This window comes from Oncorhynchus tshawytscha, linkage group LG25 (assembly GCF_018296145.1).
Source record: "Oncorhynchus tshawytscha isolate Ot180627B linkage group LG25, Otsh_v2.0, whole genome shotgun sequence".
In the NCBI taxonomy this organism is placed as follows: domain Eukaryota; kingdom Metazoa; phylum Chordata; class Actinopteri; order Salmoniformes; family Salmonidae; genus Oncorhynchus; species Oncorhynchus tshawytscha.
The window spans coordinates 5,302,212-5,374,300 of record NC_056453.1 but is presented as its reverse complement, the minus strand read 5'-3'; the positions used below and the strand labels follow the sequence as shown (position 1 = coordinate 5,374,300).

The 72,089-nt window shown below is 41.1% G+C and overlaps 2 protein-coding genes and 1 non-coding gene across 3 annotated transcripts; 2 read left to right on the top strand and 1 right to left on the bottom strand.

Moving 5' to 3' along the window:
* The first annotated feature begins 8,690 nt into the window (after positions 1–8,690).
* On the top strand, positions 8,691–11,546 carry LOC112224095 (homeobox protein Dlx3b). Its single transcript, XM_024387399.2, has 3 exons — positions 8,691–9,218; positions 9,997–10,181; positions 10,591–11,546. The coding sequence occupies exons 1-3, from the start codon at positions 8,876–8,878 to the stop codon at positions 10,903–10,905; spliced, it is 843 nt and encodes a 280-aa protein (XP_024243167.1). The 5' UTR covers positions 8,691–8,875; the 3' UTR covers positions 10,906–11,546.
* A 27,123-nt stretch (positions 11,547–38,669) lies between these two features.
* trnah-gug lies at positions 38,670–38,741 on the top strand. The gene has a single exon. It is a non-coding gene; the product is annotated as a tRNA-His (tRNA).
* Positions 38,742–40,559: 1,818 nt separating this feature from the next.
* LOC112224094 (homeobox protein Dlx4b) lies at positions 40,560–45,792 on the bottom strand. Its single transcript, XM_024387398.2, has 3 exons — positions 45,177–45,792; positions 44,111–44,304; positions 40,560–41,806 (listed from the first exon to the last, which is right to left on the bottom strand). The coding sequence occupies exons 1-3, from the start codon at positions 45,487–45,489 to the stop codon at positions 41,558–41,560; spliced, it is 756 nt and encodes a 251-aa protein (XP_024243166.1). The 5' UTR covers positions 45,490–45,792; the 3' UTR covers positions 40,560–41,557.
* Positions 45,793–72,089: the final 26,297 nt, after the last annotated feature.

Genomic DNA, 72,089 nt, shown 5'->3' with positions numbered 1-72,089 from the left:
CACCCCCGGACAGGGCCAAACATATTCGTCGCCAGACCCACTGGCTCCAGGTCATCTATACATCTATGCTCGGTAAAACTTTGCCTTATCTCAGCTTACTGGTCATTATAACAACACCCACCCGTAGCACTCACTCCAGCAGATATATCTCACTGGTCATCCCCAAAGCCAACACCTCCTTTGGCCACCTTTCCTTCCAGTTCTCTGCTGCCACTGACCGGAACGAATTGCAAAAATCGCTGATGCTGGAGACTTATATTTCCCTCACTAACTTTAAACATCAGCTATCTGAGCAGCTAACCGATCGCTGCAGCTGTACATAGCCCATCTGTAAATAGCCCACCCAATCTACCTACCTCATCCCCATATGGATTTGATTTACTTTTCTGCTCTTTTGCACACTAGTATTGCTACTTGCACATCATCATCTGCTCATCTATCACTCCAGTGTTAATTTGCTAAATTGTAATTACTTCGCTACTATGGCATATTAATTGCCTTACCTCCTCACGCCATTTGCACACACTGTTTATAGACTTTCTTATTTTTTCCTATTGTGTTATTGACTGTACGCTTGTTTATTCCATGTGTAACTCTGTGTTGTTTTTTGTGTCGCACTGCTTTGCTTTATCTTGGACATGTCGCAGATGTAAATGAGAACTTGTTCTCAACTAGCTTACCTGGCTAAATAAAGGTGAAATTGAAAAAAAATAAAAAGACATTTAATGTGCTTGAGCTCAGGGCGGTTCGCCTGTCACTCCAACAGTTCCTGCCTTATTCGGAGGGGAAGGCATTTCCTGGTCAGATCAAACAACACCACGGAAGTGGCGTATATTAATCATCGGGGGGACTGAGTACCTGGTGGTAGCCGGTTGGTAACAGTCTCTAAGGTGCAGGGTAGAGTACCTGGTGGTAGCCGGTTCGTAACAGTCTCTAAGGTGCAGGGTAACCTGGTGGTAGCCGGTTAGTAACAGTCTCTAAGGTGCAGGGTAGAGTACCTGGTGGTAGCCGGTTGGTAACAGTCTCTAAGGTGCAGGGTAGAGTACCTGGTGGTAGCCGGTTAGTAACAGTCTCTAAGGTGCAGGGTAGAGTACCTGGTGGTAGCCGGTTGGTAACAGTCTCTAAGGTGCAGGGTAACCTGGTGGTAGCCGGTTAGTAACAGTCTCTAAGGTGCATGGTAGAGTACCTGGTGGTAGCCGGTTAGTAACAGTCTCTACGGTGCAGGGTAGAGTACCTGGTGGTAGCCGGTTAGTAACAGTCTCTAAGGTGCAGGGTAGAGTACCTGGTGGTAGCCGGTTAGTAACAGTCTCTACGGTGCAGGGTAGAGTACCTGGTGGTAGCCGGTTAGTAACAGTCTCCAAGGTGCAGGGTAGAGTACCTGGTGGTAGCCGGTTAGTAACAGTCTGTAAGGTGCAAGGTAGAGTACCTGGTGGTAGCCGGTTGGTAACAGTCTCTAAGGTGCAGGGTAGAGTACCTGGTGGTAGCCGGTTAGTAACAGTATCTAAGGTGCAGGGTAGAGTACCTGGTGGTAGCCGGTTAGTAACAGTATCTAAGGTGCAGGGTGGAGTACCTGGTGGTAGCCGGTTAGTAACAGTATCTAAGGTGCAGGGTGGAGTACCTGGTGGTAGCCGGTTAGAAACAGTCTCTACGGTGCAGGGTGGAGTACCTGGTGGTAGCCGGTTAGTAACAGTATCTAAGGTGCAGGGTAGAGTACTGGGCGAGGCCAGCTAGTGGTGACTATTTAACAGTCGGATTGCCTGGAAATAGAAGCTGTTTTTCAGTCTCTCGGTTCCATATTTGATGCACCTGTACACTCTCCGCCTTCTAGATGATAGCAGGTGAACATGCCATGTCTCGGGTGGCTGAGGTCCTTGACGTCATTGTGTGCGTGTGTGCATGTGCGTGCGAGACAGGGGTATGTAAAGCAAAATAATGTGATGTCTATACCACCTGTTGGATGGTCTATATCACTACAGTGTTGTTCTGTAATCTCATTGCATGTGACTGGAAATGTGCAGAGACTTTTTCCTGTTTCTCCAGTTTTGCATTTTGCCTCCAGTACCTTCACTTTATTTGGTGTGCTGTAGATTCTGACTAGGATTGGGTGTGCTGTAGATTCTGACTAGGATTGGGTGTGCTGTAGATTCTGACTAGGATTGGGTGTGCTGTAGATTCTGACTAGGATTGGGTGTGCTGTAGATTCTGACTAGGATTGGGTGTGCTGTAGATTCTGACTAGGATTGGGTGTGCTGTAGATTCTGACTAGGATTGGGTGTGCTCTAGATTCTGACTAGGATTGGGTGTGCTGTAGATTCTGACTAGGATTGGGTGTGCTGTAGATTCTGACTAGGATTGGGTGTGCTGTAGATTCTGACTAGGATTGGGTGTGCTGTAGATTCTGACTAGGATTGGGTGTGCTGTAGATTCTGACTAGGATTGGGTGTGCTGTAGATTCTGACTAGGATTGGGTGTGCTGTAGATTCTGACTAGGATTGGGTGTGCTGTAGATTCTGACTAGGATTGGGTGTGCTGTAGATTCTGACTAGGATTGGGTGTGCTGTAGATTCTGACTAGGATTGGGTGTGCTGTAGATTCTGACTAGGATTGGGTGTGCTGTAGATTCTGACTAGGATTGGGTGTGCTGTAGATTCTGACTAGGATTGGGTGTGCTGTAGATTCTGACTAGGATTGGGTGTGCTGTAGATTCTGACTAGGATTGGGTGTGCTGTAGATTCTGACTAGGATTGGGTGTGCTGTAGATTCTGACTAGGATTGGGTGTGCTGTAGATTCTGACTAGGATTGGGTGTGCTGTAGATTCTGACTAGGATTGGGTGTGCTGTAGATTCTGACTAGGATTGGGTGTGCTGTAGATTCTGACTAGGATTGGGTGTGCTGTAGATTCTGACTAGGATTGGGTGTGCTGTCGATGCTGACTAGGATTGGTAAACTACATGATTTAAAACTAAGATAACAAATAATAGAGACGAAATATCACTTATAAGTTATTACATGCTTTTATTTGACACTTCTCAATATAATAACTGACCCCATACCTCTACTGCAGTCAATATAACACAATGTTTTTTAAAACCTCCCCATCTTAGTTACATTGACATTTCTCGGGTTAGTGATACAGTATAACCCCCCGAATCCACCCTTCCAGTGGGATCAACATAATCCTGATTTGCGGCATCAAAACTATCGTAACCAGTTCCTTTGAGTTCTGAAATATTGAAAAACAACATTTAATCCTGATTGCAGTTTTTGTAATCACTTTGGTACATTTTCACAAGCACGTGATACATTTTCACAAGCATGTGGTACATTTTCACAAGCATGTGGTACATTTTCACAAGCATGTGGTACATTTTCACAACTCTAGCAGATGTTGCAGCAGGTGCAGTGAAATGTATTGTTCTACTTCTACTACAGTGCACAAATATAATATCAATACCAATACGCAAATAATCCAGAAAGTCCATTAAGAAAGAAATGCATCCCCTATACAGTAATAAACATGTGTACAAGATTAAGTTTCTGGGGTCTTTTTGCTTATACTAAAATTGCATAAGCCAATACAGTACTACAATACTGTAATATATGCCATTTATGTAGCAGATACTTTTATCCAGTCCACACATTTTAGTGTGTGACCCCAGTGGGAATTGAACCCAGAACTCTGGTGTTGCTAGTTCCATGCTCTTATTAACTGAGCCAGGTAGATTAACTCTACAATACATAAGTACAATGCAATACTGTAAAATACAATACACGATTACAATACAGATGAAACATGTATAATTGCCATCCCCATGAGCGTACCACCCTCCTTCAGGCCAAGGACGAGGCATGCAACGATTTCAATGCAGAGCTATGTCAGGTTGAATTTGCCATGCCAAAAGGTTTTTTCCCCAGGTGTATGAACAATGAGGATGTTTGCTGCGATTTTGATGAGAACCTATGGTCAAATGCTCAAGACAGGCTTGATGCAAACTAGTTCCTGCTAAACATCTTTCTTTCATTTGATTACATTGTGAACTATGTCTTAACTCTAAGCACATGTTGTGTGAAGGCCGTCATTGTAAATAAGAACTTGTTCTTAACTGACTTGCCTAGTTAAATATAGATTAGATAAATGTTGTTTTTTAAATTCAATGATCTCACATTTGATCACATGGATGGGATGGAAATTGGGATGGGGATGGGATGGAAATTTGTTCAGTCAATTTTAATGGGTAGTGCAAGTGTACTGCCTAATGTGAAAACAGTGTGGTCGTGTGGTGAAAGATGTCTACAAACCAAATGAATGCACAAAAAGGCAGCATTCCCCAAGTGAGGATGGAATTCACTTCAGCAGTGATGAATTCATGAACTTCTTCGACAAAAAGATCATGATCATTAGAAAGCAAATTATGGACTCCTCTTTTGAATATGCGTATTTCTCCAAAACTCAGTTGTCCTGAGTCTGCACAGAACAACCAGGACCTCGGATCAATGGAGACATTCTAGTTATTTAATCCTGTATCGCTCGACACATTCACTAAAAAAAGAATGGCATCTAAACCTTCCAGCTGCCTACTGGACCCTGGATGGTTTGTCCTCTGAAAAATAAATGGTACATTTCGGTGTTCCTCAAGGTTCCGATTTAGAACCACTATTGTTTTCACTATATATTATTCCTCTTGGGGATGTCATTTGGAAACACATTGTCAAATTTTCACAGCTGTGCATTGAAAAAAAATGTTTTACCTTTATCTAACTAGGCAAGTCAGTTAAGAACAAATTCTTATTTTCAATAACGGCCTAGGAACAGTGGGTTAACTGCCTTGTTCAGGGGCAGAACGACAGATTTGTACCTTTTCAGCTCGGGGATTCGATCTTGCAACCTTTCGATCTTGCAACTTCAATGAAACATGATGAAGCCTCAAAATCACTTACACTGGAAGTCTGAGTTTTAGACATAAGGAGGTGGATGTCGGCAAATTGTTTACTTTTAAATTCGGACAAAACAGAGAGGCTAGTTCTAGGTCCCAAAAAACAAAGATATCTGCTATTTGAGCTGACAAATAATCTTGACGGTTGTACAGTCGTCTCAATTAAAACTGAAGGACCTCTGCGTTCCTCTGGACCCTGATCTCTCTTTTGACTAACATATCAAAAATATTTCAAGAGCAGCTTCTTTCCGTCTTCGTAACATTGTAAAAATCTAACTTTTTGTCCAAAAATTACGCTAAAAACCGAATCCATGCTTTTGTCACTTCAAGATTGGATCTACTACAATGCTCTACTCTTTAGCCATTTAATGGGTTCTGCACATGTATTGCCTAATGTGAAAACAGTGTAATTTACAATACTGTAACATACTACAGTCAAAGGGAAATTTAGAAACATGTTTTGCTATTGGATTAACTTTTTGTTAAAATAACTCAATTGAGAAGATATCATTTTGTTGTGTTTTGGCAATTAAACCACTGTACTTATTATATTTCACAGTAAACTTAGATTTTGGATCAGTGGTTGTGTGGTGAAAGATGTTTGCAAACTAAATGAATGCACAATGAAAGGTATTGAATGTAAGACTATCTGTGTTGCAAGTGTTACCAGTTTTGAGTTTCGTGCTAAGAGTTTAGAAAATTCAGCACTATACTTGTGAAAACAGTACCAAAGCGATTTTTTAAAAATTGTACAGGACAGATTGAATTACCAAATCTGATCCCTATCCAGAGGATCAGAATCAAACGTTTCAGTTTTTAAATACCCAATTGTAACATTTAGGTCTAGATTCAATCCGTATCGCGGAAGATCCACATTTATTGCTTGATTTGAATGTAAAGGTCATTTACGATTGAGCTGACATTTGCAGCAATTACCATGAATGCAGTTTCTGCAAACGCAGGAACATAACCTTTCAATTTAAATTGCGCTCTAGCGTTCATCTTCTGCAATACTGATTGAATCTAGGCCTTAATGCAATCTGATTGCAGAAATCCAATCAGAAAAGTTTGAAAAACGGCCCAGATTGACACCAATTGGAAAGCGCAAGCAATGCAGGCCAAAAGCAACATGGCGACAGACAGGTGGCTGAGCTGGAAGAGATGGGTTTCTCATGGGGCACAAGCTGTGGGATGAAGAGGCCTTAAGAAGTAATTATCTTTAGGCCTACTTCTCATAATGGCCAAATATATTCATTTATTTCACCCCAATAAAGCATGTGGTGTCATTCTATTGCAAAATTGCAGTCACACATGCGAAAGTCAAGGTGAGAGCAGGCTGCAATGCATCTGGTGAAGGACAGACACACTCTTAAACACCCACTGCACAACCTGCTCCCTACAAAAAAAGGTGATTACACCACTAGGCTCCTGAGAAACAGCCACAAACTGTTGTGTAATCCTGACCATGCGAAGCGCCTGAGAATTCCACTCTACAGCTGTCAGACGGGACAATAACTCTAGCATTTAAATGTTTATAATGTGATCTCTTTTAACAATACATTTTTAATTTATTCAGTTTTCCATCATGAAAAGAATGTCCTGATATATGTGTCTAAGTGTCCTGTATTCTATACATGCCATGTATTGTTTTTTTTGTGAGTGTTTTTTTATGCTATTTTCTATGCATTTTTTTTATTATATACATTTTTCTGTAAATGGTGAGCAAGAATTAACAAAGTCAAGTTACACAATGTAATCTTCTCTGGTGACGAGTTTCCCAGAAGCAGCTTTATAAACGAATGAATTACTTCCCCCCTCCCCCCAGTTACGACAGTTTGCATCTACTGCTGAACCTTCCATGAATACACCACAAGGGGGTAGTATAACCTCATTCTTTAACTGGTGTGGTTCAACGTGTTGTACTGAAAATGCAATGTAATACTGTACTTGGAGGAATTAATTTGAGGAAAATGTTAGGCTTGGACTGGACTGCCTGAGTAACATATGTAAAAAAATATATACATATCTTATGTGAGTAACACCGACAGGAGTATGAATGCATAGAGGTGAATGGTGTCACTATAGTCTGGTAAAATAAGTGTTTTTATGTTAGCACCTCAACTTGTATCACAATCATAAAACCAAACACTACGGAGCAGTGTAACTGTATGTAAAAAAAATAATTAAAAAGTATAATAATTAACTACATTAAAAAAAAAACTAAATAAGAAATGTTCTATACCTTTCACTCTTATATGACTTGCAAGAGCAGAAGTGAACATGCACTCTGTGTTTTTTGTTATATAAAAAAAATGGCAAAGAATATAATTGTTTTTCAAAATTACTAACACCTTGGGGTAGCCGATGGCCTTCACATAATGACCATGGATGATGACAATATCACCAACAATAAACTCTACAGAACCTGGATGTGGATGTAGTGTTACTTCATACACCTACTTCACATCATTTTTGAGACCGAATCAATGAGCACTCCTTTCATTAAGCATGACAATTACAGTAGGCCTAACAGTTTTTGTTTGTTTGTTTTAAATAGATTTTGGAAAACACACACACACACACACAACAAAAGAAAAGAATTCACCCCAAAGGCATTCAGTGGAATGGTTTTCTTATCATTTCGATCTCTTTCACCCCAAGCTCACTGTCCTAGGACACTTCTGAATGTTGAATTAGAATGAATAGGCTAAGGGCACAGTTTGGCGGCTTTGAATAAGTAGCCTTGAATGTGTATCTTAGCTCTTCTCAAGAATAAGGACAAGGAATGAGACAGACGTTCTGGCTACAGTGGGATAAGTAGTAGGCCATAAGAGTGTCAGTACTAGTGAGCTCCATTTCAAACAAAGCACAGGGTCACTGGAGAATCCATGCAAAGTGTGTTTGTAGTTATATGCTTTTGAGTGATGCTGTCAACAGCTAAATAACTCTAAATTGTCTCTAAAAGACCAGCCTGGTCTCATAGACTAGACATAAAATAGTAAACGTAAATCCGGGACATTCAAATTAGTATGATATGTTATGTTTGGTAAGGTTACATATGACAATAGGTTACTTAAGGCAAAAACAAAAGTATGGGTGGAAATGTAACTCAAAGATCTAACATCCAAAAGGTTGCGTGTTCAAATCTCATCACAGACAACTTTTGAATTTTAGCTAATTATTATCTTAGTATGCAACTACTTACTACTTTTTAGCTACTTTTCAACTATTTAGCATGTTAGCATATCCTTCACCTATGTCCTAACCCCAACCCCTAGCCTAGCTAACATTAGCCACATAGCTAACACCTGGCTAACAAATTGGAATTTGTAACATATTATACATTTGGCAAATTCGTAACATATTGTACAAATTGCAATTCATAACATATTGTAATACTTGCAATTGGTAACATATCATGCAAATTGTAATTCGTATTATATCATAGGAAATGGTAGATGGACATCCACAAATTAATACATACCATATGAAAGGTAACAAATCATACTAATTGGAGTGTTGTGGATTTACATTTGCTATGTTACATCTACCCCTGGGTCCAGGTTGAAAAGACAAACCTGGAGCGCCAAAAGACATGTGTGTTTTGGCACTTTAGTCCAAGGGTAGGATTTATTGAGCGCCACCATTTCGCCTTGAGGGCAAGAGGGAGAGATTAAAAAAATAAAAAAGGATTGACTGAAGCCAATGAGAACGCAGCATCCATCCCAGCGCTCTATAATTCAGTTTCACTGGTGTAGAGTGCTGCCACAATCGAGTTACTACAGCTAGGAGAGTTTGAGAAGGACTTGCTCTCCAAGGACTTGCGTTCAGGGTACGACTGACTACATCTATTCACTGCGATTTCTTTGAACACTACTACACAAACGTCCTGTGTTTACGAATTATCGTGGACTTTATTTTCTTTGGAGGGCTGCGACCCATGATGAGCGGACAGACTTATGAGAAGAAGGTAGCGAGCATTTTGACCGATCTCCCCGGATCTATGAGTTGCCATCCGAGCTCCAAGGACTCTCCGACTCTCCCCGAGTCTTCAGTCACGGACATGGGCTACTACAGCGGCCAGACGGCTCACAGCCATCACGAATATTACCAGAGTCAAACCTACGGGCAACAAATGAATGCCTACCATCACCAATTTAACCTGAATGGAATGGGTGGTGCAGGAGTTTATCCCACCAAGTCTGAATATCCTTACACAAATTCCTACAGACAATATGGACATTACAACAGAGATCATCTGCAGGCTTCGCCTCAAAGCTCAGGTAAATACTTAAACATATTTGAATTATTTCTCTGTTATATTTTTCCTGTTTCGTTGTATGTGTTAAGAGAGAGAGAGACGAATGCATGCATACTCTGGAAAAACATTAGGGTAGTGTCTTGGGAAGTTTTATATTATATAGGCCCGCTAAATTGAGAAACATTTGCATTGGTGTAATCTATACTGGTAGACTGTTACAGCTGAAAGAAATAGAATGAGATAGCAGAGATAGCGAAAACATTGTAAGGGTGAAAAGTCATATTTGGGTTTCAGACATTCATTTAAATTGTTACATTTATATTTTGTAAAGGTGGGATTTATTACAAGTTACTAGTAAAACTACAATACTGAAGTTGGAACCATGCTGCTAATTGATGGCTTTTGATAAAGAATAGACAGCTATTAACTGGTAGTCGTAAAACGATTATGGTTAGTAATTGCACTGATAGCAACTGTCTGCGAATCACTGGGCAGATATTTAGGGTTATTATACAAATCACTGACCTATTATGTGAGGCTATTATTGCATGTTGAGCATGATCAAGACTTGTTCCATTTATTTGAGCGTTGCACCACTCATGAAAACATTGCTATTGCAACTTCAACTAGCCTATAACAATGTAATAAAGATTATAGTAATAATATATTAATTAACACAATAATAACATGAAGTTTATCATGATGATGACTTATTGTCATTATTATTAATACATTGTTTAAATGTTTTCCATAACTAATACTAAGAACTAATGAAACAATTGTTGCTTCTTTCTTTATAGTGAAAGAAGAACCCGAGCCTGAAGTTCGTATGGTGAATGGAAAACCAAAGAAAATCCGCAAGCCGAGAACAATTTATTCCAGCTACCAACTAGCAGCGTTGCAGAGACGTTTTCAGAAAGCGCAGTACCTCGCCCTCCCCGAGAGAGCCGAACTTGCTGCTCAAATGGGACTGACGCAGACACAGGTAAATATCATGACGATTACACACATTGTAAGTGCAGTCACCCTTAACTCATAATAACTTGACTTCTGTAGGTTGTCCTCAAATAGTGAAATGTCTCATATCTAGCATAACTCGCCAAATTAATCATCGGAAGCCTATAGGCTATTTTTCATTGACAAATGTTTGTATTGTCAAAAAGCATTGGGTATTACATTGCATTTGAATATTGGCCACATTTTTTCACGCAATTATTTTATGTGTGTTCTTGGCCAGATGTCCTTATAATGTAGGCCTATAGGCCTAGCTTTATATTTAGACCGAGGCCACTATGATTATTTGACTATTTAAAATGCAGATGTTTTGCTGAAAATGATATTTTCCTCTTTTGACACGACATTTAGACTAACAACGTTAATATTTTCCCTAACAGGTCAAGATTTGGTTCCAAAACCGGAGATCCAAATTCAAGAAGCTCTACAAGAACGGAGAGGTTCCCCTTGACCACAGCCCAAACGCCAGCGACTCCATGGCGTGCAACTCCCCGCCATCCCCGACGGTCTGGGACAATAACTCTCTCACTACCCCGCCCAGCAGGCCCCAAATCCCGCAGCCACCCCTCTGCTCGTCGCCCCCCTACCTGGAGGATTATAACAACCACTGGTACCAACAGGGATCGCATCTACAGCACCCGGGCGCAGTGCACCACCCAGTAGTACCACAGCAAAGCGTTGGGGCTGCTTATTAACAAAGACTATAGAGTTTTAATACGAGGCCCTTCCAAATCAACGGAACTTTATAGAGCTCTAAAAGTATAAACTGGCCGGTTTTGGGCGTAGACCTTGACAAAGGTGAAGCATTGGTTATTTTGGATAATGTTGAGCGCAGTAGGCATTTCCCTGAAACGTTGGGTAAACCATTTCTCCTGCAGGCTACCTACCATGGGAATATTTCAAAACTCAGTCTCAAATTCACAAGCACATAAGAGATGTCGAAACACTTGTAGCCTATTTAAAGGAAGTCTGGCGTGGTTTTAAATTATTTATCACTTCCATTGTATTTCTTTTTTTCTTTTTGTAAATGACTATGCAAAATCATATTTTAACAAGATCCAAAACTTAATCATGAAAAAACTGTGCAGTTGATCCATATCATGGTTATGGGTTTGCAGAGCGCACGTCAGAAACTCAGGTCATAATTTATATCGATTTGTAGCCGACAAAATGTCGAAGGCTGTACATAGGTGTTAATAGAAAGCAGAACCACTAAGATCATATTTGTTTGGAATGGAAGTACTGCACTGTGGTGCTGCAAACCTTTTTATATTATTGTTGCAATTAGTATGTTTTTATTGTCTTTCTGTCAAAACAAATAAAGATATCAATTGAATATTGTTTTTCACTTGTCCATTTTCTTCAACGTTTTTCCTCACTTTGAATTAATCACATATTTGAATTGTTTCCTCTGTATTTGGCTTGTCCAGTCGACAGGAAATAATAGAACAAACGTGGCAGCTTAATTCTACGTGTGTTTTAGATTTGTTGATACTATCTCGTAAATGTTTCATTTAAATAACTGTTTTCTTCAATGCTGAGTGTTGCACCAAATGGCCAACGCCAGGAAAGGGTTAAATCGGTCTGTGTGACAGCTTGCCTTTCTCCCTGAAGGTTGATACAGTCATAATCGCTTCAGGTTTGGTTTTTAGGGCTGCGTGCAAAGAAGCCATTGGAGGAGAAAGGCAAACAGACTTGCTTGAGTCTCTTGATTTTATTAGTATTCTGTTGTCAGATTACAAGAAAGAATAGAGCAAGTCTCAAGTCACAAGGTCCAAGTCCTATTACAACCGGTCGAGTCTTGAGTCAAGTCCAAGTCGTGCATTTAAAGAGCAAGTCGAGTTACAAGTTTTTTTCAAGTCAAGTAAAATAAATATATAGGCTTCAGGCAATAACTTTCTTCAACTACAACTCTTTGTCTATGTATTGAGGCTACCAGACAGCCCTTTTCATTATTTTGTCTACAACACATTTTGATTATGTAATAATTCATTTTAACAACAAATTCAAAATTCAAGCTTCATAACTAAATTATTAATTTCAAGCAATTTGAACATACCAAAAGACCGTTAGTCCTGTGTTAGGGTTAGGGTCTTGCCCCATTGCTGGTGAGCTTGCAAAGTAAACGGTTCATATTCTTGACCACCAAACAGTTTTTGGAGCTGCATATTTATTATTTTGGTAATCCCCTCTCCCTACAATTTGACGTTTGCGCTGTACCGTGTCCTATAACTGTACATCAAATCAGCAATTGTTCACTAGCTCAGTGGTTTTCACACTTTTTGATCCACAACCCCCAAAAAGGAGTGGTTCAAAGCGGCCCCATTGCACGCACATGCACGCGCGCACAGGGCGAACACCGCTGCGCAAATGCAGCATATCCTGACAGCCATAAACGATCAAGCATTTACAAAACGCAAGATATAGAAAAATAAACAGCGTTTTACACCTAGATTTTGAGCTGAAAGTCATTCATGTTAGCAGTCAATATCAACTAGGGATATTATGTCACATTGTCACTTTGGAGTTCAGAGCTAGCAGGATCATATGGCCTACCTGTGGGCCTATGCAGCGGAGCTAGCAGGATCATATGGCCTACCTGTGGGCCTATGCAGCGGAGCTAGCAGGATCATATGGCCTACCTGTGGGCCTATGCAGCGGACCTAGCAGGATCATATGGCCTACCTATGGGCCTATGCAGCGGAGCTAGCAGGATCATATGGCCTACCTGTGGGCCTATGCAGCGGAGCTAGCAGTATCATATGGCCTACCTGTGGGCCTATGCAGCGGAGCTAGCAGGATCATATGGCCTACCTGTGGGCCTATGCAGTGGAGCTAGCAGGATCATATGGCCTACCTGTGGGCCTATGCAGCGGAGCTAGCAGGATCATTTGGCCTACCTGTGGGCCGATGCAGCGGAGGTTGCAGGATCATATGGCCTACCTGTGGGCCTATGCAGTGGGCTAGCAGGATCATATGGCCTACCTGTGGGCCTATGCAGCGGAGCTAGCAGGATCATTTGGCCTACCTGTGGGCCGATGCAGCGGAGGTTGCAGGATCATATGGCCTACCTGTGGGCCGATGCAGCGGAGGTTGCAGGATCATATGGCCTACCTGTGGGCCGATGCAGCGGAGGTTGCAGGATCATATGGCCTACCTGTGGGCCGATGCAGCGGAGGTTGCAGGATCATATGGCCTACCTGTGGGCCGATGCAGCAGAGGTTGCAGGATCATATGGCCTACCTGTGGGCCGATGCAGCGGAGGTTGCAGGATCATATGGCCTACCTGTGGGCCGATGCAGCGGAGGTTGCAGGATCATATGGCCTACCTGTGGGCCGATGCAGCAGTGCTAGCAGGATCATATGGCCTACCTGTGGGCCGATGCAGCGGAGGTTGCAGGATCATATGGCCTACCTGTGGGCCTATGCAGCGGAGGTTGCAGGATCATATGGCCTACCTGTGGGCCTATGGGCAGCGGAGGTTGCAGGATCATATGGCCTACCTGTGGGCCGATGCAGCGGAGGTTGCAGGATCGGATGGAAAGCATGCTCTCTGTTTGTAGCCTTTTTCTTCCTCACAAATATCGCAATTAATTCGCCAGAGTATGTTACATCTTAATCCCATAAGTATTGAAGGTTGAATGTTACAGCCATAAACTTTGCAAATTAACAAAATATGCCCCAAAACATGTGTGAACCAATTTTCACGCAAAAGCTGGCATTTATGAAAACTGAACTTGAAGTGGGGATGTGCTTATACTGCGTAGACCATGCGTACTCACAGTTTCTAGGACATGCGTACTCACAGTTTCTAGACCATGCCTACTCACAGTTTCTTGACCATGCGTACTCACAGTTTCTAGACCATGCGTACTCACAGTTTCTAGACCATGCCTACTCACAGTTTCTAGACCATGCCTACTCACAGTTTCTAGACCATGCGTACTCACAGTTTCTAGACCATGCGTACTCACAGTTTCTAGACCATGTGTACTCACAGTTTCTAGACCATGCGTACTCACAGTTGCTAGTGGTTGAAGTCTTGCATTGCAAGGCAAAAAAAGTAGCCTAGTAGCCTTTTGCAAATTAGGAATATATGATGACACTCTTATTCATAACAACAAAAAACAGGTAGGTCTAGCTAAATGTAATAACAAGGTGCAATCATTTGCCATTAGTACATTCTTTGAATTCTAAAATAATTTGAAATAGAAATATATTTCCTATTATTTATTTCATGTCCATGATCATTGCAGAATACAGTCCTCACCATTTCTGACTGTGATGGTTTCATAGGCTACTCACAAAATAGCCTATAGGCCAACAACAGATTTGGATAGACTACCACTCGTCCCATCTCTCATTTAATAGGACCCACTACACAGTAGTAAATAGATAAGGTCTTTCAAGTAGTCTATTTTGTTCTATGCGATCCGATCCTACGGTAGATCAGACGGTTCACCTTTTCCATTGACGTTTGTAGGCTACGTCTGAGTACTGTCATGTGATTTCTAGCGTAGGCAATATTTCATTTATGAACGTAATACTTACACTACCGTTCAAAAAGTTTGGGGTCACTTAAAAATGTTCTTGTTTTTGAAAGAAAATCACATTTTGTTGTCCATTAAAATAACATCAAATTGATTAGAAATACCGTGTAGACATCGTTAATATTGTAAATGACTATTGGAAACGGATGATATTTAATGGAATATTTACATAGGCGTACAGCGCCCATTATCAGCAACCATTACTCTGTCACGCCTCCTCCCGCTCCCACTCCCTGGCGCCCGCCAGGCTCCCCAGCATTAGGCACACCTGCCTTTCCCCATCACGTGCATCAGCGTATTATTGGACTCACCTGGTCTCAATCCCCTGCTTATTACCTCCCCTATATTTTTCAGTTCCCCATCTCTGTTCCCCGCTGCTGCATTGATTGTCGAATGCCGTTGTTTTGCCCATGTGCTGACGCTGTGCCTGTCGTGTTTCATGTCTGTTCCTTATTAAATGTTGACTCCACGTATCTGTTTCTCATCCACGGCGTTGGTCCTTACGCACTCCTGTGTTCCAATTGCAAATTGTGTTAGCTAATCCAAGTTTATAATTTCAAAAGGCTAAGTGATCATTAGAAAACCCTTTTGCAATTATGCTAGCATAGCTGAAAAACTTTTGTCCTGATTAAAGAAGCAATAAAACTGGCCTTTAGACTAGTTGAGTATCTGGAGCATCAGCATTTGTGGGTTCGATTACAGGCTCAAAATGGCCAGAAACAAATAACTTTCTTCTGAAACTAGTCAGCCTATTCTTGTTCTGAGAAATGAAGGCTATTCCATGCGAAAAATTGCCAAGAAACTGAAGATCTCAAACTACTTCCTTCACAGAACAGCGCAAACTGGTTCTAACAAGAATACAAAGAGTGGGAGGCCCTGGTGCACAACTGAACAAGAGGACAAGTAAATTAGTGTCTAGTTTGAGAAACAGGCACCTCACAAGTCCTCAACTGGCAGCTTCATTAAATAATACCCGCAAAACACCCTTCTCAATGTCAACAGTGAAGAGGCTACTCCAGGATGCTGGCCTTCTAGGCAGAGTTGCAAAGAAAACGCCATATCTCAGACTGGCCAATAAAAATTAAATATTTAAGATGGGCAAAAGAACACAGACACTGGACAGAGGAAGATTGGAAAAAAGTATTATGGACAGGCGAATCTAAGTTTGAGGTGTTTGGATCACAACGAAGAACATTCATGAGACGCAGAAAAATTGAAAAGATGCTAGAGGAGTGCTTGATGCCATCTGTCAAGCATGATGGAGGCAATGTGATGGTCTGGTGGTGCTTTGGTGGTAGTAAAGTGGGAGATTTGTACAGGGTAAAACGGATCTTGAAGAAGGAAGGCTATCACTCCATCATTTTGCAATGCCATGCCAAGTCCTGTGGACAGCGCTTAAATGGAGCAAATTTTCTCCTACAACAGGACAATGACCCAAAGCATAGCTCCAAACTATGCAAGAACTATTTAGGAAAGAAGCAGTCAGCTGATATTGTGTTTATAATGGAGTTGACAGCACAGTCACCGGATCTCAACCCTATTGAGCTGTTGTGGGAGCAGCTTGACCATATGGTACGTAAGAAGTGCCCATCAAGCCAATCTAACTATCCAGCTTCAGGAAACATGGGGTGAATGCTGCAAATGGAGGATTCTTTGACGAAATCAAAGTTTGAAGGACACAATTACTATTTATAACCTTGTCAACGTCTTGATTATATGTCCTAATCCTTTTGCAACTAATTCCATGCATGTTTTCCCGAAAAACAAGGACATTTATAAGTGACCCCAAACTTTTTAACGGTATTGTATCAGAACCATTGCGGAATAAATTCCTCTCCTTTTCTGGCCATGAGTTGATATTCCCATAGTAGCCATACACCAAATTACCATGCGCATCTCTCAATTACCTGGGACTATTAGTTAGGCTATTATAAATGTAATTTTTTGCTCTATGCATCCGATAGGGTGCGCGTTTTTTTAAAAACATATTTTGCGTTGAAGTGTGTAGGCTACCACTGTAGATGACATTTTTCAGAATTAGCGGGCAGTGCAGCATATTTAAATTCGGGCAAAAGTGAATGCAACACATTATTCCATTCAAACGATCTGTTTACAGGTCCACAACAATTTGCAATTGTTTTAGTCTTTCAGAAACGGTCAGATACCGCAAATGTCACTGCAAAAGGAAACATTCTGCCAACATCTCAAAGACATTTCATCTAATTCGACATTGCTATTTCCTTTAGATAGCCTACTGTCTTGGCCTAATTCCAATACTTCCAAACTATACATCAGCAAATAAGGGCGTTATTGTCGCCATAAAGGGTACAAGTATGGGGGGTTTTCGGGAGGAGTTATAATGCTCGTTCACACATGCACAGTTAAGAGGACAGGTCTGATTTATAACGGGAAACATGCGGTTGTACGTCTTGCGCCAAATAGAGAAATCTCTGTGCACCCAGATATTTAGTGTAACATTTATGCCGCGGATATAAATTAGGCCCCAGGTATTGCTGTGGCAAAGATGCATCTGTAGCAGATTGCTAAATGTGTCGTCTACTTTATATGGATAATATTAACATAGGTAGGCTACTCTGTTTTGCCAGTCAAAACCCGAGAAAATTAAACAAGGTCTTTCTGGTCACTAATCTGGTGATGTGCGCTCGCCTTTGCGCGCCAATGCTGATGACTGGTCAGGTCAACAGTCAAGACACGCAATTTTTGGGTCCTGAAGCAGAGATTAGATGTTTTTGAAAGGAGATGTTGGTCCAATGCAGTAAATGTATGTTATTGACCAGATCGAACTCTCAAAGACATAAATATAAAATACAAATGGTATATGTAGCCTAGAAAATGTGTTTGGTTTGTTGTCCTATTGTCCCCCCCTCCCCCAACCTTCTCAATGCTCTAGCTTAGTGGTTCCCAAACTTTTTATAGTCCTGTAACCCTTCAAACATTCAACCTCCAGTTGTGTACCCCCTCTAGCACCAGGGTCAGCGCACTCTCAAATGTTGTTTTTTTGCCATCATTGTAAGCCTGCCACACACGCATTGTGAATGTTTTAAAAATAAGAATGAGTGTGAGTTTTTGTCACAATCCGGCTCTTGGGAAGTGACAAAGAGCTCTTATAGGACCAGGGTACAAATAATAATAATCAATAATTTTACTCTTTATATAACCATCTTACTATAAAACCTTATTTGTTCATCGAAAATTGTGAATAACTCACCACAGGTTAACGCTAATGGTATGCTTGAAAGGATGCACATAACTCTGCAATGTTGGGTTGTATTGGAGAGAATCTCAGTCTTAAATCCTTTCCCACACATAGTCTGTGCCTGTATTTAGTTTTCATGCTAGTGAGGGCCGAGAATCCACTTTCACATAGGTAAGTGGTTGCAAAGGGCATCAGTGTCTTAACAGCGTGATTTTCCAAGGCAGGATACTCTGATACTTATGAAACTTCTTAAGGCTAGGCGTCCTGCTAGCGGGACAACTTCCGGTGAAACTGGATTGCGGGCAATTCAAATAAATAATCATAAAAATTATGGATATTAAACATATAGGTACATACAAGTGTCTTATATCAGTTGAAAGCTTAAATTATTGTTAATCTAACTGCTGTCATGTTCTGACCCTAGTTCTTTTGTTATGTCTTTGTTTTAGTATGGTCAAGGCGTACTAAAACCCACCGAGTTGGGTGGGTTGTCTATGTTCTTTTTTCTAAGATTTGGTATTTCTATGTTTGGCCTGGTATGGTTCTCAATCAGAGGCAGCTGTTAATCGTTGTCTCTGATTGGGAGCCATATTTAGGCAGCCTGTTTTCTATTGTGTTTTGTGGGTGGTTGTATCCTGTGTTAGTGTTTTCACCATACGGGACTGTTTCGGTTGTTTGTTTGTACTTTTGTTATTTTGTTCAGTGTTCTGTTGATTTATTAAATATATCATTATGGACACTTACCACGCTGCACAATGGTCTGATCCTTGCTACTCCTCCTTTGAAGAAGAGGAATTCCGTTACAACTGCACTGTCTGATTTACAGTAGCCAGTACAGCGAAAGCATGCCATTGCGATTGTTTGAGAACGGTGCCCCACATCAAAATATTTTTCCACCAGCACAGGTTTCATAAATTGTCATCTAAAGGGTCCCAGCTATAACATGTAGTGTCATTTTGTTAGATAAAATCCTTCTTTATATCCCAAAAAGTCAGTTTAGTTGGTGCCATCGATTTGAGTAATCCACTCGTTCAACATGCAGAGAAAGGAATCCAAAAATCTACCGCTAAACTTTGTTAAAACAAGTCAAAATGTGTTTCTATTGACTCCTCAGATACTCTAAAATGTAATCAAACTATAATATTTCATATGGAAAGAAGTATGTTCAATAGGAAACCGATATTTGCAGGTGCGTCTTTTCTTCATCGCGCGCATACACAAATTTCCAAGAGTGTGCCCCAGTACTAAAACACATTATTCTTATTCATTTTGGAAAAACAAGCCTGAAACCTTGAACATAGAGTGCTGACACCCAGTGGAAGCCATAGGACTGCACCCTGAGAGCTAGATTTCTGAATGTCCCTATACTTTTCATTGTAACAGCATGGGCTCTCCAAAAAAAAATCTGGTTGGTTTTTCTTTGAATTTTCTCCTACCACATCTATTGTGTTATAGTCTCCTACGTTATTTAAACATTTCTACAAACTACAAAGTGTCTTCTTTCCAATGGTACCATTATATGCATGTCCTGGCTTCAAGGCCTGAGCAACAGGCAGTTTACTTTGGGCACGTCAGTCAGGTGGAAATTGAGAAAAAACAACCCTATCCCGAAGAAGATGTATTAAATTCAATATTCACAGAACCGCTTGTTGCAATTCCAATGAGGCTCTCTTGTTCAGATATCGGTAAGTGGACTGGAGGCAGGGCATGAAAGGGATAACGAATCCAGTTGTTTGTGTCATGCATTCCTGGAAAGTACCTGCGTAATTGCGCACCCAACACACTCAGGTGATTCGCTAGCTATATAACATTTGACATTGTCCGTAAGCTTGAGTTCATTTGCACACAAAAAAATCATACAATGATGGAAAGACCTGTGTGTTGTCCTTGTTAATGCAAACTGAGAAGATCTTCAACTTTACCGCACATTGAATGTAATTGCGGAGAGTCCCTGTGGTCCTAGATTCAGATTATTCAGGTGAGAAAAAGCATCATCCAGATAGGCCAGTCGTGGGAGTTGTCTGGGTTGGCGCCCCCCCTTGGGTTGTGTCGTGGCGGAGATCTTTGTGGGCTATACTCGGCCTTGTCTCAGTATGGTAAGTTAGTGGTTGAAGATATCCCTCTAGTGGTGTGGGGTCTGTGCTTTGGCAAAGTGGGTGGGGTTATATCCTGCCTGTTTGGCCCTGCCCGGGGTTATCATTGTCTACTGACCCCTCCTGTCTCAGCCTCCAGTATTTATGCTGCAGTAGTTTATGTGTCGGGGCGCTAGGGTCAGTCTGTTATATCTGGAGTACTTCTCCTGTCTTATCCAGTGTCCTATGTGAATTTAAGTATGTTCTCTCTAATTCTCTCTTTCTTTCTTTCTCTCTCTCGGAGGACCTGAGCCCTAGGACCATGCCTCAGGACTACCTGGCATGATGACTCCTTGCTGTCCCCAGTCCACCTGGCCGTGCTGCTGCTCCAGTTTCAACTGTTCTGCCTGCGGCTATGGAACCTTGATCTGTTTACCAGACGTGCTACCTGTCCCAGACCTGCTGTTTTCAACTCTATAGAGACAGCAGGAGAGGTAGAGATACTCTTAATGATCGGCTATGAAAAGCCAACTGACATTTACTCCTGAGGTGCTGACTTGTTGCACCCTCGACAACCACTGTGATTACTATTATTTGACCATGCTGGTCATTTATGAACATTTGAACATCTTGGCCATGTTCTGTTAAAATCTTCACCCTTTCACAGCAAGAAGAGGACTGGCCACCCCTCATAGCCTGGTTCCTCTCTAGGTTTCTTCCTAGGTTTTGGCCTTTCTGGGGAGTTTTTCCTAGCCACCGTGCTTCTACACCTGCATTGCTTGCTGTTTGGGGTTTTAGGCTGGGTTTCTGTACAGCACTTTGAGATATCAGCTGATGTAAGAAGGGCTATATAAATACATTTGATTTGATTTGAGAAACTCATCATTATGCAAGCTGTCAGACAAGTGACAATGATGGTCAGTAAAGAAAACTTGAAGCTTGTCTCTCAATTAAAAAAAAAAACATGTCAATACTTTGCCCATTGATAACCAGCCTTGCTTTAATAAAGGTAACCATTTTCACTGTAGTGTCCAAAACGTCTTTCAAGCTGTCAGGCATTCCCTTGGCAGCAAGAGCCTCTCGGTGGATGCCGCAGTGCACCCAAGTGGCGTTGGGAGCAACTGCTTGCATGTGTTACCACTCCACTATGTCTCCCTGTCATGGCTTTTGCGCCATCAGTACAGATACCAACACATCTTGACCACCAAAGTCCATTTGATGTCACAAAGCTGTCCAGTACTTTAAAAATGTCCTCTCCTTTTGTCCTGGTTTCCAGTGGTTTGCAGAAGAGGATGTCTTCCTTAATTAACCCTGATAAACATAACAGATATATACCAGGAGCTGTGCCAGGCCCGCCATGTCTGTTGACTCATCCAGCTGTAACGCATATAATTCACTGGCCTGCATGCGAAGCAGTAATTGTTTCAAAACATCTCCTGCCATGTCACTGATGCGTTGTGAAACAGTGTTGTTTGGTGAAGGCATTGTCTGTATAGTTTTTTGGCCTTTCCTCCAGCATAGCCCCAGCCATATCTACGGCAGCAGATCTTAATTCTTCCAAATGAAGTCCTCCACAATAGTATGGGGCTTGCCTGTACTAGCCACTCAGTAGCTCACCATATAAGACGCTTCTAGACCCTTCTTATTTATGGTATCTGTTGCTTTCATACAGGTCTTACTACTCAAAAGTCGTCTTAATTCTCACAAAAAAACTAATGTGGCTTATTTTCCAAATTTGTGTGTTTTGTTCCTAAAGGTTTCATTGAGTTGTGAGATAGTACTTTTGCACATACAACACACTATGGCTGTGGAAAGGCACTACTCCCAATATAAGTGAACCACAAATCAATGTAGTTCTCATCATATTTGCGCCTCTTCGATGGTCCAATGTCCCTGTCTGTTGTTCGGTGCTTTCCCGGGTAAGGGGACAGTAGCTCTTCGGCTGCATCAGATTCACAACTGTCAGTGTCCATGCTAGCTGGGCTAACAGCAAATGTAGAATTACTGATGCTAGCATTGGATGTATTCGTGGAAGCAGAACAACTTGTGTTGTCGACAGGTGCAGGTGTAGTACTGCTGGTAGTAGCAGTACTACCAGTAGACCTGGTATGTGTCTCTATGGACGCGGGCCTTACTTTATTTAACCATTTAACAATTTTCGGGCAAACGGAATGAGCAGCAGCTACGTTTGGCTACATACGGACTGTTAGTGGAATTCCCGCGAGGGATTAACGGTTAATGTGATTGGATGTTAATTATTTCACTAGGCTACCTGTATTTGACATTGTGTTGTTATTTCCCTGAACACTAGATGGTTTAATTTAATTTTTGTCAGTGAAACGAGGCTACTCAGGCGAGAAAAAAAACTCACTCAAATGTATAGCCCCGTTGGAAAATATAAATGGACTGTTTGAAAATGTATTTTATTTTTATTTTTTTAAATAACATATATATATTTTTAAAATGTGAATCACATTTTTATTTGGCATACCCCTGATGGCATTGGGCGTGTAACACAGTTTGGGAATACCTGCACTAGCTCATCCAACTTAATTGACAGTTTACTGGTTCAATCAGAGGGCCGAGCTTGCGTTTCACTAGCCAATCAGTTTTTTTTTGCAAATGCGATACGGGCTGCATTCCAAACACTTAACAGACACACCCTCTCCCCTCAGCCCTCAAATTAAGTGGACACATCTGATGACGTTTCATGACATCTGACAAGGGAGGAAGGATGGACTGCCCTTGCCCGGAAATTTGTCTCTTGTTCATCCAGCGATGATTGTGTTTTCAGCCAATGGTAACTTGTGGGTGCTTTATATGCTCTACAGTCAATTGTGATGCATGTCTTCTTATATTAACTATATAATTATTAATATATGCCTACTGTATGATAGCTAGCAAATTAACTAACTAACATTAGCCTGCCTAGCTGGAACTTCTGTTTTATTTATACCATTTTCAAAAGCTAACCAAATAAAAACATTGTTACTTTATTGAGACGTGTTTGTGCATTAGTAGCACAATTTCTCACTTATTTACATTTTTTTATACTTATGCTTGTATGTTGACTTCTCCATATTGACGAGGTTTTAAGTTTTGGTGGACTTTTCTGAACCGGATGTGCAATCCTCACATGTATAATTATGGGGTGTTTCAGGCCCCCAAAGTGTACGCTCGCAAACTCCATTAAAAACGAGGGCTGAGGGGCTTACATTGCAAACTTCTCTTGCTTGGCTAATCATTTGGACCGCTGAAAAATATGGCCGCGGGGAATCCCCCATGGGCATAAGGTGAGGGTGAGTGGACGAGGATGTGTCTTTTATGAGTTTGAAACGCAGCCACTGTCTCTGGCGGCGAGACTGTGCCACAAAATGAGTGACAAAATGTTACAAAAACCTGTCCAGATAATTTCAAGGCATTAGCCTCAAGTCAAAGTCAAGACCCGAGTCTTGAGGCTCCAAGTCCAAGTCAAGTCTCAAGATATATTATTTTCTATCAATTCAAGTCTCAAGTCATCAAATTTGTGACTAAAGACAGACTCAAGTCCAAGTCATTTGGCTAGAGACCACGCCACAGGGGAGTAGTACGGAAGTAAGACTTTGGGATTACTCAGGGAATTAAATAAACACACAGTGATTTATTAGAGATAAACTGTGTTCGAATACTCATACTAACCACACTACTGTTTGTTACGTGAATTGAGTATATGGTATGCTTATTGGTCATAGTATAGATATAGTTAGTATGCCAACAGTTTCCGGATGTTGTACTAAATTCGCCAATATACGAAGTATACATGCAGAGGATACTATTTCCATATTTTAGGGCACATAATGCAATTCTTCAGGAAATGGGCTTGGCGTCACATCATTTTCAGATTTGAAGAAAATGGCGGATAATATGCAGCCGAAGTACAACTAGAGCAGATACAAATTCATTAACTAATTATGACAAATTTTAAGAAAATGTTGAGCAATGTACTAAAGTCATGTCTTTTCAAATAAGTTACCTTACAAATTATGTTGACTGATTTTTTTTTTCAGAAAGGTGTATACCTAGTCAGTTGTCCAACTGAAATAAATCTTCCACATTTAATCAAAACCCTCTGAATCAGAGAGGTGCAGGGAGCTGCCATAATCAATAGCCACAGCTCAGTGGGTTAACTGCCTTGCTTAGGGATGGAACGACATATTTTTACCTTGTCAGCTCAGGGATTTGATCCAGCAACCTTCCGGTTACAGGCCCAACACTCTAACCACTAGGCTACCCGCGTTAGCTATGCTGTCCTAACGAACCACATAGCATATCATTACAGCAGTATGTACCGGTATGTTAGCTAGCTACCTAAAGTTAGTTGGCTACTTATTACATCAAACTTGCCAGTGTATTAACTATTGGCTATCTAACTACCCAACGCTCATTGACTTGATTATTCCCGTCATTCTTAGCTTAGCTAAATGATATAGTCGTTGTGTGTTCTCAATGGACATTCGGGTGCTTTGTGAATTCGCTCTGGCTCTCTACTCCGATTTCAGAGCACTCTCGTCTGACCAGAGCGCAGAATAATGAATTTACAATTGCTCAACACCCGTTGAGTGTCAGTAAACGTCAGCAAAAAAGCGTAATTAAATTGTTGCCAGCAGCACAGTTACAGTCATCAATGCTCTGGATAACATGAAAATACGTCTGTATTTGCATTGAATCAGTGTATCAACACAGACATATAGGCTAATCAACCAATTGCATCTTGAATTGTACAATTTTAATTTGAATACAAAAGTTAAGAGTAGTTTAAATAGTTTACAGTGATGATAATATAAAAGCAAAATTAAACATCAATCACCACATTTTAAAACTTTCACCGATGTAATATATTGATGAGATGTCAGAGGCATTTCCTAACAACTTTTATGCATTGGGTGAGCTGAAAAGAGTAGGTATTTTCCATAATAAGATTTTGACTTCATATCATAAACAACAATCATTGGTGTATTTATGTTACTCCCGGACGATTTAGGCCTACCTTTCTCCTTCTCTCTGCAATTGTTTTGTGTTTTTACTTTTTTGTGTCTCTGTTTCTCTCTTAATTTTAATTCGGACACAACCTGCATACCCTTAACACTGGCCACATAAACCCAAGATTATGAAGTATCTTGGTAAAATCATACGATATACAAACCGCTAATGCTGAGGTTCATGTAACCATGGACCACCAATGATCCGCTATTGCAATGCATGGGCCCCATTGAACACAGATGTAATATACGCATAGATCAAACACCCTTTGGAATCCGAAGGGCATAATATAATATCGACTATTCCGATGTATTTTATGTAACCTAAGGCGTCTTGAATGATAGGGACATTTTTATGTTCATTGAATATTAACATACTGCATTTGTATGTGATGTTACATTCTCAGACAAAGTACATTTATTTGGGAAAGATGTGATAATTCTGTAAGCTTAGTATAAATAAAAGATATGTATTTAACTATTGCACTTTGGAATTAAACCCCCACAACAGATTACTATTCAAAGAAAGTCAACTGTGTTCACCATGCAACATACACTTAAGACTGTTCACTTTCAAAAACCAGTTATGCCACATACAGCACTTCAGTCATATTGATATATAGGCTACCATCCATTAAAGGCCTATAGCATCACTGTCTATATTTGCTTATAATTACAGTAACATGACTTTACTTTGGGTTTTTACTGTATGTCTCCTTATCCAAAATGACATGACACAACCTATACATATCTCTGCTATCTTTGACAGCTCAGATATACACATATGACCTTCCCTCTGTGCCTCCCTCACCGTGTGTGGCCCATGGTCATGACTAGCTGCTTATATGTCACCAGGGGATCTATTTCTGCTGAAGACAAATGCACCTGGTGGCTATAGGGCTCTGGACTGGTGTGTGTGGGCTGTAGAGGTTACAAAGGTCTCCTTATAATCTCCAAACTTTAGCAAGTTTAAGTGCCCTGGCTGGTGGTGAACTGTTGAACTTGAATGTGATACGCCATGGCAACACTTCAGAACAGCCCTAAATAGAGATTGTGCCAAGGATCCTGCACTCTTCTTCTCTAGCACAGTAACTAACAGTCAACAGCATAGTGTCACAGAGGTCTCTGGGGTTCTGGGGTATGGGTTGAACTGGGGGTTGACATGTAATCAGGATGGCAAATGTAGCCATGGAAAGACTGTTTGCAGCTGTCCCACACGTATTCAAAGCCTCATGCCTCCCCCTTGCATTGGAATCACTCACCAGAGCCATTTTGCTACAAATGTCAATTAAATTAAATGAGAAAGGCATTCTTGACAGCTGTGGACTCGTGAACCCCAGTTGACCTCAGGGCTATGAAGGTTGGTGGTACCCAAGCTAGTCGCATCCTGACTGCTGGTGGATTTAATAACGCGTGATCATGGAATTTACTTGGTAGGCTTCCAGCATACACATTGATGGGAGTGTCATCATATTGTTTACTTTTGCTGTGGTCAAAGCCGGTTGAAGTCTGCCTCTGTTTCTCTCTCTATCTCATGTGTGTGTTATACACTGCTCAAAAAAATAAAGGGAACACTTAAACAACACAATGTAACTCCAAGTCAATCACACTTCTGTGAAATCACTGTCCACTTAGGAAGCAACACTGATTGACAATAAATTTCACATGCTGTTGTGCAAATGGGATAGACAACAGGTGGAAATTATAGGCAATTAGCAAGACACCCCCAATAAAGGAGTGGTTCTGCAGGTGGTGACCACAGACCACTTCTCAGTTCCTATGCTTCCTGGCTGATGTTTTGATCACTTTTGAATGCTGGCGGTGCTTTCACTCTAGTGGTAGCATGAGACGGAGTCTACAACCCACACAAGTGGCTCAGGTAGTGTAGCTCATCCAGAATGACACATCAATGCGAGCTGTGGCAAGAAGGTTTGCTGTGTCTGTCAGCGTAGTGTCCAGAGCATGGAGGCGCTACCAGGAGACAGGTCAGTACATCAGGAGACGTGGAGGAGGCCGTAGGAGGGCAACAACCCAGCAGCAGGACCGCTACCTCCGCCTTTGTGCAAGGAGGAGCAGGAGGAGCACTGCCAGAGCCCTGCAAAATGACCTCCAGCAGGTCACAAATGTGCATGTGTCTGCTCAAACGGTCAGAAACAGACTCCATGAGGGTGGTATGGGGGCCCGACATCCACAGGTGGGGGTTGTGCTTACAGCCCAACACCGTGCAGGACGTTTGGCATTTGCCAGAGAACACCAAGATTGTCAAATTCAACACTGGCGCCCTGTGCTCTTCACAGATGAAAGCAGGTTCACACTGAGCACATGTGACAGACGTGACAGAGTCTGGAGATGCCATGGAGAACGTTCTGCTGCCTGCAACATCCTCCAGCATGACCGGTTTGGCGGTGGGTCAGTCATGGTGTGGGGTGGCATTTCTTTGGGGGGCCGCACAGCCCTCCATGTGCTCGCCAGCGGTAGCCTGACTGCCATTAGGTACCGAGATGAGATCCTCAGACCCCTTGTGAGACCATATGCTGGTGCGGTTGGCCCTGGGTTCCTCCTAATGCAAGACAATGCTTGACCTCATGTGGCTGGAGTGTGTCAGCAGTTCCTGCAAGAGGAAGGCATTGATGCTATGGACTGGCCCGCCCGTTCCCCAGACCTGAATCCAGTTGAGCACATCTGGGACATCATGTCTCGCTCCATCCACCAACGCCACGTTGCACCACAGACTGTCCAGGAGTTGGCAGATGCTTTAGTCCAGGTCTGGGAGGAGATCCCTCAGGAGACCATCCGCTACCTCATCAGGGGCATGCCCAGGTGTTGTAGGGAGGTCATACAGGCACGTGGAGGCCACACACACAACTGAGCCTAATTTTGACTTGTTTTAAGGACATTACATCAAAGTTGGATCAGCCTGTAGTGTGGTTTTCCACTTCAATTTTGAGTGTGATCTCCATGGGTTGATAAATTTGATTTCCATTGATACATTTTGTGTGATTTTGTTGTCAGCTCATTCAACTATGTAAAGAAAAAATTATTTAATAAGAATATTTCATTCATTCAAATCTAGGATGTGTTATTTTAGTGTTCCCTTTATTTTTTTGAGCAGTGTAGTTCTAATCCCTAGCATTGTGCCTAGGAGTCAATCATTCCCTCAAATGAAACACAGGCATTCTATCCAAACGGGAAGTTGCACACATTTACACTAGATGTCAGATCACTCAAGTTAATAGCAATAATCACCATAGAGCAGCTTTGCTATTCGCCCACCACTAAAGGAACTGGGATTTACTGCAATAACATCCCCATTTTCCCTCTCATTGCTATCCTGCGATTCAAATCCATCAGACACCTCTGATGCTCATAAACCAAGCAAGCCTCCATAGCATTGATCCATTAGAACTTATTGTATCCATATCATAACCCATCTTGCACTCTCCCTTCCCCTTCTGCAGCCTACTCTGTCTCTCACAGGAACAGTCTTTTGAGTTTCCCTTGAGTCTTCCTGATTGCCCTGTTTAAAAGGCCATACTCTCTCTGTCTAACTTCATTACCCATTATTCTAATCTTGAGATGTGAAATTGCATATAAGATGCCTTGTCACTTCATTCAGCAACTACAGTGCATTTGGAAAGTATTCAAAACTCATGACTTTTTCTACATTTTGTTACGTTACAGCCTAAAATGGATCAAATTGTTTCCCCCCCCTCATCAATCTACACACAATACCCCATAATGACAAAGCAAAAAACAGTTTTTTGACAATTTTTCAAATCTTTTTTTTTTTTAAAGCCGGAAATATCAGATTTACATAACTATTCGGACCCTTTTCTCAGTACTTTGTTGAATCACCTTTGGCAGTGATTACAGCCTCAAGTCTTCTTGGGTATGGCTCTACAAGCTTGGCACACCTGTATTTGGGGAGTTTCTCCCATTCTTCTCTGCAGATCCTCTCAAGCTCTGTCAGGTTGGATCGGGAGCGTTGCTAACAGCTATTTTCAGGTTTCTCCAGAGATGTTCGATCAGGTTCAAGTCCGGGCTCTGGCTTGGCCACTCAAGGACATTCAGAGACTTGTCCCGAAGCCACGCCTGCATTGTCTTTGCTATGTGCTTAGGGTCGTTGTCATGTTGAAAGGTGAACCTTCACCCCAGTCTGAGGTCCTGAGCGCTCTGGAACAGATTTTCATCAAGGATCTCTGTACTTTGCTCAGTTCATCTTTCATCACGGTTTGTGGTCATCAGCTATCCTTTAGCTCGAAAATCTATCGCCAGTTCTGTACGGCGCAGCGCGGCTCGGAACGGAACATACCGGACCAATTTTTCTCTCCATGTCCCTGGATTTCGACTGCTCTCTGGACATTCATACCCGGATCTCACAGCTAGCTAGCTGCTATCCGTGTGACTATCGGCCTTCGTCGATTCCGGAGCAAACATCAATTATTCCGGAGCTAGCCAGCTCCGTCAATCACTCCTGAGTTCCATCAATCACTCCTGGGCTGCAGTCACCTATCCGGACCCGTTTTACTGCCTACGCGGAGCCCCACCGGGCCTTCACAACTGGACTGCCGACGTTATCTACCCGAAGGAGATCCGGCTGGCTCCTCCGTTGCGACGTTACCTGAACGCCCATCTGCGGCCTGCTAACCGCTAGCTGTCTTACCGGCTGCTATCTGAATAGACAATCGGACAATTTATTTATTTTTATTATTATTATGTTTTCTTCTTGGGCCTCTATAACTATATCTATTGTTTTTATTTTTGTTGTTGTTGTGTGATTTGGATTAATCCCCTCTACCACACGGAACCCCACTACTCTACTGACGGAACGCAAGAGGTGGCTAACAACAGACCTCCATCCTATGCTAGCTTGCTACCGATGGCCTGGCTAGCTGTCTAAATCACCAACCAACCTCTCCACTCACCGGACCCTTTTGATCACTCGACTAAGCATGCCTCTCCTTAATGTCAATATGTCTTGTCCATTGCTGTTCTGGTTAGTGTTTATTGGCTTATTTCACTGTAGAGCCTCTAGTCCTGCTCACTATACCTTATCCAACCTATTAGTTCCACCACCCACACATGCAATGACATCTCCTGGTTTCAATGATGTTTCTAGAGACAATATCTCTCTCTTCATCACTCAATACCTAGGTTTACCTCCACTGTATTCACATCAGACCATACATTTGTCTGTACATTATACCTTGATGCTATTTTATCGCCCCCAGAAACCTCCTTTTACTCTATGTTCCAGACGTTCTAGACGACCAATTCTCATAGCTTTTAGCCGTACCCTTATTCTACTCCTCCTATGTTCCTCTGGCAATGTAGAGGTGAATCCAGGCCCTGCAGTGCCTAGCTCCACTCCTATTCCCCAGGCGCTCTCTTTTGATGACTTCTGTGACCGTAATAGCCTTGGTTTCATGCATGTTAACATTAGAAGCCTCCTCCCTAAGTTTGTTCTATTCACTGCTTTAGCATACTCAGCCAACCCGGATGTTCTAGCTGTGTCTGAATCCTGGCTTAGGAAGACCACCAAAAATGCAGAAATTTTAATTCCAAACTACAAAATTTTCAGACAAGATAGAACTGCCAAAGGGGGCGGTGTTGCAATCTACTGCAAAGATAGCCTGCAGAGTTCTGTCCTACTATCCAGGTCTGTACCCAAACAATTTGAACTTCTACTTTTAAAAATCCACCTCTCTAAAAACAAGTCTCTCACCGTTGCCACCTGCTATAGACCACCCTCTGCCCCCAGCTGTGCTCTGGACACCATATGTGAACTGATTGCCCCCCATCTATCTTCAGAGTTCGTGCTGCTAGGTGACCTAAACTGGAACATGCTTAACACCCCAGCCATCCTACAATCTAAACTTGATGCCCTCAATCTCACACAAATTATCAATGAACCTACCAGGTACCTCCCCAAAGCCTTAAACACGGGCACCCTCATAGATATCATCCTAACCAACTTCCCCTCTAAATACACCTCTGCTGTCTTCAACCAAGATCTCAGCGATCACTGCCTCATTGCCTGCATCCGTAATGGGTCAGCGGTCAAACGACCTCCACTCATCACTGTAAAACGCTCCCTGAAACACTTCTGCGAGCAGGCCTTTCTAATCGACCTGGCCGGGGTATCCTGGAAGGATATTGATCTCATCCCGTCAGTAGAGGATGCCTGGATATTTTTTTAAATGCCTTCCTAACCATCTTAAATAAACATGCCCCATTCAAGAAATTTAGAACCAGGAACAGATATAGCCCTTGGTTCTCCCCAGACCTGACTGCCCTTAACCAACACAAAAACATCCTATGGCGTTCTGCATTAGCATCGAACAGCCCCGTGTTATGCAGCTGTTCAGGGAAGCTAGAAACCATTATACACAGGCAGTTAGAAAAGCCAAGGCTAGCTTTTTCAAGCAGAAATTTGCTTCCTGCAACACTAACTCAAAAAGTTCTGGGACACTGTAAAGTCCATGGAGAATAAGAACACCTCCTCCCAGCTGCCCACTGCACTGAAGATAGGAAACACTGTCACCAATGATAAATCCACCATAATTGAGAATTTCAATAAGCATTTTTCTACGGCTGGCCATGCTTTCCACCTGGCTACTCCTACCCCGGACAACAGCACTGCACCCCCAACAGCAACTCGCCCAAGCCTTCCCCATTTCTCCTTCTCCCAAATCCATTCAGCTGATGTTCTGAAAGAGCTGCAAAATCTGGACCCCTACAAATCAGCCGGGCTAGACAATCTGGACCCTTTCTTTCTAAAATTATCTGCCGAAATTGTTGCCACCCCTATTACTAGCCTGTTCAACCTCTCTTTCGTGTCGTCTGAGATTCCCAAAGATTGGAAAGCAGCTGCGGTCATCATCCCCCTCTTCAAAGGGGGGGACACTCTTGACCCAAACTGCTACAGACCTATATCTATCCTACCGTGCCTTTCTAAGGTCTTCGAAAACCAAGTCAACAAACAGATTACCGACCATTTTGAATCTCACCATACCTTCTCTGCTATGCAATCTGGTTTCAGAGCTGGTCATGGGTGCACCTCAGCAACGCTCAAGGTCCTAAACGATATCTTAACCGCCATCGATAAGAAACATTACTGTGCAGCCGTATTCATTGATCTGGCCAAGGCTTTCGACTCTGTCAATCACCACATCCTCATCGGCAGACTCGACAGCCTTGGTTTCTCAAATAATTGCCTCGCCTGGTTCACCAACTACTTCTCTGATAGAGTTCAGTGTGTCAAATCGGAGGGTCTGCTGTCCGGACCTCTGGCAGTCTCTATGGGGGTGCCACAGGGTTCAATTCTTGGACCGACTCTCTTCTCTGTATACATCAATGAGGTCGCTCTTGCTGCTGGTGAGTCCCTGATCCACCTCTACGCAGACGACACCATTCTGTATACTTCCGGCCCTTCTTTGGACACTGTGTTAACAACCCTCCAGGCAAGCTTCAATGCCATACAACTCTCCTTCCGTGGCCTCCAATTGCTCTTAAATACAAGTAAAACTAAATGCATGCTCTTCAACCGATCGCTACCTGCACCTACCAGCCTGTCCAACATCACTACTCTGGACGGCTCTGACTTAGAATACGTGGACAACTACAAATACTTAGGTGTCTGGTTAGACTGTAAACTCTCCTTCCAGACCCATATCAAACATCTCCAATCCAAAGTTAAATCTAGAATTGGCTTCCTATTTCGCAACAAAGCATCCTTCACTCATGCTGCCAAACATACCCTTGTAAAACTGACCATCCTACCAGTCCTCGACTTTGGCGATGTCATTTACAAAATAGCCTCCAATACCCTACTCAACAAATTGGATGCAGTCTATCACAGTGCAATCCGTTTTATCACCAAAGCCCCATATACTACCCACCATTGCGACCTGTACGCTCTCGTTGGCTGGCCCTCGCTTCATACTCGTCGCCAAACCCACTGGCTCCATGTCATCTACAAGACCCTGCTAGGTAAAGTCCCCCTTATCTCAGCTCGCTGGTCACCATAGCATCTCCCACCTGTAGCACACGCTCCAGCAGGTATATCTCTCTAGTCACCCCCAAAACCAATTCTTTCTTTGGCCGCCTCTCCTTCCAGTTCTCTGCTGCCAATGACTGGAACGAACTACAAAAATCTCTGAAACTGGAAACACTTATCTCCCTCACTAGCTTTAAGCACCAACTGTCAGAGCAGCTCACAGATTACTGCACCTGTACATAGCCCACCTATAATTTAGCCCAAACAACTACCTCTTTCCCAACTGTATTTAATTTTTATTTATTTATTTATTTTGCTCCTTTGCACCCCATTATTTTTATTTCTACTTTGCACATTCTTCCATTGCAAAACTACCATTCCAGTGTTTTACTTGCTATATTGTATTTACTTTGCCACCATGGCCTTTTTTGCCTTTACCTCCCTTCTCACCTCATTTGCTCACATTGTATATAGACTTGTTTATACTGTATTATTGACTGTATGTTTGTTTTACTCCATGTGTAACTCTGTGTCGTTGTATCTGTCGAACTGCTTTGCTTTATCTTGGCCAGGTCGCAATTGTAAATGAGAACTTGTTCTCAACTTGCCTACCTGGTTAAATAAAGGTAAAATAAAATAATATAAATAAATCTTTCCCTCGATCCTTACTAGTCTCCCAGTCCGTGCCGCTGTAAAACTTCCCCACAGCATGATGCTGCCACCATGCTTCACCGTAGGGATGGTGCCATGCTTCCTCCAGACGTGATGCTTGGCATTCAGGCAAAAGAGTTAGTCTTAGTTTCATCAGACCAGAGAATCTTGTTTCTCATAGTCTGAGAGTCATATAGGTGTCTTTTGGCTAACTCCAAGCGGGCTGTCATTTGCCTTTTACTGAGGAGTGGCTTCCGCCTGACCACTCTACCATAAAGGCCTGATTGGTGGACTGCTGCAGAGATGGTTGTCATTCTGGATGTTTCTCCTATCTCCACAGAGGAACTCTGGAGCTCTGTCAGAGTGACCATCATGTTCTTGGTAACCTCCCTGACCAAGGCCCTTCTCCTCCGATTGCTCAATTTGGCCGGGCGGCCAGCTCTAGTGTTCTTGGGGACCTTCAATGCTGCAGAAATGCTTTGGTACCCTTCCCCAGATCTGTGCCTTGATACAATCCTATCTCGGAGCTCTACGGACAATTCCTTCAACCTCATAGCTTGGTTTTTGCTGTGACATGCACTGTCAACCGTAGGACCTTATATAGACAGGTGTGTGCCTTTCCAAATCATGTCCAATCAATTGAATTTACCACAGGTGGACTCCAATCAAGGTTTACAAACATCTCAAGGATGATCAATGGAAACAGGATGCACATGAGCTCAATTTCGAGGGTCATAGCAAAGGGGCTGAACACTTATGTAATGTAATATTTTCGTTTTTAAATTTTTAATACATTTGAAAAAATGTATAACCTGTTTTTGCTTTGTCATTATGGGGTATTGTGTGTGGATTGATGAGGGGGATTTTAAAAAAACAATTTTAGAATAAGGCTGTAATGTAACAAAATATGGAAAAAGTCAAGGGGTCTGAATACTTTCCAAATGTACCGTACACTGAATAAAATACAAACTCAGCATGCAACAATTTCTAAGATTTTACTGAGTTACAGTTCATATAAGGAAATCAGTCAATTTTAAATAAATTCATTAGATCCTAATCTATGGATTTCACATGATTGGGCAGCAGTGCAGCCATGGGTGGGCCTTGGAGGGCATATGCCCACCCACTTGGCAGCCAGGCCCACCCACTGGGGAACCAGGCCCAGCCAATCAGAATACGTTTTTCCACACAAAAGGGCTTTATTACAGACAGAAATGCTATTCAGCATCACCCCCTCCCCCATCAGACGATCACGCAGGTGGTGTGGAGGACCTGGGTTGGAGTGGTTACGCGTGGTCTGCAATTGTGAGGCCGGTTGAACGTACTGCCAAATTCTCTAAAATGACAGGCAGCTCATGGTAGACAAATTAGCATTCAATTCTCTGGCAACAGCTCTGGTGGACATTCCTGCAGTCAGCATGCCAATTGCACACACCCTCAAAACTTGAGACATCTGTGGCATTGTGTTGTGTGACAAAACTGCTCATTTTAAAGTGACCTTTTATTGTCCCAGCACAAGGTGGTGTAATGATCATGCTGTTTAATCATTTTCTTGATATGTCACACCTGTCAGGTGAATTAATTTTCTTGGCAAAGGAGAAATGCTCACTAACAGGGATGTAAACACATTTGTGCACAAAGTCTGAGAGAAATAATCTCTGAGTGTGCATGGAAAATGTATGGGATTTTATATTTCAGTTTATGAAACATGGGACCAACACTTTACAGTATTGTATAAAGAAATAAAGCAGGGGTGCGGACAGGTAAATATTAAAAACAATATTTATCTTGCTGCAGGTAGGGGAATATAAGGCTCTTTGGTTTTTCCACTCTTTCTAGTTTATGGCCTCGGGAGACCCCTGTTAAAGGTAAGTCTGTACAGTATGTCTATGACAATCGCTGAGGCAGTGGTGGTATGGGTTTATTAGGGATCAACAGCAAGGCATAGAGAGATTCGTGTAATGTTTTAATATATTTATATGTTACCATAAATGTGGTAAAGAGGTCAATGGAACTCGACCCAAACGATGGAAATGCCATGGAAACGCGTGGGGTTAAAATGCCATCCGGGAATGATCCCAAATCTCCTCATTGTCGCCTGGCAAAATTAGCCTAATATATGTGTGGATGTCAAACCCAAAAGCCTACACGTTTATGTTATCGCCATTAATCAACTGCATTGCAGTTAAAAACAACTTTGACTACCACCACCGATTTCTGTATGCTAGCTATGCTACTAGCTTATACGAACGGGAGTTAGCATTTAGCACTCACTTTTAAACCTGAAAAGGAACAACTTCTAAATGTTGTGCAGAGAAAACAGAAACGCTCAAATACAACCAGCATATGATATTCTTAAAATGATTTATGACAAAAACAACTCTGAATGTAACTGTTAATTCAAGTAAAATTATATTTATATGATATTTAGGATACAGGTAAAGTCCAAAACGAATTCCTTATGGCGAAAATGCTCATAATGGATTTTACATAACTGATACTTTTTTTTGCCAAGACACTGAAAGCAAGAGGCTGTGTGAAAAATAAAAAATTGTCGTTTTTTTTCTTCTTCTAAGACGCATGCATTCGATGTCATTAAGCAAGCTCACTACAACGCAACTTGCACCGTACTGAATTAACATCAGCTCGCTCCAATGGATACTGTCTAAAGTAATACAAATAGCTTTTTCAGGATGTTTAAACAGTTTAAACGCAAGGATGTGCAAATCAGTTGGAAGTACTATCAATCAGAAACTGCTTCGTGATCGAATAATATCATTTTATTATGACAACAGGCAGTTTTATTCCGGGAGTGGGGGAAATACCGAGAGAATTTTGGCAATGCCCGCTCGCTCCCTTCTACTCACGTCATGAAGAAGGAAAACAACGCAAAAAAAAGTGTGGGAAAGATTAAGGAAAACCTACTTCTTTAATACGTCTCTTGCAACATACAAAGCAGAAAGTGTGCTCTTATAATTCCACGTTGAAAACGAAAATATGCAGTAAAATTTTCCTCATCCACTGCAATTGAATGAGCATGCTTTAATTGTCTGTTTTCTCAAAGGCTGCTACACGAAAATGTCCACTCCTTACCGGAAAAGCTTTATTTATCGGTAACTATGTAATGGCTATTCATGATCGATTAAAAAAGCATATAATGTGACATGCTAGCACTGCCCTGCTGGTATAATCGAACACCTGTCTCGTGCAAATGGTGGCAAATGTTCCATGTCCCCCCCCAGTTTAACTAGTTATCTTCTCATGGACATTCGTTCTTTCTACCACTTAATGAGGAGGGATATTTTGTAGACTTTGACTTGGTTTATCCCTCACGAATAGAAGCTTTATTCAACAAACACTGTCGAAATGACCTTAATAGGTGGGCCCATTCAACGAAGCACCGACGATTTATCGCTCCTCCAGATGTTCTGAGAGTAGGCCTAGCTAAGGCTTTGACCTCCTTAGTTGTAGGCCAATCGAGAGGGGATGGCTCGCATTTGAAATTCCGTGCAAGCAAAATAAGCATACTGTGTACAACAATAAGCAACACAAATACGAATGTATGATGTTTCAAAACGAATATTTGACAGTGGTGTGATGTACTTAAGTAAAAATACTTTAAAGTACAATTTACGTAGTTTTTTAGGGTATCTGTAGTTTCAATTTATATTTTTGACAACTTTTACTTTTACTTCACTACATTCCTAAAGAAAATTATGTACTTTTTACGCCATACATTTTCCCTGACACCCCAAAGTATACTCGTTACATTTTGACAGGAAAATGGTCCAATTCACCCTCTTATCAAGAGGAGATCCCTGGTCATCTCTACTGCCTCTGATCTGGCGGACTCACTAAACACAAATGCTTCGTTTGTAAATTATGTCTGAGTGTTGGAGTGTGCCCCTGGCTATCCGTCAATAAATAGAAAAATAACAAAATTGTGCCGTCCGGTTTGCTTAATTAAGGAACATTAAATGATTTATACTTTTACTTGATACTTAAGTACATTTTAGCAATTCCATTTAATGTTGATACTTAAGTATATTTAAAACCAAATACTTGTTTCCTTTTACTCAAGTAGTATTTTACTGGGTAACTTTCACTTTTACTTTAGTCATTTTATGTCATGGTATCTTTACTTTTACTCGAGTATGACAATATTTGATTGTTTTTTCTTATACACCCTTCGAAAAATAAGGTTAAATGCTTGCTTCAATTATGGCATCACTTAAGGTTCTATACATGACCTAAATTGGTTCCATATAGAACCCTATATGGATCTCAAGAGTTCTATATAGAACCAATTTTGGTTCAGTGAAGAAGAACCCCTGGGGGTTCTGATAAAATACCCCTTCAACGGGTTCTATATAGAACCTTTAGGGGTGCCATAATATACGAAGCAAGCAATAGAGCCCTTTTTTGATTATCTTTTTCAAAGAGTGTAGATTGGAACTGTTGATAGAAGTTTTTTTGCAAGTCAGATTTAATACCAATAGCACTTGTCATATTCATAATGTCAATAAAATAAATATCTAACAAAATGCAATATTCTGAACAAGGATGGGTTCCAATATTGTAGACTGAACTATACTGGAAGAAGCTCAGACCTATCATAGGTCTACCCACGCGCATAATCATAGACCTCACCTGAATATGAATTGTTTGGAAATCTAACTATCACTCACTGTCAAAGGTCTTTAAAATACATTTCAATCGCTCTAGAAGACTGCTTCAATGGTAGGCCTATATATAGGATGGTAGACTGTATAGCATATAGGCCTACTATAGTGTTAAGATAGATATGCTACTATGAAGACAATAGAATATCAAGACAATCATTTCAAAATTGGACTCGAACAGCTGCAGATATTTGCAGGTCTATAAACGTCACTGCAGGCTCCAGTTAATTGCGTAGTATCCCCCCCAAATCCCCGTAGCCCTGGTAGCTCGCCGTGATCGTATAGTGGTTAGTACTCTGCGTTGTGGCCGCAGCAACCCCGGTTCGAATCCGGGTCACGGCATTGCGAATACAATGTCACGGCAAAAGGGATGTTTTGAAAATAATAGGATTATAATTTTATAGACAATAATAGTATCACCCCACATTGGCATGCGGGTGATTTATTTTAATCGCAATAAGTGATTATAGGTCTACTCATGCATTTGATTAAATTACATTTTCATACAGGTTTGTAATTATCATATTTTCACCATGCAGAAATTATTCATTCCCCTTAATTTATTCCACATTTTGCTGTGTTACAGCCAGAATTCAAAATGGATCAAACTAATCATTCCCACCCATCTACACACAATATCCCGTAATGACAAAGTGAAAACAGGTTTTTAGAAATGTGTATTGAAAATTAAACACAGAAATATCTAATTCACATAGGCCTAAGTATTCACACCCCTGAGTCAATACAAGTTAGAATCACTTTTGGAAGCAATGAAAGCTGAGTCTTTCTGGGTAAGTCTCTAGAAGCTTTGCACACCTGCACAATATTTGCACATTATTCTTTTTCAAATTCTTCAAGCACTATCAAGTTGGTTGTTGATCATTGCTAGACAGCCATTTTCAAGTCTTTCCATAGATTTTCAAGATCATTTAAGTCAAACCCGTAACTAAGCCACTCAGGAACATTCAATGTTGTTTTGATTAACAACTCCAGTGTATATTTGGTTTTGTGTTTTAGTTTATTGACCCTCTGAAATGTCCATTTGTCTCCCAGTGTGCATGTGCTTAGCTCTATTCCATTTCATTTTATTTAAAAAAACAACATCCAAGTTCTTGCTGATGACAAGCATACCCATAACATGATGCAACCACCACCATGCTTGAAAATATGAAGAGAGGTACTCAGGACATAAAGTTAATTTCTTTGCCACATTTCTTTGTTGCAGTTTTATTTTAGTGCCTCATTGCGTGTTTTGGAACATTTTTATTCTGTACAAGCGTCCTTCTTTTCACCGAGTCATTTAGATTAGTGTTGTGGAGTAACTACAATGTTTATTGATCCATCTTAAGTTTTCTCCTATCATAGCCATTAAACGTTGTAACTGATTTAAACCTCTACAGGATCAATGTCCCCCCCGCGGGACATTTGAGCTAATGTAGGCTAATGTGATTAGCATGAGGTTGTAAGAAACAAAAAAAATCCCAGTACATAGACATATCTGATATGGGCAGAAAGCTTAAATTCTTGTTAATCTAACTGCACTGTCCAATTTACAGTAGCTATTACAGTGAAATAATACCATGCTAATGCTTGAGGAGAGTGAACAACTATGAACTGGAAAATGTATGAATAAACCAATTAGGCACATTTGGGCAGTCTTGATATGACATTTTGAATAGATATGCATGGTTCATTGGATCAGTATAAAACATTGAACATACACTTCTGCTCTCTAGTGGCCAAAGTCTAAATTGCACCTGGGCTGGAATAATATATTATGGCACAAAAAAATGCATGTTTTTTTCTTTGTATTATCTTTTACCAGATCTAATGTGTTATATTCTCCTACATTCATTTCACATTTCCACAAACTTCAAATATGCAAATTCTTGATTCAGGTCCTGAGCTACAGGCAGTTAGATTTGGATGTCATTTTAGGTGAAAATTGAAAAAAGGGTTGGATCTTTAAGAGGTTTTAAAGTCACCATTGGCCTCATGGTGAAATCCCTGAGCGTTTTCCTTCCTCTCTGGCAACTGAGTTAGGAAGGACGCCTGTATCTTTGTAGTGACTGGGTGCATTGATACACCATCCAAAGTCTAATTAATAATGTCAACATACTCAATGGGATATTTAGTGTCTGATTTTTTTTTTTACCCATCTACCAATAGGCAAAGTTATTCAATCTTTGCCAGGCATTGAATAACCTCCCTGGCCTTTGTTGTTGAATCTGTGCTTGAAATTCACTACTCGATTAAAGGGACCTTACAGATATTTGTATGTGTGCGGTACAGGTAGTTATTCAAAAATCATGTTAACCACTATTATTGAACAAGGAATGAGTCCCTGCAACTTACTATACAATTTGTTAACCACATTTTACTCCTGTGCTTATTTAGGCTTGCCATAACAAATGAGTTGAATACTTATTGACTCAAGACATTTCAGCTTTAAATGTTTAATTCACCTTCAACATTTTTCTACAAACAAAATTCCACTTTGACACTATGAGAGATTGCATGTAGGCTGGGGACACACAATCCCAATTGAATCCATTGTAAATTCAGGCTGTAACACAACAACATGTGGAAAAAGTCAAGGGGTGTGAATACTTTCTGAAGGCTCTGTATATCAAACAAAGCACTTTAAAATGATCAATAACTATTGACACCTTCACAATAATAGACGCTGAGATCCATCAGTGCATATCAAACAATTCTGAAATGTATATGCACAATAAATTCATATTTGCTGTGACGAAGCTATCCAAACGTGGACTGCCTGGGACACTACTGTTAATCACATTAATAATACGGTCATAACCAATTGACACACATATTCAGGTGCATGTCCCTTGCTGGAATCAAACCATAAGCATGTTGCCACCTGACAGCACATTTCTCACCAAAGCCATTCCAAAAATTAAGAGCAGTGCGTAAAGTGGACACAAGAAATACAAATCGTCATCCAAAAACATAGGCTACATTGCAATGAAAGAAAAAAAGACAATTGACATTAATTAAACACGTAAATCAAACTTGATAGGCTAGATGAGACGTGTTCGGGAGTGGGGTAGGCAGATATAGCCTTAAGGCCCTTGAAAAGTTAGAAATGGCCGGGTGAGTTTTACAGCACCGTGCAGTGTGTTGAGATGGTCTGCTTACATCATTTGAGGTCTGGACATAGGATCCTGGAGATGGTTTGGGTACCAGTGACCAAAATTGTTCATGTAATTGTTGGGGTGCGTAGGGGTCCCTTTGTTTGCCATTGACACCTCCCAAAGTTGAGGCATCCCGGGTGAACAAGGAGAAATAGATGACGTACTGTGGAGATGTTCCCCGTCTGGCCCGTTGCCATGCTTCAGTATCTTCTTATATTTCGAGCGCTTGTTTTGAAACCATATTTTAATCTAAAAAGATCAAATAGATGTTTAGAAAGTGAAAATATGAGGGGAAAGCAGCACATTACAGCGTATGCTATGACATCCCTCTCTCCACCACCACAACAATCATTAAACAATTATCTTCCACACAATAGAAATGATTTACATTCGTCATGGCTTGCAAACTTGTAATGGCTTGTCATATTCACATTTTATAATTTCGAAATTGCATTGAAAATTGGAACAATTTTATACGTTTAAAAGGAAAATAGCCCAGAAAGTGGCATTCGTTCTTAAACTTCTTATAATTTTAACACATTTCTTCAACTTTGCCAGTCAGTGCATGGATCCAGAACCATTAGACCTATTGCAATTCAGCAAAATGGATGAGCGACACTTCACTAGTTCATTAAATGCTAGCTCCCCTATTGTTCAACATTTTATGAGTCCAATGATGCATGAGTCTGACAACAATCCCATGCTAAAAATATATTAAAATAAAATAGCCCCAGCGAGCTTAAATATAACACTGTAAACAAGGAGGGAGGTCAGATGCATTTCTATGTATGATGTATTCTACTTAGTCAGAACAAGATGCTATTCTGATCGATTTTACGACGGTATAAAATATTCAATAAAATCCACAGAGCCCGAGGTGGACAAAGTCAAACCATTCTCATATATAGCAACAAGACACAAAGCCAAATCAGACCCAGACAGGATGGTGTAGTTCAGAGATTTTGCCAGGGAGTGTTTTGAATGACAATTTAATTCAATCAACCTAGGATTGCCTATCATTTAAAAACATATTAATGTTATTGATTTTAGAAATTGAATAAAAGTGTTGCCTATACAGTATAGCTAAAATATATTGAGCAAAACAATGTTCAAAGGCTTGGAAATGTTTCCCATAAAAGACAGATGTGCATGGTGAGATGTTAGACCCAAACATTATGCTCACCACCTGTTTATTTGCCTTTCATTATGTTTATAGGTCCAAGGGAAATGGTTGCCATAATCTCTATTTCAACCTTAGATTTCAGAATTTTACCTGACATAAATGAATAATGCCAACAATGACTTTGAAAATAGACCATCTGCATGACAGCCTACTTGTCCTATTTTCTTCAGTTACAATCTGTAAACTGTGTGTGTGTGTTCCCACAGCCTTCATTGCACTGCTCTATGCCCATTTCTGCGGTAATGTATAAGTGTGCTTTAACATGACTTTGACCAAAAGATTGTTGGTAATTAGACACGGATGTTTATAAAGACAATACATCGGCCTATAGTTTAGAGTGGCAGCATGTATTTCTGTCTTTCTGTTACTCTGTTAAGCCTATTTGGACTTGCAATATTGCAATTGAGCTATGTTTGCTTTAAGTCACAGAGAGCACTCTGTGAGAAGGTTTTAGCCGCAATGGTAATTTAAGACTAAGAATAAAGCTGCATTAAGAAATTGACTTAACAAAGCTCTCAATTAGCCTTTTCAGTTGGTCTTGAGCAGTGCAGAAAGCCACAATAATACCCACAGATCTGTGATCTATGTAAACCCTCTCCATACAACTAAAGGGGAAGGTTGTTTTGTGTTTTTCTTCAATCAAACATAAACATGAACTTGTGGCAGTATTGGTGTTACATTTTCAAATGTTAACCTGTGTGAGACAGATTCAAGAGTTTCATGTCAACATTTCTGGAAAAAAATGGTCAAAATGCTAGTAGACAGCATTGCATAATATTTAATTATCTGTCACGTCTATCAAGAAGGCTAGTAAGTGGATCTGTGCACAAATTCAAATAGTCCAGTCTTGCAGTAGCAAGTTATGTGAGGCCTTTGGATCTTTAATTTCATTTGAAGCAAATTTGACCTAATTTGAGATTCTTTTTTTAGTTTTATTTATCCGTTATTTTATCAGGTAAATTGACTGAGAACACGTTCTCATTTGCAGCAACAACCTGGGGAATAGTTACAGGGTAGAGGAAGGGGATGAATGAGCCAATTGCAATCTGGGGATTATTAGGTGACCGTGATGGTTTGAGGGCCAGATTGGGAATTTATTGAAATGAATAGGGAAAAAGTGAAATAAATACAATGTGTATTTAAAACGATTAATGAGGTGTTTTGTACCTATCTAACCCGTCTGCACTTCACTTTAATTGTTATAAACTATTTGGTTTCTTAGGCCTGAACATAAGGATGACCTAGAAATACAACACTTAACAAATAATGTATTATAATTTGGTAATTGGTCTACTAAGATAGTATAAGATAGTTTTAAAATCACATTTCCTACTGTTGACGGCTATTATGTCAAGTTTAATTTAGCCCACCTGTGTTTGGGTCAGCCCTAATTTAGCCGCCAAATCTGCGCGCTCGGGTAAAGCCAGGTACTGTGTCTGCTGAAACCTATGTTGGAGCGCCTGTAGCTGAAGACTGGAGTAGATGGTCCGTGGTTTGCGTATTTTCTTTCCTTTACCATTCAAACGAATTTCCCCGTTCTCAATCACTGTAGACTTCTCATGGTCTGTGGATAGAAGAGAGAATTTCAGTGAAACTGCGCTGAACAGTAGCCCAATCGGGTGTAGCCTACATTCACTTTGATTTACAACTTTCCACTTTACGTCAGGCAGAAGATAAGGCCTAGTATCTATGTAAGAGTTTGTATCAACATAGGTCTATGCCTAGGCTACTTGAAATTCACGGCGTGGAATTCAGGCTGCATGCCCAAATGTCAGGCTGTGTCTCCTATGAAAATGCCACAGTTTAACAATAAATAGACACCACTATAGTGCGGTGCATGGATGAAATGGTTCTTATTTTCTGGAATTGCTTTGTTATCTTGACTAACAATGGGAGTAAACGACTGTTTGAAGTACTCATGCATAATCGGGCTAACCCACAGAAAATGATGGTTAATAAAATGAATGACACCATCTGTGTTCATTACGGAACATGAGTAGTAAAGATAACCCCAAAATGCCTGACATGCATTTAGAGTAGGAAAACATTTTGATTACCGTAGCACTGACTGTAAATTGCGTTTGATTGTATTGCCTTTAAACCCACATTTGATTAGGACAATTGTTGTCATTTTTGTAAACAACAAATGTGTACACACTGACAGCAATAATGCATGTACATCTGAGGTATAGGCCTACCATAGTCTACAAAGAACCGTCTGATAATTTAGCATACATCTGACAATATGTAGCCTTCAATTGCAATAGGCCTACATTTTAAAGCACAGTTCCATACAATCCACACTCCTTTTACCGCTAAATTTGCACATTGCACACTTTCATTGTAGACGACGCGTTTTATTGATTTAAAAAATGATATGGTGGTATGATAGGCCAAGAGCTGTGATGAACTAACAGATATTGATATTACACGTACCTGTCTCATCTAATCTGGAGTGCGCCAAACTGTGATTGTTGTGCTGGTAGGGCATGTAGGCACTCGGGTGATGAGTGTTCACCGCTCTGGGGTAGGCGTAGCCCAGGGAGCGGCCATAGGAGGACGCGCTGGGGGAGAAGGGACTACCGTTTTGAGAGTGTCCGACAGATTGTAAACCACTAACGGGGTAGATGTGAGAGTGTCCTTGGGAATGCTGCTGGTGCGCAGGGTGCCCGTGCCCAAACTCGAAAAAGGTCGATTTGGAGGGATCTGAAGAATTCAAACTATCAGGCATGAAACCTATAGACATCATTAGCTAATACAGAAGTCCATAAAACCGTCGGTCTAAAAAGGGATGCATTGAGAAATGTCGGAGAGCGAGGAAAAGTTGAACTGGATCCACCATCAAATCAATAACATTGCCTGTATAAAAAAAGGTATTCCAAACGAAGAAAATGTACATCCAGGGATCTGTGAAACGGAAAAAAAAGAACCACATAAAAGTCAACCCTTCTTTACATCATTCGTAAACCTCACAATATCCTCCAGACACTCATGTAGACCCGGTGTGCCTCAAACCCCACTGCCTTCCATCAGCGTGCGCTCTGATTGGTCTCGAATACCTACGATGTCACTCGAGCCAGCAGGAAAGACTCATTAAGTTCATTAACATATGTTTCGTGAATGCACTCCTTCAGCCACTAATGTAATGTCACTCAAACGATTTGATAAACAATCATTTGCGCACAGTGCGCTGCTCGATTTACGTAACATAATAAATCACTTATTTTGAAACAGAAAGTCCGGTAATTTAAATATAGCCTAATGTTATTTATAACTATTTTTGCAGTAAAAGTTTCCTTCCATTAACTCAAAGTGCAAATAACATTGATTAATCGCATATTTGTATTAAAACGTTGTTTAAAATAAAAATGTAAGCAAATCAATTAGGTGGTCTAAAAGTTTGCGAAATTAGCCATCCTTTGTAAGATTGATTTAGATTGTGTTAAATGTTAGCACAACATTTTTTAGAAGCATTCATAATAGACAAGCAGTGATTTGGGGTTTGAGCGGTCACTTGGTGCCAATAGGCTTCTAGCCCCGCTAAGGATCAGATACCAAACACGTGTAGTATTAGGCCTAAGGCTATTTCCATTTCACTCTCATTTGAGTAGATGCAGATAGATAAGCTATTTGTTTATGTTGACAACACATGCCTACAATGGAAATTGACCAAATATTGGCATATTCATTGTATAGACTTCATTGAATGAAACACTTTGACGGTCAAATGATAAACCTCAGCCATGGGCTATTTAAAAAGCATATAGACATGGAAAACATGGCAGGTGCATTATTGATCTTAGTTTAACGAACACAATAATCTAGATAGGCACATGCGTTTTCAACCATCCAGTATTTTACACTATTATAACTCAATACTAGGTCATAATTAACCCTCAATAATAAACGTTATAACTAATATTCACTAACGGAAATCTTATCCAAATATGTCTACCCTATGGGCCTACTTGGTTTATTAGGAAGGATCAAATTCCCATCAGAACGGCCAATTCTAACTCAATCGAAAGAACGATATAAATATCTGATCCTGGTGATTTAATTGCCCCCCCTAGGCAAAATAGTTTCTTAATCTCAGCAGTTTGACAGCTGTTTTAATGTCAGTGTCTGTAATTCTCATCGTGGCGCCAGTTAAAGTGAAAGCAATTTAAGTACCAGCAAAGCCTTTCTTTCACATCAAGGTGACACTTAATCGCATATGTAAGGCCTAGTTTTTGAATGGCGCACAACCACTTACGGTTTTCTATAGATGTACTTATATTTTTGTCATTCTATTAATTATGGGGTCCACATGATGGTATCAGGAACAATAAAATAGCCCAGAACATCCCTCTGTCATCTCTCGCAGCAAGTGTGAAGAAAAAAAGGAACTAAAGGAGCGCAACGTGACAATGATGTTTACATGCGTGTACTAATTCTATCATTAGATATTGACCTACATGTAACAGTTTGAGTCAGTAGAGCTATGCAGACTACAAGGTAACGGTAAAGGTTCGGGAAAAGGTAAAGGTTCACTCGTTGCTAACCGGTAACTGCTGCAGAGCCTGCTTTAACAAGGGGCTACGTCTCAAGGATAAGTTGTGGCCTTTTATCAAGTGCCAAGATTCACCCAACCTTTATTGAGCCTAAACTTCAACCCATTGTTGGAGATTCGCTTTTTGGTTATTTTCACAATGTAAAAAATGCAATGGGATCATTTTCATAAAATGGGGAATAAAATGATTATGTCTGAATATATATTTTTTATTCTTAGATCATTAATTAAACTATAACAAAAACAGAAACATTCAAACACACTCATATTATCTAAAACATGACAGGGACTAATGGCTTGTTGCATAGACCTAATCAGTGGACAGTCAGCAAAACACATTTGATGGGACATGTTCAAGAAAGTATACAATTCCTGACCACAGGCTCAGAGCAAACTTGTCTCAACATCTCAACCTCTGGCACTCTGAACTCAAATACTGAGCAAATTCACATACACTATACAGTACCAGTCCAAAGTTTGGACACACCTACTCATTTAAACTATTTTCTACATTGTAGAATAATAGGGAAGTCATCAAAACTATGAAATAACACATATAGAATCATATAGTAACAAAAAAAGTGTTAAACATATCAAAATATATTTTATATTTGAGATTTTTCAAAGTAGTCACCCTTTGCCTTGACAGCTTTGCATACTCTTGGCATTCTCTCAACCAGCTTCATGAGGTAGTCACCTGGAATGCAATTCAATTAACAGGTGTGCCTTGTTAAAGTTAATTTGTGGAATTTCCTTCCTTCTTAATGCGTTTGAGCAAATCAGTTGTGTTGTGACAAGGTAGGGGTCATATACAGAAGATAGCTCTATTTGGTAAAACACCAAGTCCATATTATGGCAAAAACAGCACAGATAGCCCTCCCGGGTGGTGCAGTGCTCTAGGGCACTGTATTGCAGTGCTAGCTGTGCCACCAGAGATTCTGGGTACGAGCCCAGGCTCTGCCGCTGCCGGCTGCGACCGGGAGGCTCATGGGGCGATGCACAATTGGCCCAGCGTCTTCTGGGTAAGGGAGGGTTTGGCCGGCAGGGATATCCTTGTCTCATTGCGCACTAGCGACTCCTGTGGTAGGCTGGGTGCAGTGCACGCTGGCCAGGTCGCTAGGTGTACGGTGTTTCCCCCAACACATTGGTGTGGCTAGCTCCTGGGTTGGATGTGCGTTGTGTCAAGAAGCAGTGTGGCTTGGTTGGGTTGTGTTTTGGATGCATGGCTCTCGACCTTCGTCTGTGCGGGAGTTGCAGCGATGAGACAAGGGAAGAAAAAGGGCTAAAAAAAACAGGTAGGCCAGTTGAGAACAAGTTCTCATTTACAACTGTGACCTGGCCAAGATAAAGCAAATCAGTGCGACAAAAACAACAACACAGAGTTACACATAATCAAATGTATAGTCAATAACACAATAGAAAAGAAAAATAGAAAAATCTATGTACAGTGTGTGCAAATGTAGAAGAGTAGGGAGGTAGGCAATAAATAGGCTATAGAGGCAAAATAATTACAATTTAGCATTAATACTGGAGTGATAGATGTGCAGATGATGATGTGCAAGTAGAGATACTGGGGTGCAAAAGAGCAAGAGGGTAAGTAGTAATATGAGGATGAGGTAGTCGGGTGTGCTATTTACAGATTGGCTCTGTACAGGTACAGTGATCACTAAGCTGCTTTGACAGCTGATGCTTAATGTTAGAGAGGGAGATATAAGACTCCAGCTTCAGAGATATTTGCAATTCGTTCCAGTCATTGGCATCAGAGAACTGGAAGGAAAGGCAGCCAAAGTAGGAGTTGGCTTTGGGGATGACCAGTGCAATATAGCTACAGGAGCGCGTGCTACAGGTGGGTGTTGCTATTGTGACTAGTGATCTGAGATAAGATAAGATCTGAGATCTTTACCTAGCAAAGACTTATAGATGACCTGGAGCCAGTGGGTTTGGCGACGGATATATAGTGAGGACCAGCCAACGAGAGCATACAGGTTGCAGTGCTGGGTAGTATATGGGGCTTTGGTGACAAAACGGATGGCATTGTGATAGACTACATACATTTTCCTCAGTAGAGTTTTGGGGGCTATTTTGTAAATGACATTGCCGAAGTCAAGGATCGGTAGGATAGTCAGTTTTACGAGGGTATGTTTGGCAGCATGAGTGAAGGAGGCTTTGTTGTGAAATAGGAAGCTGATTCTAGATTTAATGTTGGATTGGAGGTGCTTAATGTGAGTCTGGAAGGAGAGTTTACAGTCTAACCAGACACCTAGGTATTTGTAGTTGTCCACATGTTCTAGGTCAGAACTGTCCAGAGTAGTGACAGACACATCTCAAAATCAACTGTTTAGAGGAGACTGCGTGAATCAGGCCTTCATGGTCGAATTGCTGCAAAGAAACCACTACAAAAGGACACCAATAAGAAGAAGAGACTTGCTTAGGCTAAGAAAAAGGAGCAATGGACATTAGACCAGTGGAAATCTGTCCTTTGGTCTGATGAGTCCAAATTTGAGATTTTCGGTCTTTGAGACGCAGAGTAGGTGAACGGATGATCTCAGCATGTGTGGTTCCCACCGTGAAGCATGGAGGAGGAGGTGTGAAGGTGCTTTGCTGTTGACAATGTCAGTGATTTATTTAGAATTCAAGGCACACTTAACCAACATGGCTACTACAGCATTCTGCAGCGATACGTAATCCCATCTGGTTTAAGCTTAGTGAGACAATTATTTGTTTTGCAACAAGACAATGACCCAAAACACACCTCCAGGGCTATTTGACCAAGAAGGAGAGTGATGGTGCTGCATCAGATGACAGCCGCCACAATCATCCAACCTCAAACCAATTGAGATTGTTTGGGATGAGTTGGACCACAGAGTGAAGGAAAAGCAGCCAACAAGTGCTCAGCATGTGGTAACTCCTTCAAGACTGTTGGAAAAGCATTCCTCCAGCAGCATTGCATTGAGAGAATGCCAAGAGTGTGCAAAACGAAAGAAAAACCCTGGAATGAGTAGGTGTGTCCAAACTTTCGACTGGTTGTGTAAATACTTAAGTATGTGTACACCTCTTAAAATAAGCAGCTTCGGCTATTTCATCCACACCCGTTGCTGACAGGTGTATAAAATCAAGCACACAGCCATACATTCTCCTTAGACAAACATTGGGTGTAAAATTTTCCTCACTGCAGAGCTCAGTGACTTTCAAAGTGGTACCGTCATAAGATGCCACCTTTCCAACAAGTCAGTTTGTCACATTTATGCCCTGCTAGAGCTGCCCTGGTCAATTTTAAGTGCAGTTATTGTGAAGTGGAAATGTCTAGGAGGAACAATGGCTCAGCCATGAAGTGGTAGGCTACACAAGCTTACAGAACAGAACCGGCGAGTGCTGAAGGGGGCAACGCTCACTACTGAGTTCCAAGCTGCCTCTGGAAGCAACATCAGCATAATAACTGTTCGTCTGGAGCTTCATGAAATTGGTTTCCATGGCCGAGCCGCTTAAGATCACCATGTGCAATGCCAAACGTCGGCTGGAGTGGTGTAAAGCTCACCACCACTGGACTCTGGAGCAATGGAAGTGCGTTCTCTGGAGTGATGAATCACACTTCACCATCTGGCAGTTCGACGGACGAATCTGGGTTTGGCGAATGCCAGGAGAATGCTACCTGCCCGAATGCATAGTGCCAACTAAAGTTTGGTGGAGGAGGAATAATGGTCTGGGCTGTTGTTCATGGTTCGGGCTACTGTAAGTCCCTTAGTTCTGGTGAAGGAAATCTTAACGCTACAGTATACAATTACATTCCAGATGATATTCTGCTTCCAGCTTTGTGGCAACAGTTTGGGGAAGGCCCTTTCCTGTTTCAGTATGATAATGCCCCCGTGCACAAAGCGAAGTCCATACAGAAACGGTTTGTTGAGATCTATGTGGAAGACCTTGACTGGCCTGCACAGAGCCCTGACCTCAACTCCATCGAACACTTTTGGGATGAATTGGAACGGCGACTGCGAGCAAGGCCTAATCGCCCATCATCAGTCCTTGACTTCACTAATGCTCAGTAATGTTCCGACATCTAGTGGAAAGCCTTGCCAGGAAAGCGGAGACTGTTAAAGTAGCATATGGGGGACCAACTCCATATTAATGCCCATGATCTTTGAATTAGATTTTCGACGAGCAGGTTTCCACATACTTTTGGCAGTTTAGTGTATGTACAGTAATTTCAGAAAGTATTCATACCGCCTTGACTTATTTTGTTGTGTTACAGCCTGAACATAAAATGGAGTAAATCATTTTTTTCTCTCACCCATCAACAAACAATCTGCCATAATGAAAAAGTGAACAGAAATTGAACATTTTTGCTAATTGATTGAAAATTAAATGCATACATATCTCATTTACATAAGCATTCACACCCCTGAGTCAATACTTTGTAGAAGCACCTTTGGCAAAAATTCAAGCTGTGAGTCTTTCTGGGTAAGTCTCTAAGAGTTTTGCACACCTGGATGGTTCAACATTTGCCCCTTATTATATTCAAATATCTTCAAGCTCTGTCAAATTGGTTGCTGATCATTGCTAGACAACCATTTTCAGGTCTTGCCATAGATTTTCAAGTAGATTTAAGTCAAAACTGTAACTCGGCCACTCACGAACAGTTGGTAAAAAAAAAGGTGCTGAAGGTTATTGTCCGGCTGAAACGCGAATTGATCTCCCAGTGTCTGTTGGAAAGCAGACTGAGCCAGGTTTTTATCTAAGATTTTGCATGTGCTTATCTCTATTCCATTTCATATTATCCTGAAAAACTCCCCCAGTCCTTAGCGATTACAAGCATACATAACATGATGACTCCAGCATTATGCTTGAAAATATGGAAAATGGTACTCAGTAATGTGTTGTATTGGTTTTGCCCCAAACCTAACAGTTTGTATTCATGACTAAACGTTAATTGCTTTGCCACACGTTTTTTTTGCAGTATTACTTTAGTGGCTTGTTGCAAACGGGGCGCATGTTTTGGAACATGTTTTATTCTGTACAGGCTTCCTTCTTTTCACTCTGTCAATTAGGTTAGTATTGTGGAGTAACTACAATGTTGTTGATCCATCTTCAGTTTTCTCCTATCACAGCCATTAAACTCTGTCGCCATTGGTAAAATCCCTAAGTGGTTTCCTTCCTCTCCGGCAACTGAGCTAGGAAGGACGCCTGTATCTTTGTAGTGACTGGGTGTATTGATACACCGTCCAAAGTGTAATTAATAACTTCACCATGCTCAAATGGATATTCAATGTCTGCTTATTTTTTACCCGTTTACCAGTAGGTGCCTTTCTTTGTGAGGTATTGTAAAACTTCCCTGGTCTTTGTAGTTGAATCTGTGTTTGAAATGCTCTGCTCGACTGAGGGACCTTACAAATAATTGTATGTGTGGGGTACAGAGATGATGTAGTCATTCAAAAATCATGTTAAACACTATTATTGCACACAGAGTGAGTCCATGCAACTTAGTGTGACTTGTTAAGCACGTTTACTCTTGAATATATTTAGGTTTGCCATGACTAAGGTGTTGAATACTTATTGACTCAAGACATTTCAGCTTTTCTAAATTCATCCATTTTAAATTCAGGCTGTAATACAACAAAATGTGGAAAAAGTCAAGGGGTGTGAATACTTTCTGAAGGTTCTGTAAAAGCAAATATAAGGATGCTTTTGGAAACAGTTTATTTTGTCAAATTTCAACACGTTTCATAAATATTAAAGAAAAACCTGTGCTGATGAGAACTGTAATCTATTTAAGTTTATAGCAAAACCAAAACTGCACATTCGTCTTGTACCTGAACTCAACCATATGGTCAAAATGTAAACTGATGTTGTATGTAAAATGTAGCATCAAGCTGGTGTACAACCCACTCATTTGGTCATGTTTTACCTAATGTTACATATATTTTTTTTCTTCAGATAGTTCTTTTTAGACCCCACAAGGTGCAATTTCGAAATTTGGTTGTGCATAAGCATTTCTCTTGTTTTGTCAGTCACTTAGCCCATGTAAGCATCCAATTTTTTGATTGCAAAATTTGTTTACTGGCCAGCTGTCTAAAACTTGTTATCATGGTCGAAATACCAGCCGGGGGGGATCCCCATTTAATTTGGTTAGTCAGTCTCACTCAGATACCGTATTTAAAACTGCAAACATCTCTCCACTCTATGGCAAAATGTGTGGAAATGCAGGAAATTAGCTGTAAAACATGGATGTCGGTACACAGGCCCGCAGGTAACTGGGGCCCCTCATGATGAGCCATCAAAGTTGCTGATCACTGTTATAGAATAATGTGTCATACAAAAAAATGAAGGACATTTTGAATTTGTAGTATATAAACCAGGGTTTTAGGTGTTGAGTATGGCAATGGGCGTGGTCGGTCTGTCATTGCAGCTGAATCTGCTCTGGGACCTTGGCAAAAAGATTTTAGAGCCCCCATCTTGGTGGGGGAGAGCAACATTTGCTGCTTTAAATCTAATTTCCTGCACATTTTGCCATAGAGCTAAGAGAAAATGTTGCCTTTTTTAAAACGAATTTGCTACAATTCCACACATTTTGCCATTGGGCCAAGAGAATTTTGCGGTTTTAAAGGGTAAATCTCAACCCCCATCTCAGTCTTTGCCCAACCACTTAAAAAAATGCATTCAGGTGAGAAGCCTACTTAACAGGAGTCCACTGGCACACCCTGATAATAATCTTATGTGCATCGCTCACAAGTACGGCTCTGTTAGCTCACCATGTCATGGCACCGAGTTCTTGCGTTAGTTCGAATCCTCTTTTGGATGCAAAACATATCTTTGAAATGTGGACTCACAGTATTTTGTTGGAAATAAAAGTGCAATCATTACCTTGAAAATGAAGACTAGGAGCTCAATTCAATCCAACCCGCATGGCAATATTTATGCAGTAGTTCTTTTTCCAATAGATTGGTTTTGGGTACTGTATAAAAACCTACAACTACCACCAGGGCGACCCCTCTCCCAGGTATGCTTTCCCTTTTCAGAATTAAAAGTGTGTGGGAATGGGATGAATGTTGTAAATAAAGGATTTGGGGAAAAAGATGTCTCCACTATGTGTGATAAGAATTCTCAACCATCGAACTATGAGCCAACTATTATAGAGGACTGCAACACCAATCAGTCATAGCGGGTAGGGAGAAAATACAATTTGACATGACCACCAGTGTCATATATATCTTGTTACGATGGATGTATCTACGAATATAATTGTATAGTCTTCATAGCCTTCATGTTTTTTTCTTCTTTGTGAAAACGGTAAGCAAAAAGTTGAATTTGGACATAAGCAGAAATGTGCCTGATGCCGCCTTCAAAACAACTGGGAAATCGGAAATCTCAGATTTCCAACTTCAGTGCGTTCAAGACAACTGGGACCTCGGAAAAAAACTAGCTCTGACTGGGAAAAAAATATTTTTAACGGTCACGCAACTTTGAATTCCAAGTCGGAAACTTTGGCATCTTTGTAGAGCTCTGACTTTCCGACTTGGAGATCACATGACGTAATTATTTTCAGAGTTCCCAGTTCTCTTGAAAACACAATTACTTCCTTTTGAAATTTGTGTAATATCAGTAGTCTAGTCAAGGAAGCATCATGCAAAATATATTGGCACCATTCCACTTAGCGAGACCATTGTCAAATAAGGCTTTTAGAATAACTTTTGAAGTGATAGCATACAGCACCTTTTGAAGCAGCATATTTCATACTGAGCCCTTCCCTTGAGATGACGTAGAGGACTCCATATAATGATTTCAATGGTAGAGTTGAACCACTAGGGGTAAAAACAGCTAGCTTTACTACTAAAAGACCAAAATATCCCTTTTGTAACGAACTGTCAAAATGAAGACCAGAATTGATGTGTTTCACTATAACAAAGCCTAAAACATCTGGTGTTGGATGAAACATATGCAAAGTTATTCTTTAAAGCTGATTCCCTGCCATTCTACGCATTTTGCCATGGCTTATGCTGTGTTATTATGCTCAAACATGACAAGAAAATCAATGGAGTTACTCCTGAATGCATCATTTTTGATTCTCCCTGACTTAGTTCTCAAAAGGTTATCTAATTTAAAAAAGATATAGGTCCATTATCTTTCAACATGCTTTCTATCTGGTTTTAGTCATGTAGACCTTTCCTGCAGGCAAATGACCAAATCATCCTCTGGTGGCCTCATGGGTGGAATGTGAAATATTTTTCATAATTTCATAATTCATAAACATTATTTAAAAAACCTGTTGAAAATACTGTTTCTATGTCAAACGGTTTTGCTATATTTCCATCTTCTGTGATGTACAGTATATAATGTGTAATATTGGGATAAAACTAAAAAATGAATACAATTCAACTCTATATCTGACATGGTACACGTTTCTTCTTTATTTAAGCCCATAACCATGTGGGTGAGTTGTATACTTTTGTTTCAAAGTAGATTTGTTTTGAGGCTACCAAGGAACACTCTGTGTGATCCCGATTAAGCCCATTGTAGTAAGGTTACTTTTACATAAAAAAGTTTTACCATTGCATACCTACTGTATATACAGTGCAAGTCAAAGGTTTGGACCTCTACTCAATCAAGGGTTTTTCTTCATTTTTACTATTTTCTACATTGTAGAATAATAGTAAAGACATCAAAACTACGAAATAACACATGTTGAATCATGTATTAACCAAAAAAGCGTTAAACAAATCAAAATATATTTCATATTTTAGATTATTCAGAGTAGCCACCCTTTGCCTTGATGACAGCTTAGCACACTGTTGGCATTCTCTCAACCAGTTTCACCTGGAATGCTTTTCCAACAGACTGTTCTCTCTGCAACCGCACGGCAAGCGGTACTGGAGCGCCAAGTCTAGGTCCAAAAGGCTCCTTAACAGCTTCTACCCCCAAGCCTTAAGACTGCTGAACAATTAATCAAATGGCCACCCGGACTATTGTGTTACTTTTATTACATTTTTTACTCTAGTTTATTTAGTAATATTTCGATTCGACACATGTGACAAATGACATTTTATATATAAAATTTGCAGGATGGAAAAAAAATTCTGTATTGTCACTGTTTGGACTTTTTTAAACTTTATTTAACCAGGCAAGTCAGCTTATTTTCAATGACAGCCTAGAAACAGTGGGTTAACTGCCTGTTCAGGGGCAGAATGACAGATTTGTACCTTGTCAGCTTGGGGGTTTGAACTTGCAACCTTCCGGTTCCTAGTCCAACACTCTAACCACTAGGCTACCCTGGCCCAACCAAGAATTTTCTTTGCAGAAAAAATCCTGTAGACTTAACATGATGAACATAAATATTTACCCTTATTGGTGGCCAATAAGATCTAGCTGAAAAGCCACAGCCCTAATACACCACACCTCCTGAAAATAACCAAAGGATTACATTCAAAATGTCCCAACTGCTAGGTCAACCCAGCATGAGAGTAAAAATGATGCAACTAAGGTTTAAATTACCCAAATTATTCACGGAACCCAACTGGCTGGGTCAAAATGACCAAACGTGTGTTTTGTCCAATATTTACAGAGCGCTGGGTTACCAAATAACCCAAATTGGGTTGCTTTTAACTAGCAGTTTTTTGAGTATATATGCATACTGAGAGTACTCAACCACTGGGTTAGGGCTGGAACAACTGTGTCCCTCCCTGTAACCCCCGACACTGCAAACCAGCCTGAACAAAGCCACCAATTATTGTCAGAGAAATTAGTCAGAAAAACGACCACCAAGCTGAATTGCATGCAGGCTTTGTACTCGAGCACTGCTATAGCTCCATACAATACCTCAGCTGCATAGGCTTTCGATTTGGGAAGCATGGTGAAATGACCTGTAGCGTGATGTAAAATGGAGCAATAATATGGCAAACTGCTGTACTGTTACCTGCAGTATCTGTTCAACCTGTTACGGAAAATAGTGCATTATTTTTGTTGTGACGAAAACAATAGCTAGTCATAAAAAGGAACCTCGACTATGGTAGACCGTGGGATCAGTACACATTGGACAGATTAGCATGTGATACTCCTAGACTCTTAATTCATCACAGCAAAACAACCATTATGGAAATTCTACACGTGGAACTGACAGCTTGACGCACGAATGGATCAATAGGTCAAATGAACAGAAAGAGAAAATAAAGGCTTTGGGACTGAAACCTATGGGCATGTACCTCACCGCTTTCAAGGCACTTAGTTGCTCAATCCATAGGGCTGAGCTCTGATCTGAATGTCTGTCATAACCGTACAGGGTGAGGGCCAGGGTGTGAGGCAGACGTGCGAGTGAGAGAAAAGGAAAAGTAGACGCTCTTTAAGGCTTGTAATTATGTCTGCATTACAGGAGAAGAACAAAGGCAAGCCCTGCAGTCATAGCACTGGGATGAGTCCTCGCTGTGGCTGCCTTAATACACGCAAGGGAAAATGTTAATAACAATACTCCTGAGCAAGGCCCAGACTCACTGGCGTCTCCCTTGTCCACAAGGTGTGCATGGGCATGTGTTTGTGTGTCTGTGTCTGTCAGTCCGTTTTGTCCATCACACTGCACTGATACAGAATGACAACATTCCCCATGTACAAATCAAATGCACATTCTCATGTAACTGCTGTGGCTGTGATCTTCCCCCTTGGCACATCATGTTTTACAAGCGGGGCTCTGTTAGAATAGTGAGACCTGGTGTTAGACTGACTGTCACACCACTGCCCCTGAGAGAACATCATGAATGCCTGGGATCAGATCACAACGACAACATAGAGAATTATGTAGATTGTGCACATCATGTGTATCAGTTTTGAACATGAAGTTGAAATGCTAATTGTCATAAATTAAAGCTTTTGAACTTTTGTAGGCTGTTCTCCCCCTTCAATGGTTAAATTACACCCAAAATACATTTACAATTGTAGATCGTCTATGGTAAATATCCACTTCATTTTAACAGTCAATATCGTGTTTTTGTAGTTTTTACTTGAGGCAGGGATATCAGAACTTCTATTTTGAAACGGGACTATTTTACATATACTGTACAGTGCACATACCACTCAACCGGATTTGCTGTTTTGCATTCATGTTCTCGCCCTAGGAGTGAAAACAAAACAGAACAAGAGTTTATGCCACAGAGGATGAACTCTTAATATCTCCTTCAGGCACCATTTGATTGAGCATAACACTCATATCTGCCTGCTTAGCCCATCGCTTCAGACTGTGCAGCCATGATGTTTCTGATGGGTCCTTCCTCTGAGGCTGTTTGAGGACTGGGGCTATTCTGTGAACAAGAAATACATCTGGTGTGCATGTTTATTCCTCTATTAGCTATTCAAAGTCCTAAGCCATTTATAAGAAACACTCAACATACTCATATGATGTTATAAAAATCTGCAGTATTGATAATTGGATACATTAATTGAAATGACTATTATTTGGCTCATAAAATGTTGTGGTCCAAGCTGATGGGAAACAATATTTTCTTTATGCATTATTTATTTTTATTTTTTATATATGGTTTTATATTGGTCAACTAATGAAAAGTATTCCTACTGTAAAGTATACACAGTAGCCTCTACATTGTGTCAGGGGTGCAACTTTGGTTTTAGAAGTGTGGGGGACATAACTTGGCAGGGGCGGGGGAGTCTGGGGGTACTCCCATTTTTTGGGGCACCTAAAGTTAATATCCTGCCTTTCTACACAATCTAATAAGACCCATGGCCCTTCTAGCCGTCTCTATTTAGAACAACAAAAAGTAAGCAAAAATTCCCACTGTAACGGGGTGAGTGACTGGTTGTCGGGAAGTCAGGCGCAGGAGAGCAGAGATGGGTGATAACAGGAGAACTTTAATATACACCCTGGCCCAAAGGCACAGACGAGGCAGCACAAAGCACAACCACGGTAACATGAACCGGATATAACAAAACAAACAAACCTAGGTTTGTAACAAACCTAGCGCAAGCCAGCCTGTAGCGTAACACCCTACACAAAGAACAATTCCACACACAGACATGGGGGAAACAGAGGGTAATATACATTTAGTCTGATGAGGGAATGTGAACCAGGTGTGCGGGAAAACAAGACAAAATATATAGAAAATGAAAGGTGGAGTGGCGATGGCTAGAAGACCGGTAACGTCGACCGCCGATCGTCACCCGAACAAGGAGAGGGATCGACTTCGTGACACCCACAGTCATGACACCCACAGTCATCAAGCTCGGTAAGAGATCATTATTAAATACGTTTAAATGATTCATAAGACTGATCTAGTTCAATGTTAATTAAATTATCAATAGTGTGTTGCACCTTTAACCAACATCCTAACAAATGAACAACTCTTACAAATAAAGTGCAAAGATTTAACTTGATTGTCTTTATTAAGATATCTTATATATCAAATTTAGATATCAAATTTCAGCCAGCCCAGCAACTTCTTTTCCATCTTTTTTTTTTCTGTCTCAGGGGAAAGGTTTGGAAAACAAAAGTTGAATAAAAACACACATACACCTTCACAATATCACAGAAACAGTACCTCCTCCATATAATTAACATCATAGGCCTAATAGTACTGTAGAGCTCTGTTTACTTGTACACAATATAGCTGGATTATCCCGTCCTACCCCTAGGGGGACACGGCCCTGCAGCACCCCAACCCAACACCCCCCCCTAAGCTTTAGGATCATAGTGAAACATTCATTATTGATTTCAGGTATGTTAGGCCAAGACCAGAGTGACAACCAACAGTGCGGCAGACCCCCAGGGATTGTCTTAATAGGTATCTCCTCTGATGTGGGCATGTTTTCAATGCAGACTCATTTTGTCGTACAGTATTCCATATAAGGCATCCAGACCTTATGAAAGTTGCACAGTATACCCTTAATCTGGTAATAAATCAATTCTAGTGATACAAAACTTGACATTTCTGCCATCCATTGTGGGAGGATAACCAACCTTCCAATGAATGGCAATTCATTTCTTAGCCGCTATAAATGCTGGGTTACACAGTTTCTTCTGATAACATTTCTCCAGTATCAAAATTTTCAAGCAAGCAAAAGTAAAATAACATACTCTGCCAGAATTCAGCCAGCCTTCACAATACCATAACAAATATATTTCCTTTTGTGTTTTACACCTCCAGCAGAGGAATTCCATTTCTGAGTGCATGATATTCAGTTTCACTGGCACATAGTACATTCTATTGATGGTCTTAAACTGCAGTAATTTATGTCTGAGATTATATGAACCTGGCTGGGCATTCTAACATATCTGTATCCATTCATCATCATCAATAGCATCTCCCAAGTCTTCCTCACATTTTTGTTTGACATGTTTTGTATCATTGAAAAGCCTCTCAACCCCTAGTACAGTTTGGAAATCAACTTTAGAGGTTTGTCAGACTGCCTTAAAATTGTTTCAATCTTTGAAGCTTCTTGCTTGTCTAGTGTTTTCTGCACAGAGAGAATAAAGTGTTGTATCTGCAAAAGTTCCCCTCTGCGCCATCACAGACTGGTCATCCCTGGCTACCTGACCCTGATGAGACCCCTGTCACCATCTGATCCTGCCCAGATGAGGCATGATGAAGAATTACCTTGGTGGACATTTATACACAACATTATCCAAGAATAGAATCAATTGTTCAACAATTGAAATGACCATCATTCCCAGATCCCAGACTGTAGCCTACCCATCAACTCAATATGGAACTTTGTATCCATTCACCGTTTGTTGTAATATACTGCAAAAATTCACCTGACCTCCGTAGGCTGGTCTTCCCTGGCTGTTTGACACTGCAGGGACACCTGTCACCATCTCATCCTGCTAAGACATGATGAGCATTATGTTGTGTTCTGACTGTGCACCATGACAGAGAAGCCTGTAGAGCTGTTTATACCATGCCAGTGTGAAAAGTAGGGAATTAGCTAGGGAAACTGACAGATCAATAATGTTATATTGCTATACTGACTAATAAAAACTCACATTGCCCCCAAAAAACATCAGAATATCTGTCGCAAATAATTTGGCCACTGGTGAATTTGTGAATTTGATTCTGGTCTAGTGTGATTGAGACAAAAATAATAGCCAAAGTTATCTAAAGTTAGCCAACTTTTGGCTAGCTATAGATAATGGTACATCATCAAATTTACTTCTGTTGAAACAGGAAAAAACACAGGCTACAAAACATTTTCATACACACAACAGCTATTATATACTGCTACCTGACAGATAGCTATGTCTTATCGGCTCTTAACTTCACTAAGGTAGGGGGCAGCATTCAGAATTTTGGATGAAAAGCGTGCCCAAATTAAACTGCCTGCTACTCAGGCCCATAAGCTAGGATATGCATATAATTAGTAGATTTGGATAGAAAACACTCTAAAGTTTCCAAAACTGTTAAAATAATGTCTGTGAGTATAACAGAACTGATATGGCAGGCGAAAACCAGAGGAAAATCCAACCAGGAAGTACTATTATTTTGAAAGGCTGTTCTTCCATTGAAAGCCTATCCACCATACAAAGACTTAGGACCCAGTTCACGACCTCTATGGCTTCCTCAACATGTGACCAGTCTTCAGGCATTGCTTCAGGCATTTACTCAGAAAAATGAGGGAGATACACCGCTTTCAATGAGAGGACAGTGGAAATTTCCAGACATGAACCAAGCCCGTGACATGAACCAAAAATGAACCAAACATTGGTTCATGTTTGAGCCCAAGACATAAACCAAACATTTCTTGTTTACCTTTTCCATTGACGAAGCTTTTGTCCGGTTGAAATATTATTGATTATTTATGACAAAAACAACCTTGATTTTAAACATCGTTTGACATGTTTCTACTATCTTTTATTGTACATTTGGTTTTGAGAGCGCGCATTGTGCCTTTGGATTTCTGAACTAAACGCACCAACAAAACGGAGGTATTTGGATTAAAGATGAAAAAAGATTAACTTTATCGAACAAAACAAACATTTGTTGTCTAACATGGAGACCTGGGAGTACCACCAGATGAAGATCATCAAAGGTAAGTGATTCATTTTAATGCTATTTCTGACTTTTGTGACACTCCTTGGTTGGAGAATGGCTGTATGAGTTTCTGTGGCTAGTCGCTGACCTAACATAATCGCAAAGTGTGCTTTAGCCATAAAGCCTTTTTGAAATCTGACACAGGGGTTGCATTAAGGAGAAGTTTAGTTTATCTGTATTCGTAGGTTTAACACTTGTATCTTTTATCAATGTTTATGATGAGTATTTCTGTTATTTGATGTGGGCTCTCTGCACTTTCACCGGATGTTTGTTTTAGTCAATGCATTTCTGAACATAGCACACCATATTCAAATGAGGTTTTTGGACATAAAGATGAACTTTATCGAACAAAACACACATTTATTATGTAACATGAAGTCCTGTGAGTGCCATCTGATGAAGATCATCAAATTTAGTGATGAATTGAATCAGCATTTCTTACTTTTATAAGCCCTCTCCTTGGCTGGAAAATGGCTGTATGGTTTTCTGTGACTAGGTGCTGACCTAACATAATCGTTTGGTGTGTTTTCTCCATAAAGCCTATTTGAAATCGGACACTGTGGCTGGATTTACAAGTAGTTTATCGTTAAAATGGTGTAAAATACTTGTATGTTTGAGGAATTTTAATTATGGGATTTCTGTTGTTTTGAATTTGACGCTAGCGTCCCACTTTTAGCAAAGAGGTTAACCAACCATGCTTTTCACATCGATCGATTCTTGTTTTGTACATAATGTTACTGCTACTGTCTCTTATGACCAAAAAGGGCTTCTGGACATCAGAACTTTGATTAATCACCTCAAATTGGAGGAGGAGTTTTTCTTCCATGAGTCGGACGTGAGGGATATACTATGGACACCCGACCAGGCCCAGATCCCCATGATTCGCTGGAAAAAGGAAACGTAGGTGTTGTGGAAAGAGATCAGGATGCCCTGTGAGGATCAGGCAAAAAGTGGCTAATCTGCCCTTGCCTTCCGTTTTGCTAGCTAACGTTCAATTGCTGGAAAATAAATGGGATGAACTGACAGCATGTATATCCTACCAACATAACATTAAAAACTGTAATATCTTATGTTTCACCGAGTCGTGGCTGAACGACGACATTAAGAACATACAACTGGCGGGTTATACACTCCATCGGCAGGACAGACCAGCAGCCTGTGGTAAGACAAGGGGCGGTAGCCTATGCATATTTATAAACAATAGCTGGTGCACGATATCTAAGGAAGTCTCAGGGTTTTGCTCTCCTGAGGTAGAGTATCTCATGATTAGCTGTAGACCACACTATCTACCTAGAGAGTTTTCATCTGTATTTTTCGTAGCTGTCTACATTCCACCACAGACAGAAGCTGGCACTAAAATGCAATTTCAGAATGAGGGGAAGGGGTCATGTCCCCCATCCCTAGTGAAAGTTACTCCCCTGTCTTGTGTAAAAAAAATATATTTTACCTTCATTTAACTAGGCAAGTCAGTTAAAAACAAATTCTTATTTTCAATGATGGCCTAGGAACAGTGGGTTAACTGTCTGTTCAGGGGGAGAACAACAGATTTGTACCTTGTCATCTTGGGGATTTGAACTTGCAACCTTTCAGTTACTAATCCAATACTCTAACCACTAGGCTACCCTGCCACCCTGATGACCCGCAGAACTTTGGTATTATGAATGCAGGCACATATTCCTAGTTTATTTGCATACAAAATTATGGTAAAATGTCTGTGCAACTGAAAAGACACGTACACTTATATTGTTAGGATTCATTGTAGAGTTCCAGTAATGCAATGCTTTCCCCCTCAATTCGATACTTTATTATTTTGTAGGCATACTATAGGCCAACAACTCTACATTTATACAGCACAAAATACAATTGCAATTCTTAAACAAACAACCAGAAAATAAACTAATATTACACAATTTGTAAACACAAAAAGAAACAGAATCAGCATTTTGCCAGACTGAAACAAATGCACAAATGCACATTTCAGCTCTGAGAAATGTATTATTTGCCTGGTAGGCTTTCACTAAATTGATTATTTGCAGATAATTAAAATCTGTCAATATTTTGATGTCTGACCAAAAGGGATAATTTAACATGTTGAAATCAACCTTCGAATATTCATGAACGACTGACTCCTGCGGCCTGGACCAAACCATAATTTTACGCACGTCAATATGACGGATTCAGATCTCGCTTACCAACAGCAGGACCAACGACCAACACCTGCATCGAGTGTAAGAGGGTGAAATGAACCTATAGCTAGCCTCCAAACCTAAGTGACTGACGAGTTCCCGGAATACCTCTATACGTGGGAAATACCAGAGTACGTCTGGTTTTGGGCCAAAGCTTTGAATTCATCGTTGGAGTAATTGTTGCCAGAAAGCAGAGTGAGGAGAGCGCTTCTGCAACACACCTCAACCTCGCCACTGATAGACTTACATTTGTAATTGATTGGCTGTGTAAAGGACCGTATCTTATGGTGCTTTTAAGACAAATTGGAACTCGGAAAAAACGAGCTAAGTCAGTGGTCACGACGTCGGGCAGGCAGGCGGAGCTCTAGAAAGATGCCCGAGTTTCCGACTTTGAATTCAAAATATGTTTTCCCAGTCAGAGCTCGTTTGTACAAATACAAATGCATGCACATAAACTAACGTATTTATAATCTATTGGAATAGGCGCATGGAAATGACTAATTTCAATAGGCTATAGAATAGCCAAACGAGAGATAATATACCTGTTTTTAGAAGAGATACTACCCAACATGCCTTAAAACAAGGCTAGAGTAGTTTATTGAACATAATTAACATGTTTGGCCACATCACACCATGTTTGTCATTTGTTTCCTGTTATCATGGGGCCTTTAGAATCCCCACAAATACAAAGTAAATGTAAAGTCAAGATAAGAAAGTATTAATCAGAAGCAATAAATCAGAATGTTGGATGTCTGTTTCCATAAATCCAAACAGAGAGGAGGGAGAGACGGGAAAGAGAGCAAGAGAAGAGAGAGAGAGGTGATGGACTGGCAATGTGACACCAGTAGCTCTGGATTAGGTTACAGCAGTCTTCTCTCTCTCTCCAGTCTCCACACCTGCATTACATCTGGAACAGAGATTGGGGCTGGGGCTACCCTCAGTGTTTACAACACTATGTTGTTTTCTCACACCCCTCGCAAAACTCCAGTCCCAACAAACATTCCAGACACACCAGCTCAACATGGTGTAGAAATATATATGCCTTTTCCACTGTAAATCTTAAATCCAGCCTCATGCCAGTGGCGGCTGGCATATTTTAAGATAAAGGGGAGGGGTGGTGGTCTGGGTGTCTACCTTGAATCAGCAGTGCATCAGAGTGTGGCAGTGGCCTGGAGTGTTCTTAGAGACATGTCTGAGAAACTGAGAATCCATCCAATCCATCTCTGTGGCTCTGAGGTGGCAGCACAATTCAGCTAAGTTCACACCAACAGGAAGGGTGGCATGACTGTTAAATGTTTGTTTATAGACATTGAGGAGGCATCAATGGAGCTGAGAAAATACATCTGAAGAATTTGATTCCTCTGGGACAATGAGAAGGCAACCAAAGAGAATAACAGACCGTTTTTAACAAATCCTTATATCAGTAAACCAGTTTATATCAGTATTTGATATGCTACAGGTGTTGGGTAGCACTATCAGAGTATACTGTACAGTAACACAGTTACACACTCAGCATTTCAGAACTTTCCCCATTTCTCATTCTCCTCTTCCTTGTTTGTATCCTTGTAACAGAGCAGTTGAGACAACGGACAGAGGTAAAATACTTCAGCAAGAGAACAATGACTGACCGAGGGGACTTGGACAAAGGGAACACATGCAGACCCAATCAACAAACAATACTGCACGGCTTGAGGTTGCTAGGTGTTGCCTTGTAAAGACAGTAGGCTCTGTAAAGACCGGTTTACCAGGTCCACGGATTATCCTTCTGAAGTTACCTAGGTAGCTACACCTCTGGTAATGTGACCGCCCCCTTTGTGGTCCACAGGGCACTGTAGGGGTTCCATAAGCGTTCATGTAAACGTCTAGCGCGATGGTGCCTTGAAGGATGGAGGAAGACATCTGTCTGGATGAAAATGACCGGACAGGTCAACCTGTCTCACCTCAAGGGCTGCTGGCTATGGGGATAGATGACAGTAGCAGAAAATAGATTAAATGTTCCTCTAAATAGATTATGTTCTATAAAGCTATCCAACACTATAGTATGTGAAATTATGTTTAGAAAGTTACTTTGGAAATCCCCACTTCCTGTGTTTAGTAATAATGTATGCAGTTGTCTAGCAAGACAACTCTTTAGATCTCCTACATGTGATCATCTTTCTTACTGTACATGCAGTATCACTGTGTTTAGAGTCAATGTGACATGAAGACTAACTGCCACAGGGTCAAATCCCTCTCTTTATAGCTCTTCACCAGGAACAAAACAATAGGATCAAGTTTAGCTGCTGACAAGAAACCCCAGCTCTGTCAAGTGTTAAGTTCCATTGTGACCTACAATGACACACAATGGTCCCCACAGCACTTGGCCTGTCCCTACTGCCCAATGAATAACACACAGTGTTGCTTGGCAATGAGACAAGGAAACATGTCAAACTGATGTCAAAAGGGTTTCTGCAGGGTAGTCATGTCATTCAAATCAAATCAAAGTTTATTTGTCACGTGCGCCGAATACAACAGGTGTAGGTAGACCTTACAGTGAAATTCTTACTTACAGGCTCTAACCAATATTGCAGAGAAAAAAAGGTATGTGTGTGTGTGTGTAGGTAAGTAAAGAAATAAAACAGTAAAGAGACATTTGAAAATAAGAGTAGCAAGGCTGTATACAGACACCGGTTAATCAGGCTTATTGAGGTAGTATGTACATGTGGGTATGGTTAAAGTGACTATGCATACAGTGGGGCAAAAAAAGTATTTAGTCAGCCACCAATTGTGCAAGTTCTCCCACTTAAAAAGATGAGAGAGGCCTGTAATTTTCATCACAGGTACACTTCAACTATGACAGACAAAATGAGGGAAAAAAATCCAGAAAATCACATTGTAGCATTTTTTATGAATTTATGGTGGAAAATAAGTATTTGGTCACCTACAAACAAGCAAGATTTCTGGCTCTCACAGACCTGTAACTTCTTCTTTAAGAGGCTCCTCTGTCCTCCACTCCTGTACCTGTATTAATGGCACCTGTTTGAACTTGTTATCAGTATAAAAGACACCTGTCCACAACCTCAAACAGTCACACTCCAAACTCCACTATGGCCAAGACCAAAGAGCTGTCAAAGGACACCAGAAACAAAATTGTAGACCTGCACCAGGCTGGGAAGACTGAATCTGCAATAAGTAAGGAGCTTGGTTTGAAGAAATCAACTGTGGAAGCAATTATTAGGAAATGGAAGACATACAAGACAACTGATAAACTCCCTCGATCTGGGGCTCCACGCAAGATCTCACCCCGTGGGGTCAAAATGATCATGGTGAGCAAAAATCCCAGAACCACACGGGGGGACCTAGTGAATGACCTGCAGAGAACTGGGACCAAAGTAACAAAGCCTACCATCAGTAACACACTACGCCGCCAGGGACTCAAATCCTGTAGTGCCAGACGTGTCCCCCTGCTTAAGCCAGTACATGTCCAGGCACGTCTGAAGTTTGCTAGAAAGCATTTGGATGACCAGAAGAAGATTGGGAGAATGTCATATGGTCAGATGAAACCAAAATTGAACTTTTTGGTAAAAACTCAACTTGTCGTGTTTGGAGGACAAAGAATGCTGAGTTGCATCCAAAGAACACCATACCTACTGTGAGGCTTGGGGGTGGAAACATCATGCTTTGGGGCTGTTTTTCTGCAAAGGGACCAGGACGACTGATCCGTGTAAAGGAAAGAATGAATGGGGCCATGTATCGTGAGATTTTGAGTGAAAACCTCCTTCCATCAGCAAGGGCATTGAAGATGAAACGTGGCTGGGTCTTTCAGCATGACAATGATCCCAAACACACCGCCCGGGCAACGAAGGAGTGGCTTCGTAAGAAGCATTTCAAGGTCCTGGAGTGGCATCTCCAGATCTCAACCCCATAGAAAATCTTTGGAGGGAGTTGAAAGTCCGTGTTGCCCATCAACAGCCCCAAAACATCACTGCTCTAGAGGAGATCTGCATGGAGGAATGGGACAAAATACCAGCAACAGTGTGTGAAAACCCTGTGAAGACTTACAGAAAACGTTTGACCTCTGTCATTGCCACCAAAGGGAATATAACAAAGTATTGAGATAAACCTTTGTTATTGACCAAATACTTATTTTCCACCATGATTTGCAAATAAATTCATAAAAAATCCTACAATGTGATTTTATGGATTGTTTTCTTCTCATTTTGTTTGTCATAGTTGAAATGTACCTATGATGACAATTACAGGCCTCTCTCATCTTTTTAAGTGGGAGAACTTGCACAATTGGTGGCTGACTACTAAATACTTTTTGGCCCCACTATATATGATGAACAGAGAGTAGCAGTGGCGTAAAAAGAGGGGTTGGCGGGTGGTGGGACGCAATGCAGATAGCCTGGTTAACCAATGTGCGGGAGCACTGGTTGGTCGGGCCAGTTGAGGTAGTATGTACATGAATGTATAGTTAAAGTGACTATGCATATAAGATAAACAGAGAGTAGCAGCAGCGTAAAACAAGGGTTGGGGGGGGGCACACAATGCAAATAGTCCGGGTAACCATTTGGTTACCTGTTCAGGAGTCTTATGGCTTGGGGGTAAAACTGTTGAGAAGCCTTTTTGTCCTAGACTTGACACTCCGGTCCTGCTTCCCATGCGATAGTAGAGAGAACAGTCTATGACTGGGGTGGCTGGGGTCGTTGACAATTTTCAGGGCCTTCCTCTGACACCGCCTGGTGTAGAGGTCCTGGATGGCAGGCAGCTTTGCCCCAGTGATGTACTGGGCCGTACGCACTACCCTCTGAAGTGCCTTGCGGTCGGAGGCCAAGCAATTGCCGTAACATGCAGTGATGCAACCAGTCAGGATAATCTCGATGTTGCAGCTGTAGAACCTTTTGAGTATCTCAGGACCCATGCCAAATCTTTTTAGTTTCCTGAGGGGGAATAGGCTTTGTCGTGCCCTTTTCATGACTGTCTTGGTGTGTTTGGACCAGTCTACTTTGTTGTTGATGTGGACACCAATGAATTTGAAGCTCTCAACCTGCTCCACTACAGCCCCGTCGATGAGAATGGGGGTGTGCTCGGTGCTCCTTTTCCTGTAGTCCACAATTATCTCCTTGGTCTTGGTTACGTTGAGGGATGGGTTGTTATTCTGGCACCACCCGGCCAATTCTCTGACCTCCTCCCTACAGGCTGTCTCGTCGTTGTCAGTGTGTCGTCAGCAAACTTAATGATGGTGTTGGAGTCGTCCCTGGCCATGCAGTCATGGGTGAACAGGGAGTACAGGAGGGAACTGAGCACGCACCCCAGGGGAGCTCCAGTGTTGAGGATCAGTGTGGCAGATGTGTTTCCACCTACCCTCACCATCTGGGGGCGGCCAGTCAGGAAGTCCAGGATCCAGTTGCAGAGGGAAGTGTTTAGTCCCAGGTTCCTTAGTTTAGTGATGAGCTTTGAGGGGACTATGGTGTTGAACACTGAGCTGTAGTCAATGAATAGCATTCTCACAAAGGTGTTCTTTTTGTCCAGGTGTGAAAGGGCAGTGTGGAGTGCAATAGAGATTGCATCATCTGTGGATCTGTTTGGGTGGTATGCAAATTGGAGTGGGTCTAGGGTTTCTGGGATAATGGTGTTGATGTGAGACATTACCAGCCTTTCAAAGCACTTCATGGCTACGGACGTGAGTGCCACGCATCTGTAGTCATTTAGGAAGGTTGTCTTTGTGTGCTTGGGCACAGGGACTATGGTGGTCTGTTTGAAGCATGTTGGTATTACAGACTCAATCAGGGACATGTTGAAAATGTCAGTGAAGACACCTGCCAGTTGGTCAGCACATGCCTGGAGCACACGTCCTGGTAATCCATCTGGCCCCGCAGCCTTGTGAATGTTGACCTGTTTAAAGGTCTTTCGTCGGCTACGGAGAGCGTGATCACACAGTCGTCCGGAACAGCTGATGCTCTCATGCATGCCTCAGTGTTGCTTGCCTCGAAGCGAGCATAGAAGTGATTTAGCTCGTCTGGTAGGCTCGTGTCACTGGGCAGCTTGCGGCTGTGCTTCCCTTTGTAGTCTGTAATAGTTTGCAATCCCTGCCACATCCGACGAGCGTTGGAGCCATTTTCACTGTCATTGTCACATATGTTTGGAGTGATAAGCAACAGGAAGGTAAGTTACTGTGAACTCATGAACCAAATGTAATTTTGGTCAACCTAAAAAAGAAACCATGATACAATCAGTGTCTCCAGTGTTATATAATGATGTGGAATAAAATTACAACAGGTGGAATGATATCTGCTGTCTTGCTGAACCAGAAACACTACAGAAACTGATACCAGAAATACACAACAGAAACTGACACTTCACTGACATTTTCAACCTCTCCCTTGCTGAGTCTGTAATACCTACATGTTCCAAACAGACCACCATAGTCCCTGTGCCCAAGAAAGTGAAGTTAACCTGCCTAAATTATTTACCGCCCTGTAGCACTCATGTCGGTAGCCATGAAGTGCTTTGAAAGGCTGTTCTCACATTGTGACGACTTCTCCCGAAATCGGTCCCTCTCCTTATTCGGGCGGCGTTCGGAGGTCGACGTCACCGGCCTTCTAGCCATCGCCGATCCACTTTTCATTTTCCATTTGTTTTGTCTTTGTCTTACACACCTGGTTTCAATTCCCCAATTACTTGTTCATTATTTAACCTTTTTGGGATAGGGGACAGCATTTTCACTTTTGTATGAATAGCGTGCCCAGAATGAACTGCCTCCTACTCTGTCCCAGATGCTAATATATGCATATTATTATTAGTATTGGATAGAAAACCCTCTGAAGTGTCTAAAACTGTTTGAATGATGTCTGTGAGTATAACAGAACTCATATGGCAGGCGAAAACCTGAGAAAAATACAACCAGGAAGTGGGACATCTGAGGTTTGTAGTTTTTCAAAGCTTGGCCTACTGAATACACATTGAGATATGGATGAGGTTGCACTTCCTGGGGCTTCCACTAGATGTCAACCGTCTTTAGAAACTGGTTTGAGGATTCTACTATAAAGGAGGGGCTCATGAAACCTCTTTGAGTCAGTGGTCTGGCAGAGAGCCTCGGTCTCATGACGCGCGCTCCCGACAGAGTTACCTCTCGTTCCAATGCTTTTCTGAAGACAAAGGAATTCTGCGGTTGGAACATTATTGATGTGTTATGTTAAAAACATCCTAACGATTGATTCCATACATCATTTGACATGTTTCTAAAGGAATGTAACGGAACTTTCCGAGTTTTTGTCTGGATAAGGTGCCTGTGCCTCATGAAGATGGATTACTGGGCTGAACACGCTAACAACAAATGGCTATTTGGACATAAATTACAGACTTTATGGAACTTTATGGAATCAAACAGTCATTTATTGTCGACCTGGGATTGCTGGGAGTGCCTTCTGATGAAGATCATCAAAGGTAAGTGAATATTTATGGTGTTGCTTCTAACTTTGTTGATTCCAAAATGGCGCCAATGTAAACTGAGATTTTTGGATATAAATAGGCACAAAACATACATGTATTGTGTAACTTGATGTCCTATGAGTGTCATCTGATGAAGATCATCAAAGGTTAGTGATGAATTTGA

Bases quoted from the DNA above. Each gene is read 5' to 3' on its own strand.
- LOC112224095 (XM_024387399.2), top strand. From the start codon at position 8,876: ATGATGAGCGGACAGACTTATGAGAAGAAGGTAGCGAGCATTTTGACC. The intron at 9,219-9,996 runs GTAAATACTTAA...CTTTCTTTATAG, and splicing joins GGCTTCGCCTCAAAGCTCAG to TGAAAGAAGAACCCGAGCCT. The intron at 10,182-10,590 runs GTAAATATCATG...TTTCCCTAACAG, and splicing joins TGGGACTGACGCAGACACAG to GTCAAGATTTGGTTCCAAAA.
- LOC112224094 (XM_024387398.2), bottom strand. From the start codon at position 45,489: ATGATGTCTATAGGTTTCATGCCTGATAGTTTGAATTCTTCAGATCCC. The intron at 44,305-45,176 runs GTACGTGTAATA...TTCTATCCACAG, and splicing joins CTCCAGATTAGATGAGACAG to ACCATGAGAAGTCTACAGTG. The intron at 41,807-44,110 runs GTGGGCTAAATT...TGATCTTTTTAG, and splicing joins TAGGGCTGACCCAAACACAG to ATTAAAATATGGTTTCAAAA.